Genomic DNA, 71681 nt, shown 5'->3' on the forward strand with positions numbered 1-71681 from the left:
GGGGGGCAGCTCTCCCTACAAGTCCCCAGGGGACCAGGCACCAGTCCATTGCTAATTGTACCCAGTGTCACCTCCCCCTCTCAAAATGGAAACAGATACAAATCGACCCGGGCCTTTTCTGAAACAGCAAAGAGGCCATCTCCCGATGCCAGGATTTGGAAAGTTCTCTCTCTGTCCTCCAAGGAAGTTGACAGACCAGAACCCCACATCCTGTTTCTCAGCAGCTTATCAACTCAGCCCTGATTAAGGGTCCCAAGCTGGCAGAGGCCAGTGCCCCGCTAGCTGGCACTGAAAGAAAGGAGGGAGTTGTGTGCACCTGGCCCAGGTGGGGAATCAGAGCACTTGGATTACCTTCCTCCCTTCTCAAGCCGATGGGCACCCCCACCCTGCTTCCTATTCGGCCTGACAGGTTAATACTCTAGATCGGCTCCTCTGGGCTTCTCACGCACGCACACACACACGCACGGTGAGAGGGAGAACAGCCCCTTTTCGCTGCTTGTGTGCAGGAGCTGGGGGTGAAAATGGGCTGGTGCATAGCTCCACACTCTTCCAGAAAGGGAAAAAGCACTGGGGATGAGGTTCCCCAGACCTGGCTTCCTGGACCACCCGGAAAAGATTCTCTGTCGTGGATCCTCTGAGGCTGGAACAGCCAGGGAGAGCCCGGGGTGTCTCTGTTGGCTTCAGGCCCTGGGGCTCCTGCTCCTTCTGACCCGCCGGCTGGGGAGGGGGACACACCACGGAGAGCCTCGTCACTTAGCATCGCGTCTGCTCCAACACGATGCCTCCGAGTAATGTGATTTATATTTCATGCACAATTGAAGCAGCTAATGGTGTAATTCTCCAAGGGGGAAACAAGTTGTTATAGTGTTAATTACATTGCAGGCGTGTTCCCTCTCCTTTGCCCCCCAAGTGCTCCAAGGGAAGATACCAGGTAGCAACTGAATGCATGTCCAAGACAGTGGCTTTGATGGGCTCCACTGATGTCAGGGCTGGGCGGTGGGTGGAGGGCCAAGGGTGTCTTCTTCCCCGCCGGGGGCAGGAGGGGGTTCTGGGGGCCAGACTTGGCTTAAACTGCCTGGTGGTCTGGGTTTCCTTGCCCAGCCTGGAACTGGAATCTTCTTGCCGGGTTGGGGTGCTCCTTTCTGTTCATGGGGACTCTGCTGGAGAGGGAAAAGTACAGATGATCCATTTGGGAAAGGAAGGAAAACACAATGAAAATAAACCGAATCCAGCCTCGACGTTGGCAGAGGACACTGTAGAGTGTGGTAGTTGAGCTCGTGGTTGTCAAGGGCCGACCGCTGGGATCTGAAGCCCAGCGGTCGCTCGTAAGGTGGGAAACCCCCAGGGAGATTGCTTGGCCTCTGTGTGCCTCAGTGTTCTCAGCTGTAGAATGGGAGTAATAAATCACCAGCTTCAGAGGGTTGCAGGGAGGATTCAATGTGTCGATATGTATGTGCTGAGTGTCGGTCTGCAGCCCACTCTCGGTGGATGGAAGTTATGAGGACAGAAAGCAGTAAACGGAGTTAAGCTATTAGAAGGTTCTGGTAGTTTCTGCGAAGTGGTCAAAGTACTTATTTTTTCTACGTTTGTGGGAGCTAAATCTACCAAAAAAGAACAAATGTCCAACTTCCCCCCCTCAAAAATAGGAGAAATACAGATTTGAGAAATTATAGAACCATATGATTGAAGATGATTCCTAGAAAAAAAAGTTTAAGTCGAGTGTTAGGTGTTCTTTTTTTAAATTCCTGGTGAAAGAAAAGAAAGAAAAAATTAAAGAGAAAGGGAGGAAAGAAAGAGAAAGAAAGGGGCAGACGAAGGGAGGGAGGACTCTGAGTCCTCCCTAATAAAACCCTATAATGGATTCGTTACATACAAGTAAGGCCAAATTTACTCTACATCTTTTTATAGGTAAATCAGCCAGTAGATCAGAGAAAAGTAACACACACAATGATTCTTAATTTATGCAAAGCATTTTATAAAATCTCACAGCATGTCCTTATGGAAAATACGCTCAAAAGTGGGCTGGCTCCTAGTACAGTTTGCTGAGTTGCAGCTGATTGACTCACCGTATGCCCATGTGGATTCAAATCCCATGTTTGGTACCCATTGCGGTATCATTCAGGGTAGCTGTGACAAACATCCCCCAAATCTCACCGACTCAAGCACCAAAATTGCTAGATCCCATCAGAGCACAATGCAATCCCTACCCCGCACCAGAGTCATCTGGACACGTGGACCCGTCATCTTACGAGTCAGCCATCTTTAATTTCTGGCCCAAGCCTTCCAGGGAAGGAGAATCTTGTGTGGGAGATTTTTGCCAGCCAGGAGTAGAAATGGTGGGTCTCATCTCCACCCACATTCCATGGGCCAGAATTCAGTCACAGGGGACCACCTGACATCAAGGGGCTGGGAGATGGGGTTTAGCCCCGTGACCTGGGAGGAGAAGACAAGACGGGTGGCCGTGAGTGCCTGCAGCGTGTATAGATATGTGTTGATGCTGGTGGACTCGGGTGGCAAGCCACACTCCATCTCTTGCCCCTCCCTAAGCAATGTTACTTCTTTCAGTGACTTGGGTAAAGACATAGAATGTGCCTTATTAGTCTTTTGCATGTGAACCCTTCAGGTGAACTTATGTAAAGGCAGCTCGCTGGAGGTGTCCAGGAGGAGAGAGTTGCACGGCCAGATCTCACACGGACTGGATTATTGTGGAAATGGAGGCACTGGTTGTATCTGTAGGGTTTCACGGATCTGTACCTGATGCCGTCTTATACGTGACTCGACCACTCTCCTGGACAACCCTCTCTCTGCAGGTCCCTCTCCTTCCTATCCTCCCCACCAGGCAAACGACCCTCCAGCCTGCTCTCACTCTCTAGCACATCGAATTCATTCAGGGAAGGCTTGTGATCCCCGCTTCCTCAGAGGGTGAGCTCTTCATGCCAGATCCCCTTATAGGCATTTGGGCAGTGTGGGACTTGGCTGACTCTGGACAGGAAATCGGGCTTGGTTAGCAAGTTTCCAGGTAAAACAGAGCTGGAAATAAAAGCTATTATGATGGATGAAAAACTAAGCCTTGAAAAGATTTCACCGGACCGTAGTGAGGAGCTGAAGTCAAGAAAAATTAAACGATTTCTGTCAGGGCAGGAACAAATCACACACTCGGAAGGTTTCATTGAAGACAGCGCAAACCAAGGGGCCACTTATAGAGGTGGAGGCGGGTCTGGGGGAGCGCATATGGGATGAGATGCTGGCACCATTCCTAACCCTGTACCGTAGCCTGCATTTCGGTGTCCCCCCCACCCCGCAAAATGCATATGCTGATGTGTGATATTAGGAGGCAGGGCTTTGGGGACATGATTGATCAGGCCATGAGAGTGGAACCCTCATGAATGAGGTTAGTGTCCTGATAAAAAGACACCAGAGCGCTCGCTCTCTCATGCCGTGCTCTCCACCATGAGAGGATGCAAGAAGACAGCTGTCTACAGACCAGGAAGCCAGCCTCACCAGACCCCAGAACTGTCAGCACCTTGACCTTGGACTTCTCAGCCCCCATCACCGTGAGAAATAAATGCCTGCTGTGTAACCAGCCCAAATCGACTGAGACAGCCTCCAAGGACGAGAGGAATGAATGGTTTGCCACAGTTCAGCATGGCAACCACGGAAAGAAGGGCCACAAGACAGGCACTGTGGCTATGGGTAGAGAAATACAGCCACTGCCAGAAGTATGACCTGGAAGAGAGACTGGGGGTGGGGGTGACAAATACCCAACCCCACCCCCTCCCTCACTCTAAACTCCCACAGCCACAACCAAATGGAGTCACAACCAAAATGGAATCAGAGGACCGGGGGGGCCAGCGACACCATCGGTAGAGAAAGCAGAACAGAACAGAGCAAAGATCAAAGAATGGATTCGGGGGAGAAAGGAGAATACCTAGCACAAAGAGGAACCGAGATGCATGTAAAATTTTGCATTCAGTTTAGAAAGTCAGTTGCATAAAAATGATACGGGACATATTTCAATGTGAAGTGACACAGATTTCATGTGAAAAAGTTTCAGAAGTGTGACCAACTCTGAGTTCTAGTGAGAAACAACAACTGTGGATGCATTAATAGGAGCAAGGGGTCTCATTCAGGGGAGGCCATGGTGCATGTGCCTGCTGCTTTCTGCCTTGATCACACCACTTGGGGTTCTGAGCTAGGCTGAGTCTCACACTTTAGGGGGAACGTCTACAAAGGTGTATTCAGAGAAGCAACCAATATTCTGAGAGGTCTGAAAACCAAGCCTAATGAGGAAAATCTAAAGAGGATAGGGAGCAACAGTTTGGCTGGAGAAGTTGCCCTAGGGAAAAGGACTATACTTTCTCCAACTTTTAGTAGGGCAACAAGAGGACTCCCTTTCAGGACATGAGCTCCCACAGCACGCTGTGAATTTTCACAGACTTTCCCCACCCAAATTGTCCATTTGCTTGTTTTTCTTTCCTATTAACTGAAGACAGATACCCTTTCATCACTACACCCCAATACGTACTGCTTGACTCCCGGGTGGGGCTCAGAGTCTTTGTTTGATGAATGTAGTGCTCCAACGGGAGCCAGACGATCCCCTGCAGGAGTGCTGAGAAGGGAATGCATGTGGGGACGGCAGTGGGGAGGCTCCCTTCCAGCATGAAAGTCTACAACTGTAGACATGTGAGTGTGGACAGTAAAGTGCTTTCCTGAAACCTCAGCTTTCTCACTGCCACTCAGGGTGCTTTGAAGGCTCCAGGGGCTCCTGTGTTTGTAAAGAGTTCGGAACATGGCAGGTGTTCTGAAAAGGGCTGATGTTGTTATCGTTCTTTGAATGACTCAGGCTGGTGTTACTGTCTTACGACAGATTTCCCAGAAGCAGAGCCTGAGACAAGGGTCCATGTCAGGGGCTTTCTTAATGTTCTCAGTAAATCCCAGGAGGGGGAGGGGCACCTGGGTGACTCTGTGGGTTAAGCCTCTGCCTTTGGCTCAGGTCATGATCTCAGGGTACTGGGATCGAACCCTGCATCGGGCTCTCTGCTCAGCAGGGAGCCTGCTTCCCCCTCTTTCTCTGCCTGCCTCTCTGCCTACTTGTGATCTCTCTCTCTGTCAAATAAATAGATAAAATCTTAAAAAAAAAAAAAAAAGCCAGGAGGGGGATAAGGAAGTGGGACTAGGGACTAGAGAAGGAGCCAGATGAAGGTGTGATGTTGGGTGAAGTCCCCTGGAGGGGGACTTTGGGGACAGCCAGGATCACACCTCATCCCCATCAGGAGCGTGGGAGCAGGAGGATTTACCCCACCCTCACACACACCCATCAGTTACTGGGCGGGGAGCTGGCCTGGGGGTGTAGAGTCCCTGGCACTTACTTTTCTTGCTCCCAGGGGCCTAGAGAAGCCGCTGAGAGCAGATTGGCCTCGTGTGGGGCCATTCTCCCCGAGCTGATTTCTCTGAAGCCATTTCTTGCTTTTCCTCATCATAAGTGTGAGAAAGGATGATTCCTCTGGATCCATTCCCATCCCCTCTCCTCTGTCTCTGTGTGACACATTCCTCTGGACTCCAGGGTGGTGGCTGAGATCCTGGGAGCCATTAGGGAGTCATCAGGACATCGACACCCATCCTTTGTCACCCAGCTAAGGTTCTTTAAAATGCTTTCTGAATTTTAGAGGCTACATGGGTTTTGCTCCAGAGCCCCCTACCCTGTGGAGGTGGGAGGAGAGGGAAAAGCCCAACATGCCCAGAATTCAGGTGCCCTATGTCCTAGGGGACATTGATCCAAACCCTAAAGCTGCCTGCAGTGATCCCAGGGGCCCTGAAGGATGTGTATTATGGACTAAACAGGTGTCCCCAGAGTTCATATGTTGAAGCTCTAACCTCCAACATGGTGATATCTGGAGGCAGGGCCTTGGGGAGGTCATTAGGTTTAGATGAGGTCAGGAGGGGTGGGCCCCCATGATGGGATTAGTGCCCTTAGAAGAAGACACACCAGAGGTCTCTCTCCCTGTCCTGTTGGGGACACAGTGAGAAGGCAGCCGTCTGCAAGCCAGGATTGGCCCTCACCAGACACCGGTTCTGTGAGCCCCTCAATCTTGGACTTGCAGCCCCCAGAACTGTGAGAAATACATTCCTGTTCGATAAGCCCCGCAGTGCATGGCATTTTGTTACCAGCCCAAGCAGACAGAGACAAAAGTGTGAAGAATGCATCCTGCTTTCAGGGGCCCACGATTTTTGAGGTGCCATAGACAGAGGTCACCTGATACCCCCCAGGCCGCTTTGGGGCACAACGAAATTTCACCTTCCACTTCCTTTCCCGAGTATGGTTGGGAGCAGGAATCCCTAACATCGGTACAGACTTTGTAACACACAAACACCTTGTGTTTAATGCCCACCGAGGGCTGGGGATAGCACCCGGCCCACAGTGAGGGCTGTTGGTGGTGGCGGAGTTGCCACTGGTGACGCCTGGGCCAGGAGTTCTCAACCATCAGCGGCCATCAGAATCCCCTGCAGGGCGGGTTCAAGTTCATGGTGCTGGCCCCCACCCCCAGAGCATCTGATGCAGCAGGTCTGGGGGCCAGGCTCCCAGATCTGCTTTCCCGGCAAGGTCCCAGGCCATCTGAGACTCTCTGAGGCCAGGGTGGCTGGAGCTCCCATGCGCAAGGGGGCCGTGCCCGCCGGAGTTGCAGAATGAGTCTAGAGATATCCACAGGGACCAGATCTTGCAGGGCGAGGGCCCTGCATTTGGTGTCTACTCCAAGAGTGATGGGAATCCATGGGAGGGTTCCAAGCACCTCAGTGCTATGACCGTATTTACAGGGCTCAGGCTGCTTTGCAAAGAAGGGGTATGAGCAGACCCCAGGGGGCCAGTCACACAGCCCCAGGCTTGTACACACCCTGATAACTTTTTTTGTCCACACCTTGCTTCTGTCACCAAACAAGTCGACTACATCCTACATCCCTGCCCTTTGCCTGCTGAGGCAGAAGCTTTTGTGGCCGTGGTTTGCTGTAGGGTACAGGTTTCTGCTGGGGGCTGGGCTCACAGAGAAGACATGGCCTCTCTCCTTGAAGGGTCTCGTGTTGTGCTGTGCCATTTGGCATTTGTCCCAAAAAGTAGCACATTTGACCCCAGAGGCTGTGAAACGTGGGCTGTTGAAAACATGAAAACCACCGCAAAAATCAGTACGGGTTGACATTCAGAGTTGATCTCTAAAAATGGAGTGTTTGGGGAGGGATGAAAGCCGTGTTTTTAATGCTGGGGGAGAGGATCACGTCCCCATGTTCTGACCACATGCTGGGGGAGACTGGGCGTAGCATGCCGGTCATGCTCTGGAGCCAGTGCTCCTGGGTTCAAATCCAGGCTCTACCACTTATGCACAGTGTCCCCTGGGGAAACCACCTGTCTCTGCACGGGTTTTCCCATCTGTAAAATGGGGGAGAATGATGGTAACCATTTCATAGGGCTGTTATGGGGATCTGTCAAGTTAACAAACATGAGGCATGTAGATTTGTGCCTGACACGTGTTAGCCGTCAGGGCTCTGCCTGATATCACCACCTTTACAATCAGACACATTGAGAGGAATCCGGGGAGGCCCTGAAGGTTTGAGTCTAAGTGTGGGAACTGGAAATGCATGGGACTTTAACATCCCCCCTCCCTTACCCCCACAGCCAAGGACAAACCACTGTCCCCTGGTCCCTGACCTGGGTGGGGTAGGACAACTCAGGGACCTCACTTACCCCCCATGGTTCCCCTGTACAACCAAGCCAAGCCTGCCTTCCACTTTGCCTGAGCTGATCCCTTTACCTGGGTCTCCTTCCTGGTCCTGTCCCCACCCCCCTCTTCCCAGACCCCCCGGGAGCCTTTCCTTCCTAAATCCCTTATGCATGAATCTTCATTTCATGGTTTGTTGGTAGGGTGGTTGTGTATAACCTCACCCCAAACAATCAGCTTTTTTAGAAGGGGGAACCAGTGTAAGAATTCCATGCCATCCAAATCGGGATCGAGGGGGTCCTATCTGCATTGTGTGGGTAGACATAAATGCCCAAGTCAAATTACTAAGGGGGGCAGGAGGAAAGAAGCCAGTCCCTGCAGCAGAGAAATGGCCAGAGCAGCTCCGGGGGGGCCTTGCTTCTGGGCTGGACTCCTACATGGTCATGTCTCTAAGCTGCTCATGGCCGGGTTGGGAGGGCTGGGGGAGGGGGTGGGAAGCAGGTGGTTCTGAGGGACCTACAGGGGGGAAAAGAGAATACAGTGTTGGGTTGGCTGATTTCACAGTCTGCTTGGGACACCCTCTCAGGCTGTGAACTGCCACAGGGTCTGGGACAGAGACAAAGAGAGAGAGACTGAAAAATTGAGGGAAAGAAAGAGAGACAGGCAAGGAGACTCCCAGAGAGGCAGAGAGACAGAGAGAAATGGCAAGACAGACAGAGACAGAGAGACAAGAGAGGGAGAGAGAGACATTAAGAGAAACATAAGAAGGATTAAAAACAGGGAGAGATAGACAAGAAGTTGGAGACACAGAGAGATAGAGATGGAGAAATAGACAGAGGCCAGGCAATTTGAGGGCACACAATGGAAACTGAGATACACAGAGACAAAGGGAGGAACAGAGAAGCTGAGAACAGCAGACAGAAGAGGGGAGCCGGCTGTCTGTCGAGGAGATCACTAGAGGGCCATAGAAGGATGCCCGGAAATGCTCTCAGGGGCTGGGGGTGGGGCAGCAAACAGCCCCAGGGCCAGGTGTGATGACCACCCCCAGCCCCTCCAGCCAACGGACAAGACAACACGGTTGTGGCTCACTTTGAATCCAAGTGGAGGGTCCCGAAGGCCAAGAAAATCCCTCAGGGCCCCGAGGACTGACCCCCGCCAGGGGCTGAAGGATACCCAACCTCAGGGCCAGAGCGTTCAGTCTTCCTCTGTAGCAAAGCCCTCCTTAGCGCTGGGGTGAGCAGCAGAGAAAGGCCAGTGGGCCAGTGCGTTGTCAGGGAGCTTGTTTTCCCAGGAGCCGTCGCCGTTCAGATGTGCCGTGAGCAATTGCCACTCTGCGCGCCTTCCCCTGGCAAATTATTCTGCTGGAGTTTCTTCCAGCATTCGGAGCCGCGCTGCTGTAAATGCCAGAAATCATGTACATTAAGCCCAGAGTGACGGCAGGCTTATGGATGGATTTACCTTCAAACAGAGGCCGCCGAGGCGCCCGGCGTGGGCGGCTGTGCGTTATGGATGTCGCTCTCCGCTTGCCGAGGCCTTAAGCGGTCAAGTTGGCCACGTAATCAATTTCTCATGTAGGCCTGGCTGTGGGCCACAAGGTCCCAGGCAGGGATTTGGGAGGCAGCCTCTCTACCTACAGCCCCCCTCCCTGAGACCTTGGCCTCTCCTCCGGGATGGGGGGGGGGGGTGGCTTCCACCTGCCCCAGGTGCTAGTGTCAGGGGACCACGTCGAGAGGGTAACACCAAGTCAACTCAGGCAGATGCCACATTCCAGGGCCTGCCGTCCTTCCTTGGTGCCCTCTTCCCGGCGGCCCTTGCAAAGGCAGCAGCCACTGTCCATGCCGACTCCCTATGCTGGCGTTGGCCCCCACTCTTTCCCCTCCCCTCCTCCAGGGCAGTCTGAACTCAGCCACTCTTGCCCCCTGATCTACTGCTCAGCCTTTCTGATCTGTGAGGCTCGGGTCACCGATTCTGCCGTCCTGTCACTCAGTTTGTTCAGCCTCCTGCGACCCCTCTCCTCACTGCCTTCCTTCCTCCCTGACCTCCCAGGCCTCCTCCTCCAGGCAGGTCGCCATGCAGCAGCTAGTTAGCATTGCTGGGCAGTCCTGTTGGGGAGCCAGGAGGCAGAGGTATAATTATCGGGGACCCACTTAGGGCTCTCACAGTGTCCTGGAACCCCTGACATTCCCTGTTTGTGGCAGATCATACTTTCCAAGGATGGATCTTCATGAGGACGTGGAGAAGTGAGGTCTGCACTCTTACCTTAAACCTAACCGTGGTGGAGACGACCCTGTGTGACCTCTGAGACCAGGTCATAAAAGACGATGAGGCTTCTGCTGGCTTCAGCAGGACACTTGGGCCCGGAGCACCAAGCCACTGTGTCTTGCTAGCCTGAGGCTGCCATGCTAGAAGGCAGGCCAAACCAGCCTGTGCTAAATGACCACATGGAGAGGCCCCAAGCCTGCAGGCAAGGAGAGAAATATCCGGCCAACCCCCCAAGACCCCCTGTCAGTCCCCTTCCAACTGCAGCCACATCCGAGGCCCCGGGCACAACCACCCAGCTGAGCCCTTCCTGGAGTCCTGACCCACAGAAACCATCGGAGATCCTAAAATAGCTGGTTTGTACTGTCACCCACTAAGCTGCTATGTCCAGAAAACCAGTTTTCCAACGTCCATGAGTCTAAATACAATAAAAATAGAAGACATACAGTAATAACCAAGACAAGATTAACTATCCAATCTTTCTTTGATCTTCAAAAGGCATTCAGTGAGCCCCAGAGCCCCATGTACGAAGTGTCCACTGTCCCTGCCTATGCCCCTGGAGGGGCATTTCCGTCACCATGACTCCCAGACCTTACCTCAGTTTATTTACTGTCCGGCAACCTAAAAAGCACGTGGGACTAGAACTGCTTGGCCACTTCACCTCTGGCAGGTAACAAACAAGCAAATGACATAAAGGCAGGAATCCTTCTCGAAAGCAATGCTGATGGTCCACACGGATTCAGTTCCGCATTTCTAGATGTTCTCTCTGGCGCCAGAAACTATGTCTTCTATCAATCGCAGGGCTTTTTGGTATCTGGTAATCTGGGACATGAGGTGCCCTTTTGGGTTTTTTGTTTTGTTTTTAAGTGTGCTGTAGATTTTCCCAGGGTCGGGTGCTCTGCAGTGCAGACTTTCCAGAACTCCACTCCTACCTGGGGCTTAGCTTTCTGTTTTCCTTCTGCAAGGCAGTTACCAAAACCTGTAGGAGAGGGGGTATAATTAGTGCTGTCACTTCCGGCATAAACGACTCGAAGCAAATGACTTATCCTCTCTGTGCCTCGGTTTGCCAGTCTGTAAAGTAGGAATTGTAATGGACCATTCCTCATCAGGTGCTATCAGGGTTCAGTGAGGTCATACATTTAAAGAGCTCAGAACAGGACCTGCACGGAGCAAGGGCTGTATTATTATTGTTGCTGGGGATTATAGGTTACTGGCCCTCATAGATTCTGTTAACTTCCTTCACAGTGACATAACCATCAGGTGAGAAATTCAGCACTGCTCACACTGCCCCCCCTTCAGCTTCACAGGCTCCCCCTAACATGTATGCGAGCGTACGTGCGCAGACCAGCACTCAGTAATCAGCGCTCGCTTGCCACAGGCCACGCCACGGTAATGTAGTAGAGCAGGTGGAACAAGCTGCTTTCTCTTTCTCTACAGGCACAAGCACGTGCATGGAAGACGGATGTCTCCTGCTGGAGCATTTGCCTCCATCAGCAGAGGAAACTGGGTCCCATGTGGCTTGCCGGCAGCCTCTGGAGAAGCAGGACAGAGGCTGCCCCTGGAGGCAGGATCCCCGGAGTCCTTGGGGGGCGGGTTGGACCATCCCGTGGGCTGCTTCCCCTTCTCTCCAGTGGTCTGGCTTCCCTAGCCCCCTCCCTCATCTGGAGGTCATGTCTGCTGCAGGCTCTCTGCATACAGGGTCTAAGTGGACAACACACTGCCTATGGGGCAGAGGGACAGCGAACGGAGTGAGCCACGTGATGAAAGACGAGCCTTTCCCTCTAGAAGCAAGGGAGCCTCCCCTCAGATTTCTGTCTTGTGGCAGGTCTGACCCCAAGGTGGCTCTGTGGGACCAAGGCTCTCCCCAGAGAGACAATCCAGCCAAGCCGTTGTCGTCCCCAGGCAGTGGGCGAGGCCCCCGCCTCTCAGCCTGGAGGACTTCCCGAGCAGGCTGCGCCAGGCCCTGGCCACTTTTGCAAAAAGAGCTGAATGTCATGAAAGGGAAACATTTCAAAAATAAAAGGAATCGATCTTATTTTGAGGGTATGTAGAGCAAAAGGAAAACAAAACCCTCAAGACAGAAGAATCCAGCTTCCGGTTCTGCAGCTGGCTGACAAATATTTATAGAATGACAACGACATGGGAGGCACTGCAATGGGCTTGGGGCCCCTGTCCCCAGAAAATGTCAAGGTCTTTCCCCTTCTGGTAGGCAACTGAGTGGAACGCGATTGTCTTGTAAGCTGTGCCTCACAGCGCTCGGACTCCAGGGAACAAAAGCACACCAGGGCCCCCACCGCCCAGCTCTGAAATCGGGCCAGCATGAGGCCAAGGCTGCCCTTCTCACCCGAGGCCCCCGCCACTGACCCAGAGACACTTGGCACTAAGCCAGCCATGTTGCTGCGAGAAAATGGGATTCCTAGGACTGATGACTGGTTGGAGGACTGTCTGTCGAACTTGCGGAACCTTCCAGAGACTCCAGGACAGTCCAGGCTTCTCCTATCCACTTCCTTGCCTTCTCTCTTGGGTCAGAGGGCATCACTAGCTCTTGAGAGGCTTTCCCAGCCTTGCCCAGCTCCTCCCCGTTTCTCTCACAAAAATGTCCCCCAATAAAATCCTTACACATTTAATCCTCTTCTGGCATCTGATTCTCGGAGGACCTAGACTACCCCCAGGAGCACTGTCATGTCCTCTTCCTCCTCCTCCTTCCTCTGCATGGCGTTCCCAGGAGGACCACCCCCACCTCTAGCCGATACGGGCCCGGTCCAGACACCGGAATTCGCCCATTCCTTATGACTCTCTTTATAACTTGGCATCTCCCTGGTAAACTTGAAGTTCCATAAGAACTTAACAACATCCCCAAGGCACCTCACTTTTGTGGCTCTCTCAGGTGTAGCTGACCCACGGTAGGGAGGTCGTTGCCACTAAGCCCTTAGGTCGTATTTCAAAATGCCTATCTGATTGATTAATATAATCCACCAGAAAACAATTGCATGATGAGCCCACAGCACAATGCGAAGCATGCATTACCTCATTCACTTCCTCTCTCCGCACACACCCACCCCCCAAAGCACACCCTTCTTCGAAGACAGCTCTATGACTTACTCTCACTCAGAGAGCGCCGCCTCCTCTGTGAATCCAAACCAAGATATTTGCAGGCAGAACACAGAGATCTGATCTTAGAAAGTGTGAGCGTTTTGCAAGAGACAACCCACCTGCCAGTTGAGCAACTCTGGGCCCACGGCTTAGTGACACTGTCCCGCTCAGCCTCGGCTAACAGAGGATAGCGTCTCCTCCCCGGGTTGATCTACCCTGCTTCAAGCACCCTGGCCACTTCTTTTCTCTGTGCGCCTTGGCTTCTCGGTGCTCAAAAACAGGGCCTCGGGGTTCACACGCCAGACGCATCCCAGGCACTCTCCGACCCTCTGAGCTCAAGCCGTCCTCCCCAGCGCAACGCCCCCCCCCCCCAACAATGGCAAATGTCCTCCGGCTCTCCAGGAGACGCAGCTCTACATACAAAACAAACAAAAAGCCGTGGACTGGCTGACTGCGGACCTCACACAAGGTACTTGGCATCTGTGAGCCTCAATTCCCTGGGCTGTGAAACAGGGTCACTAGGAGGACTCGAAGAGAGAACAAATGTTAAGATGACTGTGAATCCTTACTACTCAAAGCGTGGTCCTCGGACGGGCAGCAGCAGCATCTGAAAACCAGGGAGAGGCAGATCCTCAGACACACTGAATCCGAACCGCCAGGCTCAGGGCGCCCTTTTCCTCCCAGCTGCTCTGTGTGCACACTGAGGGCAGCAGGCTTGCCCTTCAGCTGTAGATGCTTAGCATTCTTCTCCCTTCTGGGTAAGTACCCTAAGGAAGGAGCTCTGAGCCCATCCCTCTGTCTTTGCCCACAGGGCCCTCTTTCAATCAGTCCCTTGGCTTTCTCCGCCCTCCCCTTCCCCTCCCCCTCTTTCTCCTCCCCACCCCCTTCCCTGCAGAGCCCTCCTCTCCATCCTAGTCCAAAGGCTACAAAGGCGCAGAGAGAGGCCCAGATCTGCACAAAGGGGACCCAGCCAGGGATAAAACCTGGGGCCAGCTGAGGCATCCCTTCACCTCTGGTTCCAGGCCCCACTGGGTGGTGAATTGCCCCCATTCCGTGTGCCTGATGTGTAATATATTTTCTATAATTATGGTGATGCCGTCTGTGTGTATGTGAAATGACTATAGCAGTTAATTATCTGTGGGTAAACAAGGGATGCCTCTTTGCCCCAGGAGAGACTGAAAGACACCCGCTCAAAGAACCACAAGATCAAAGAGAAAGGGAGGGGACAAGTAAGAAGAAAAGTCATTCTTCCCCTGGGAGCTTCTGGGAGGGAGGGTGTGAACTGATTTGGCCTTTAAGGAGGCCTCAAGCCAGGCAGAAGCGGCCTTACAGCAAGAGCCAATGGTCCTCCTGGATCTAAACTGAGGTGTAGAGATGAGGTATGATCACCAAAGACTGGCAGGCTGGGCAGTCCCCACATAGCCTCTGCCCTCCCTGGGGCTCCAAACAGCCCTGGGTAGCTTTGTTGGGGTGTAGGGGGGCACACATCCAGTGCTTCCTAGTTGTGGTAAATACCCATCTACTTCTTTTCCCCAAGACATAAAATCCCCAGTTTTGCGCTGGATACACGCCCATCTCCCCCAGTGAAGACTATGTGTCCCAGCTTCAGCCTGCAGCCTTGTGTGGCCATGTGACCAAGTCTGGCCAGTGGGATCCAAGCAGAAGCAACTTCTGGAATGAGATCTGGAAGAAAAGAGAGCGTGCATCCCTCTTTGCTCTCCTCTGTCTTGCACGCTTGAAGAGGGATCCAGTGGGGAGCTCAAGCTGCCATCTTGAACCATGAGGTAACTCTGGGTCCAGAAACCACATTGTGCCACCAAAGACGTCAAAGGATCCCGAGTTACTGATGCTTTGATCTTATAGTCCTTACGGTGGCCCTCTTACCAGCCTGGGACTTCCAATCTCTCAAATTTTACATGAGAAATCAATTTCTGGCATATTTAGGTCACAGTTATTTTGGAAGTTTTGTTATTCACAGACTACCAAAATCAGATGAGAACCATACGGACCATGGTGTCTTAGATCAGGTTCTCCAGGATGCAGACTTTGAGATGGAACTTTGCGTGGAGGGATGCCGAGGAGGCTCAGCCGGTCAAGTGTCTGACTCTTGATTTCAGCTCAGGTCATGATCTCAGGGTCGTGGGCTCGAGCCCCAAGTTAGACTCTGCGCTCAGGGGAGTCTGCTTGAAGATTCTTGCTCTCTGCCCCTCCCCCCACCTCGGGCACACCCTCTCTCTCTCAAATAAATAAATCTTTAAGAAAAGAGATTTGGAAAAAAAATTTGGTTGAAGGAGGTTTACTGGGTCGTGGTCTCAAGGTCAACACTTATGTCCACACAAGGGAAAAAGACTGAGCAGGGGGAAAGCTGAGTGGCAACGGGGTCATAGTAGTGGCCTTGTGGATCTCGCAATGACCTCTGGAGTAGAGATAGCCCTTCAAACTTCAGAACTGAGATAAGAGGCCTGAGTCTTGGGACCCCTCCAGGCTTTGGTTTTCTTATCTCTAAAGTGGGTGTATTACCAGTCTTGCAGTTATATCAAGGATAAGAAAAAATTTGTGGGCGGGGTCAAGCTCACAGGTGAACAACCACGACAGTCAGCCTGGGGAAGACTTGAGAAGTTTGTCCATGTCCTCCAGAGGCCCATGTGTGCGTCTCAACCAACTGACAAGCAGCGCAGTGTCACTTCTCCAGAACCTTCTCTAACACTGTCACCTTCTGCAGCTGGGAGAATGGACAATCTCCTATGCTCGATACCATCCCGGCTCTTACCAACCACATCAGACATGGCTGTTTTGCTGGGACTATGAGGTCCTCCAGCAGCCATCGCTCCTGTATCTCCAACTTCTAAGCCCAGTACCGGGCAGGTGGAAAATGCCCGATGTAAGAGTGTTCAATCAATGAACTTCACTGAAGGGGCCAAAATCCTGCCGAGGTCAAGAAGACAAAGACAATTCCCCTGAAGCCAGGAGATTTACTTAACACCTCCCCGAGCCTCAGTGTTCTCATCCACATCATGGGAGTAATCATAATAGCAAACAACAAAATGCTGAAACAATACAGTAATTTGAGAACTGCAGACCATGATGTCGACACTGCGCTGCTGGAGCAAGACCAGGGGAGGGTTTTCATCAGTGGAGTCAAAGGGGCTCCAAGGGATTGGTTTGTTGTTTTTTTTTTTTTAAGATTTTATTTATTTATTTGACAGACAGAGATCGCAAGTAGGCAGAGAGGCAGGCAGAGAGAGAGGAGGAAGCAGGCTCCCTGTGGAGCAGAGAGCCCGATGCGGGACTCGATCCCAGGACCCTGGGATCATGACCTGAGCCGAAGGCTTTAACCCACTGAGCCATCCAGGCGTCCTCCAAGGGATTGTTTTTAGTGCATACGCTCTGGCTACAGAGTTCTGCAAAATTAAGCAGCTGCCAAAGTGTAGAACCAGGGACAACTGGCCACCTCCCATGGGTAGCCCTAACACAAGCCTCTCTTGCCTGAAAATGCAATCCGATTGGCCACCCCACCACCGGGGGAAGGCTCTCCAGTGGGGCCCAGACCTGGAGCTACAGATCCAAAGGGGTAGCTGAGACAGAGCTGTCGGAGGTGGGATCAGAGCCGCTTCACCTCCTGACAGCGATGGTGAGGGGCCCCTGGCATGATGCACGCAGGACCAGGGGACAGGCCAAGCTCCCTCAGAGGACGGCCCAGTCCTAAGTGGAGCTCCCTGGCTGCCAGCCAGGAGTCAAATCTTGCCTCTGTGACAAATTAACTATGTTAACTTTGTGGTGTTCTCTAACTCTTTTGTGCCTCAGTTTCCCGAGCAGCAGAATGGGGACAGGCATCATTCCCATCTCAGGGAGTGGTAAGGGCTGAGCTAGCCTGCAGGAATCGTGCCTGGTGGGCTTCAAACCACGAGGTGGCTCTGGGACTTATCTGCCCATTCGGTCCGTAATGATCACCTGTGGGCTGCTGCTGGCATGCGGGAGACATGTGCCCCCTCCCCCAGCACCCACAAAGCCAAATGTGGTCAGAGTCCAGTGAAGGGTCAGGGAAGCAAAGATCTCGAGCCCCAGAGAGAGAGAGAGAGGTCTCTCAGAGCTAGGCCAGGCGGAAATCTTTTGGCTGTAAGGCCGAAAAACACCATTTAAACTGGCTCGGTCCAAAAAAAAAAAAGCATTGGCTCGGGAAAGCAACATGTTAAAAGGTACTTGGCTTCAGGCATGGCTGATTCCAGGCACTTATCCCAAGTGATGACAAGATGACCACCAGCAGTTTCAGACTTACATATTATTAGTCAAGCAACCATGATTGAGAACGGGCGTCCTGTCCCCATGGTTCCAGCTTTCCCCAGGACTGCCGCTGCCTGGCAGGAATGGGCAAGGCCCAGCCAGGGACCCTGGGAGCATGGCTGTCTTCACTTGAACCACGGGGACTGGGGACAAGATGGAGAATGGATCCCGACTGCTCAGATCTCCCCTCAGAAGGCTTCACTTAGAGAGGTGCGTCCTGACCGCCTCACCCCACCCTCCTATGCTCCTGGAAATGGTAACCAGTGTTTGTTCAACGCCGCAGATAACAAAGGCCTGATACCCACACCGTCCACCCTTGACTCACTGGAATCAGTTCTAAGCGCAGAGGTGAGAGACAATTAATTCAGCAGCTGCATGTGGGAGGGATCCAAGGTCGAGAGCCCAGTATGGGCAGAGGGCATGGTTTTCCGCTGGAGGGGAAGGGGCCCATCCCTGGTTCTCAGGGGTCCCAGGAGAAGGAGGCAGGAAGGTGTTTCATCAATGCTTTAGTGCTGATGAGGGAAAAGAAGAAAAAGAGGGTGCATAATGGAGAGGAGACATACATTCACGTACCGTACACACAGCCATACGACATGCACACACACACACACACACACACACACACACACACGGGCTTGAGAAGGTAGAGAAAGCATTTCTGCTCCCAGAGAATATTCCTTAGAGAATTGTCCCCAAACAATGTCTTCTCTGGAAACCAGGTTCTTGCACACGGGCACGTGGGCACACACACACGGTCATGCAGAGGCACATGTGTCCCCACAGGGACCGGGCCACTTGGCTCGCACCTGGCTGATGGGAGAATGACACGGTGCTGGGCCGGGAGTGAGAAGAAGCCAACCTAGCAGGGGGCCCACCCTTCGCTGGGGCGAGGGCCCGGGCCATGGTGGGAGCACCGGCGGACGGGAGCTCAATCCTCCCGGCTGGCAGGCCTGGGCAGGCGCCCATCCCCAGATGTCAGCGCTAATGCCTTGATAAACAGGGAGCTTGCTGGAATGTGGCTGTTAATTGGGGATAGAGCCGCAGCCTTTAGCTCAGGGAGCAATGGTTAATGACGGGCCCGCTGGGGGAAGCCGCACGCTGTTGCCACTGTTCGCGTTCTGTCCTCTCTGCGTTTTAAACAGCAGTTTATCTAAAATTGAAAACACTTTCCTGGGAATAATTATTTCTTGGAAGCTACAGGAGTGCTATCAGATTCCACAGCCTGCTGTCGGGTTGACCTTCTAGAGGCCGAGGGGCCGGCTGCCTTTGGAGGGGGGAATGGCTCTGCTTCTGCTCGTCCCGGCTCCCACACTCCCGTCTCTTGCCTGGGTCCCTGCCGCACAGCGACCGTGGGCATGTTTGAAGGGCCGTTGTCACTAACTCGGGGCTAAGTGGGAGGTTCGCTGAGTAAAGGGGAGCCTGAGAAGGAAGAACAACAGGAGGGCGGGAGATGTTTCTAGCATTTGCCCAACCCACCTGGGAGCCTCAGCGTCTCCGTGTGGGCCTCCCGGCTGAGGCTGAACTCTGCCTGGTCTGCCGGAGCAGAGCGTCAGGGAAAAGGGGCTGCAGTCACCAGAAGACCCTCCATGAGCCCCGTTCCCTCCTCAGAAGGGCAGAGGGAGGAGGGGGGCAGGAACCGGGGCCGCCAACTGTTCGGAGGAAGGCAGGGGCAGCCCGGTGGAGCGGCGCCCCAGAACCAGAGCTGGCCTCTCCTTCCGCAGCTGGGTCCAGGCGCCGCCGCCCAGAGCTGTGATGGGATGGTGGGGTGGGGACCCCCCCACCAAAAGCCGGCCCCACGTGTCTCCTCCCAGGGTCAGGCCACGACGGGGTGCTCTGCCTGGAAACATGACCACGGGCAGCATTCTCCTTGAATGTGGAGGGCAGTGACACAGACGGTTAAACTCAGCGCGCTGGCCACGGGCCAGCCTTCCGGCTTGGCAATTACACACTGTCTACCTCCGCCTCTCCCCGCTGCCCCATCACCTCCCTGTCAGGCGGCTTTAATGCCGCTCGCCTCTTCCTGTCAGTAAATGTTTGTGTGTGGCGTTGCCGGGCGACAGCTGAACGGGACCTGCATTTTCCCGGGGCCCTGGGCCCCCAGCGGAGCCTGCCCTCTGAGGGCTTTGTAGGCCTTAAGTGTCAACGCCGCTGCGCAAGTCACAGCTCGAAGCGGCACAGGCCTGGCTCCTGGAGGAAGGGTTGCTCTGGCCATTTCGGCTGAGGATCCCTGGAAGGCCAAGTGAGGCCATTCCCATGCTCCCAGCTCCTTTGGGAACTGTTCTGTTAGTCCTCTTCTCAGACGCATCTGAGGACACTCGAATTCCTTTTGCCAAACGCTGATAAAGACAGGACCCACGACTCCACCCCTGAGTGAGGTCACACGTGGCTCCCTGCCCCTGGGAATCTGGACAGCAGGATGGACCACCAGGCATTCTGCAAACACCCTGTGTTGAGGGAGCCCTACCTAGGTTTCCAGGCAAACTGAGCTCCCAAGGCCTGGTCTGCCCACCGCCGGCTGTGTAGCCTCGGGGTTCCCATACTGCCTCTCTGGGCCTGCTCACTTATCCGTGGTGTGGGGTGAGAAGCTGCCATGGCAAAGAACTCTATATGGGGAAAACACAGGGAGATTAGTATCAGTGAGCCAGAGTTCTGGGAAGGAACCAACAAGGATGGGAAACTGTTTTCTGTTCTTATTTGCTTACCCAGACCTGAGTCCATGTTTTTGCCGCGTCCTGTCCTAGCTGTGTGACCTCGGGCAAGTTGCTTACTCTTACTGAACCTTATGGATCAAACACCCTCCAAGGACTGACCTCCTAGGGGAGCTGTGGCTTAGCATGTCGTAGGCACCCAGGGAGTTAGGCCCTTAGGCTGCTTGGGGACAGTAAGAAGTACAGGTGAAAAACCAAATGATTCCTATAGGGCAGTTAGTGCCAAAGACAAGACACGAGAGACAAGTGCTTCCCTGTTCTCCTACCTGCACTCCCTGGGATCACTTTACAAAGAAACTACTTTCAATCAAACTCTCATCTCAGGATCTGCTTCTACAGACACAAACAAAGGCAAATACCGAGGCTTCAGGTCTGGCTAGTTCTAGGTGCTTAAGAAACAGCCTTGGGAAGCCGTTCTTCACCAGCTCTCAGATCAGCTCTTCCTCTTACCCCCATCCCTGACAAGGATAAGAACTATTCAAAGTGTTTGCAGAAAGGTATCAATCTATTTTAGCCCAGGGGTAGACAGGGAATCCTCTAGAACAAGAACTGGAAAGGGAAGACAGACAGCCATGATGGAGACGAAAATGAATGGCATGGGCAGAGGGCTAGGGTGGCCGAATGCCCAACACCCCCACCGTGCCTTTCCCCAACACCTGGCAGAGAAAACGATGCAACATCCAAAATATTTTAAGGGAAATGCCCACGTATCTATCAATATCTTAAATGTCCTTACCTTTTGACCCAGAAACTCTATCTTTATGAGCCTTTCTTTCACAAACACTCAAGCTTGTGCCCGAAAATATACGCACAGGGAGATTTACCACAGCCTCACGGGTCCCTTTGGAAGATTAGCAGTCCCGTAATTATCCAGTAATAGGACCGTATTAGGGAAATGGTTACGGAAATTAAGGCATATCCATAATTAATAAAGAGCAAAAGGTATTTTGCAATTGTCATAGTTTGGGTTCCTGAAGAAACTGATACTGAGACAAGCATTAGAAGGCACATTATTTATTCAGGAGGTGACGGGAACCCGGGAGAGGCATGGGTGGGAGGTAGGGAAAAGTAGGGGCAGGAGTCAGGGTAGCGAAGGCAAGCAATAGTTGGGCCCTCAAGGAGCCCTTGGGCAGTTTAAACATCCAGCTGTTGATTTCAGCTCAGGTCATGATCTCAGGGTCGTGAGATCTGAGTCCTGCTTCGGGCTCTACACTCAGCCAGTAGTCTGCTCGAGATTCTCTCTGTCTCTGTCTCTCCCTCTCCCTCTGCCCCTCCCCACACTTGCGAGCAAGCACATGCATGCTCTCACTCTCTCTTTAAAATAAATAAATATTGGGGTGTTTTTTTTAAAAAAAAAAAAAAGAAGAAGAAGTGCCCTCAATGTCAAGCTGGTTATCCCTACGGACAACTGGGACTCCTTCCTGCAGAGGGGCTCTAAGAAACGCCTCCAAGAGCTATTGCCCAAGAGCAAGGGAGCCAGCAGGACTGTAGACCAGCTCCTGAGATCCCTTGGTTGAGGACGGCTTGCTGAGCTCTTAATTCCCTGGCGCTTCCAGCCTTCCCTGCCTTTGGCATTGGAGACAGCCCTCGAGCCCAAAGACGTGGACCTTGGCAGTTAGAAGGCACAACTGCATGTGGGAAGATCCCAGGGGCACAGCAGGGCCCCCCTGCCAAGCGGTCAAGTGCTGCTATGTGGTTTCTCCCCCCATACGCTGTTGAAGTGGGGGTGGGCGGAGGTGCAGGGGCCGGGCAAAATGTGATTTCACTTTTATTATTAAAATGTGAGGGTGCCTGGGTGGCTCAGTCAGTGAAGCTTCCACCTTCAGCTCAGGTCGTAATCCCAGGGTCCTGGGATGGAGATCCATGTTGGGTTCCTGCTCAGCGAGAGGTTGGAGGGGAGTGGAGGGGGGGTATCTGCTTCTCCCTCTCCCTCTGTGCTCTCTCTCTCTCTCTCATTCTTGTTCTCTCAAGCAAGTAAATAAAATCTTTAACAAATAAACAAATACATAAAATGCGTGTGCTCACACGAATTTCAGGGTATACCTCTGCGAGTGTAGAAAAGAAAAGAAAAAGGAAATAACGCAGACACCAAGCCAGGCCAAAGAGCAGAGACGGGGTCCTCTACTTCCATAGCCTGAAATTTTCTACACAAGTTTTACCTTTGTACTTAATAATAAAAATTATTATTATCATTATTTACCAGGAAGGGGGAATTTTTTTAAAAAATGGAATGCATTATCCATGAGGGGAAAAGGAGATAAAGGTCCCTAACCTCTTCCTAGACCCTTCAGGGTCAGACGAGTTCTGAACTGAGAAGTTTTAGTGGATTAGGAAGGGAAGATCCGCGAAACCAGGTCTTCGGAAACATCCCCTGGCGGGCAATCAGGCACGTTAATATTGCTGTGCCGAAACATATGAAGAGACATACAAAGTGCGATAAATAATGACTATAAAAAGCCTCACATCAGTTCAAACCAGGTTTTGCTGCCAAATGCATCTGTGCCAAACTTAACAGAAAATCTTGGGGTTTCTGCTGCAGAGAAGGGATCGTGGATTGGTAGTAAGGAAAAGACAGTTTCTAAAACCGGGGGCAGGGTGATGGGGCCAAGAAGGCAGGGTAAGGAAGCCCTCCAGGGACAATACAACGGTGGGGGCCTTCTGTCCAGCTGCTCCCCAGTACAGAGCACCCAGAAGGGGTCACCGAGCTCCGGGTCCTTCTGGGGGCCCCTGATTCCCGATCAAGGGCCCACTGCCCCCTTAGAGTGCCTCTTGGTGTCACAGCCTAAACATTATGGACACGTGAATCCTCTAGGGATCTGGTGACAAAGTTCAGTGGGTCTGGGATGGGGGCCTGGTGTCTGCGTTTCTACCACGTTCCCAGATGGGACCGATGTCCCCGGACTGAGGACCTTAGTCTGGAGCATCAGTTTGATTGAACCAAAGTGGGTCTCCATGTCACTTGCACACATCAGTCATGGTGGTCACAAAGAACGTGTCAACTTGTAAAGATCATTGGGCTCCTTGGTTGGGGTGCCAGCAGGGAGAACATGACGAGGCAGGGCGGTGGGTGTAGGAGGGGATAGGTGCCCGCCCAAGGACGCCGTGTTCCTTTGGGAGCATGAAGAAGCCTTGAGACCCAGGGAGACCAGAACAAGAGAGCCTCTGCTTAGAGGCTGCTGAAGAGAAGAAGAGGGCCAGTTCGCTGGGCAGACCTGTTTCATGCTATTTTATAACCTGGCATCGGGAGGTCGGGACTGTGCTGGTGATTGGGTGCAACTGAGTTCTGGCAAAGCTCAGCCAGAAAGTTCGGTCTGGTCACAGCTCCGCCCTACCCCACATGCTGCAGCCTTGCCTCCTGGCTCTCCTCTTGCCTGACTACAGTAGACAGGGAGAGGGGAGTATTACCCCAAAATACCAGGCAAGGAACAGAGGCGCACAGCATAGGTGCCATTCAGAAAACTCTGGGCAGCCTGCACACAATGGTAGCAGAAGTGAGACTCACAGTTACCTCTGGGAGTGGGTGTCAATGGAATCCAGGTTGGGGAGCCTTCCGGGGGGGGTAGGGGGCCTAAAAGTGTTCTGTAACTTGATCTGGGTGGTGGTTACGTGGATGCAGACATACGTTAAAAGGTCCTTGAGCCATGTGCTGTAGATCTGTGAACTTGACTGTGTGAGTGTCATATCCGAGTTAAAATTAGGAAAAAGTGAAAATGAACCTCACCCCTGGGATGAAGTAGGGGAGCCAGTCCTTGGCCTTCTCAGAGCATTACCCAAGCGGCTGCTGGGCCACAGGGAATGACAAGCCACAAGGGGGGGAATGTGTGCCTTTACCTGAGCTGAACTGATGACATGACTTGACTCCACCCTGGGAGATGTAAATGAGCAAATGAGACATATGCAAGTATGTCTCCTGATTTCAGTCACATACCATGTTTGTGAAAGACCTCCTTTGGCAAAGATCGCAATATCCTTTCTGCTCCTCGTCCTTAATCAGAAAATGTATTAGAGTATCAACGTGCCCAGCTTTTCCTCAGTCACCCTAGCCGGTAGATGTGTCCTGTTCCTGGAAGACTGGCTCATTTCAGACCAATGAGATGTCAGTAGGAGTGAGTGAGACTACTGAAAGGCCTCTCTTTTAAGTGAAAGATCAGTTCTTCTCCTCCCCATTGCTGCCTGCAGATGTGATGAGTGGAGCTATAGCAGCCTTCTTAGACCATGAGGACAAGGGAAGTTGTCCGAGGGTGGTAGGCATCCGTGAGCTAGAAGCAGCCTTGGGCTCTGATGATTTCATCGAGGCTCTTAGATTCTTTGCTTAACCTGAGAAAACTTCTTGTTTCTGCTATCATACACACACCAAAGATGGTCCCTTTGCTTGTGCTTGATGATACCCCAAATCCCTCACAGAGTGGTACACATTGACCCCACGCTGCCTATCTGTGGGGCAGAAAGGTGGGGCATCAGGGAAACCTACACCAGAGAAGTGGAATGGAAAGGCCTGGATTCAGGAGTGGTAGGGTTGACCACAAAGCCTTCCCCTCCTGACAACCCTGTCCCTACAATGGGACTTCACAGCTCTTCCCAGCAAGGATTAGAGTCTATTTCCCTACCCTTCAATCCAGATTGGCCACCTGATTTACTTTAGCCAATGAGACAGTAACAGAAACGACCTGAGCAAAGGTCTGACAAATACTGGAGCTTTGGGACTTGCCCTCTTGTTGCTCTTGGAACCCTCCGATGGCCGTGTAAACAAGCCCAGGCTAGCCTGGCAGGCGGGCCGGTCCGGCAGTCATCACAGCAGCTTGCTGGGAGCCTGAGTGAGCCCCGTGGAGACCTAAAGCCCAGCCCAGACAAGAAGACTCTCCTGGCCAAGCCACAGACCCATGAGAAATAATAAACGGTCCCTGTTTTAGACCACTACATCTTGGGGACGTTTGTTAAACAGCAACAGCTCACTGATGCAGGGCTCATGGCTCCTGAATGGCATTATTCCCACCACCTTAGCCTGGGGTGATGGCAATGAAGAAGAAACCGAAACGAATCTAGAAAATCACAAGACACCCCAGCCCTCGTCTTGCTCCCGACTTCTCCCATCTCTCGGTTAGACACATCCCTCCTCCGGGAGCCCAGAGACAGCTCCTGGTTGACCTCCCTGCTTCTGAGCCGGGGGCTGTGAGTGGGAACAGCAGGCGGCCACAGAAGCCGCACTTTCCTAGGGCAGAAGGATACCTCAGCCCTGGGAGCCCGGCAAGGAGCGCGGGTGGAGGAAGACGCAGCCCTTGGGGCTAGTTTATGCCTTTAAAACATGCGGACGTACAGAGAGAACGAACGAGTCTTTTCTATTATAAAAGATGTGCTTAGCATATTTATGCAATAGTTTCACCACGTGCCCTGAATCCAGTTACTGCATTAAGGAAGGAGGTTTTCCTTGCCGGTTTTGACAGACTTTGGTGTCTCTGCAGCAGGGGGGATTCATACACAAAAGGAACCCTGGGGGCTGGAGGTGGAGGGGGTTGGGGGGGAGGGTGCAGGGGGAGATGGAGGGTGGGGAAGTTGCCCAGGAACGATGCCTGGCTTTTAGATCCATTTCCATAACTCCTTGTCCATTGCGCCTGTGAAAGACACATGCAAAGGTGTTTCTCGAACGGAGCTCCATGTGGGCACTGGGGGCAGCCCCCAGAAAGATGGGGTGCTGGGATAGAACTGGAAGACTGCCAGACTTCCGAGGAGCCGGAGCCAAAGGACCTGAAATGTGGGGCTCGGTCAGCAGAGAAGACCGAACTTGCTGACATGTTTGGCCTCACACACCCCCCCCTTAAGGAGGGCTTTTTTTTTTCTTCTACTTCCACCTCTTCTCCCACTTTCCTTCCCTCCCTCTCTTGTAATCTCTTCCCCCTTAACTTTGTCTATCTTAATTGGCCATAACATGGAAGTGAAATTCTTTTTATTATCTACTATATTTATTGAATACAGTTTTATGTTCCTTGCTCTTAATTTTTAAAGTGGATGAGCTGAACACTTTATGGTTTTCTTTCAAAAAATTTTATACCGCGGCGGGAGTCATTAGGGCTGTTCACAAATATTTCAGTTCTCCTTGGGGGCACGTGGCTGGACCACATGTCCCCAACCCCACCCCACCCCCACCTGCCCCACCTCCGATTTGGCCGTATGACTTGTCTGGGCCAATTAAACCTGAGCACTCCTGGGGGGAGGCCTGGCCATCAGCGAGTTTGGGGGCAGCCTGGTTTCCTGCCACTGTGGCGACAAGGCACACTTGGGCTGAGATGAAGACTCTCTCAGTCCCGGCATGTCCAGGATTGTCATGGGTATCTTCCCCGGCCGGCCCGTGTCAAGTTCAGATTATGAGTACAGAATAAGTTTTTTGATGGTCAGCCACTGAATTTGGTACCAAGGCTTGGTCTTACCTGCGCCGACAGATGAAGTCATTGTATTACCGACCCTCCCTCTTTGAGTCTCTTCTCTAATAACAAAGTATTTACTGTGACGATAGCTCATTATCTGTGCCGATGGCTTTTCTGTCTTTGGGGGTGGGGAGGTAGGGTGGTGGCTCCAGGATCCTTCTGAGAACCTGTTGAAACAATGAGCACCCTTGTCCCCCAAAACATACACGTGCCATTTTGCCTACAAGTGTTTAACCATCACTGCCCCCGCTGGGCACCCTCGGTCTGCCATGCCGGGTGGGATGAAGTCTTCCTTCCCCTGCATCCACACTTCTGTCTGTTGTCCTGAAACCACCACCGGCACGGGAGTCTGCCAGGTCTAGCGGTGTCCTCGTGACAAGAAGTCATGCATCATTTCAACCGCTGGAGCCACGGCAGTCATCGGAATATGGATAACTAGGTTTCCGCAGACGTTCCCTCTGGTGGGAATGCACATCTACGAACATCTACAGGCAGCCGAGAGGGATTTATTTGGGCACTTCAGAGAACCCATTTCCTCCCCCACCACACGTAAGGGGAGAACTGAAAATAAAGGATAGCAGGCAGTGAGGAAGGGCCGGGAGGGGTCAGTGACAAAGCACTTGACCATGACCCCCGTGTGCTTGTCCAGGTGATTTATTTGGTATGGAGAACCCTCCCTTGATCTGTGATACGATGTGCTCTACATCAAGAAGAATGAGTTCTTCTTCACTATGACACATGTAACACCTTTTGCCCTCCTGAATGTCAGTTTTGTCATTTGTACAACCTAAATTACTGACTAAAAAAAAAAAAAAATTCACAGGGCGCCTAAGTGGCTCAGTTGGTTAAGTGTCCAACTTTTGATCGCGGCTCAGGTCATGATGTCAGGGTCATGAGACGGAGTCCCACGACAGGCTCTGTGCTCAGCAGGGAGTCTGGTTCAGATACTCTCTCCCTCTCCCTCTGTCCTTGCTCACTCCCCCCAAAAAATTCACTTTGGAATTTTCGGAACTGGGAGCAAATGTTCCCTCCATGAAAACAGTTAAAATGGGGGTCGTCTCTTTAAATAAATTATGGAAGTCCGTCAGGTAAAACTTTGGAAGCCAAATGTAGGAGTCTCAGCAATGTGGTAGCGAAGAGGAAATCTGCCTTCGGGGCAGCTTCTTCCCCATTCTCTGTCTCTCTTCTCTCTCCTGCTACCCCTTCCTTCAGGTCCTGTCTCCACAAGCCTCTTCCCGCCCCCAAGGTCACGAAAATGACCCCTCCTTCTTGCCCCAAATCTCACTGTCTCAGTGTAGCTGACCCCGCGAAGGTGTTCAGAGCAAAGCAACTGTATTTCTCACTAATTCTCACTAAACTGTGAGTGACTGGGAATGCCTTCATCCTCTCCAAAGTGTTCACAGTTTTAGAAAAACAAATCTCAGAAATCCAATTGGATGCCTAATTGGTAGACCGTGTATCAAAGTAAAAGAAAAACTGTCAAGAGAAATGAAGGAATGTCTTCTGGGAGCTTGCCTCCTGGGATCATGTCCCCCATAGGATAGCCTTTCATTGTTACAACTCCTTCCCATCTTTCCCCCAGCCCACGCAGTCTCTAAAACAAAAGTATTTTTCCAGTTAACTCTTAAGGTCACCATATTGAGGCTTCGTGTACATGTGCATCTGTGTATGTGGTGGGGGGGGCGGATTGGCAAGAGGGCATCACAGGCAGGAAAGCGGCAGCGGAGTCTCCCGTAACAAGTGAGAGGCATTGTCTGCAAAGCAGTCTGGCGTCGTGGGAAGGGGAAACCCTTATTTGAGGGAGTGGGCGGTTGAGGGTGGGAAGGATAGATTTTTTCATTCCTCAAAAACCACTCACAGAATATAAAATTAGTCACAGCCCCTTGATACCGGGAACAGAAATCGAATTCACATGGCAACTAATCTGGCCTAAAAACACCGCTCTCTGAGCCATGGGGCTGCGTCCAGAGGCCAGACAGACGCCACGGTCTTTGTTCCCTTCCGCGGGGGTGGGGACAGCTTCGCCCCTTGCTTCATTCAGCAGCTTCGTCTGCAAGATCGGGGAAAGGCTAGTTGGTGTATTTCGAGGGAGCCAATAATTAGTTCTCTTGGAATCTCGTTTTAGATTTTAATTCTTAGTCTCGGAGCCAAACTATAGGAACAGAGATTTCTATCTGTGGCAGGAGGGATTCAGTTTCGGCTCACTAAAAAAAGGCCCTGCTTCGGAGGCATTTTTTTCATGCATGAATCAAATTATTCCAGCTGGGTTTTACCAACACGTAGGCAATCAAAACCTACTTTAACTTGCGATTTTATTCTTTATTTACTAGTTCTATAAATACTGTGATGGGTGTGCTTTTATATGGGGCTGGGGGGGGTGCGAGCAGGAAGAAGGGCAGCTGTTTGCAGCCAAGGGTCACGTGTAGGTCTGGGGCACACAGGCTGCTGGGCCTGCCATCAGCCATCCCACCCCCACACCCTTACACCCTGCCTCTCATCTCTGGGTGAACCCATCTCCTGCCCGCTCTAGTCCTGGGCTCGCGAGTGTGGCCATAAGGTCTCCACTTGGCAGGCGGGTACAGAACACCTTTGCCACGCTCCTTTCCTTCCCTGGGATGACAAGGCCAACCTGATCTTTTCAAAAGGGCACCCGAGTCTGGCAAGGAACTAAGAATCGAATGCTATTCAAATCTGCAAGAAGGAGACAAACACGGTGGCAGACACTTGGGCCATTGCTGGTCCATCGGGAAGTGGCATCGGAAGCAGGAGAGGGAATTGAAGAAGAGGGGTTGGCCTTGATGGCCTCCAGCTCTGATAGCTGATGATTTGATGAATTATACTTGTGTGCTGGGCCCCAGTGGATAAACCGGGATTAAGGGGTGAAGTGCAGGGGAGAAGGATTCTGACTCAGCATCGGGACGAATTTGATAAAGATTAGAGTTGTCTAAAATGAATTGGGTTGTCTTGGGGGCATCAAGTGCCCTGTGTCTGCGGTTTTTGCAAACACGGGTCCCCCGGAGGAGGGGCCCATGGAGAGCGGGCTCAAAGCTATAAAGAAGGTTCCATTTGGCGGCAGCTAATGTCACATCGGACTCAGGAATGCCAGAACCTCTGTCCCGGGATGGGGGAGGGGGTGGTCCACATCCTCCCAAAGTTGCTGCAGTTGCTCCCTGGGCTCTCTGCTACCCCTCCTGTGTGCATGCAGTGCCTTCTGTCCACGGAGACCAGAGACCCTCCCTCGAGAGCCAGCACCAGGGCACACAGGCGGGGAAAGGCCAAAAAGTCACTGTGAGGGCCGATGCAAGATCCCCAGGGTGGAAAAGCTCTCTCTGAATGATGGAAACGTGGAAGGTCGGGGTGTATCCACCCCTGACATCTGAGACACAGGTTCTCCGGGCCCCTGCGGAGCCCCTCAGAAGGGTCTGAGATTCATCATGCAAATTGTCTGTGTGCTCCCTCTCTCCACGCCGGAGATTCATTCTTGAGCCACTGGAGGCTGCAGGAGCCCTTCCTTGGCGGCAGCTGTCTTTCAACTTGTCAGGACAGATGTCCAGGGCCAGAAGCGGCCTGGAGTCAGACCCGGGCTGCCAGAGCTCGGGGGCTCCAGGGACTGTATGTCCTGCCCAGCACGGGGCAGAGACTGCCTCATGCCTCCACATGATCCTTGCTGGGGGGAGCCAGGCCCACCCTCTACCGTAGCCCTCTGGCAACCAACTGGGCTGCCCTGGGCTCCCACTGGCCCATCTGGGCCAGCGGTGACTCAGAGGTGGGCCTCAGTGCAGCCTGATGGGACTGTGGCCTGGACACCTGGGACATTCACCTGATGAATGTCCGAGGCAGGGATTTCACTTGGCCCACGTCCTGGGTTGAATAGTTCCCCCCTAAAAAAACTCATATCCACCCAGAACCTCAGGACACGACCTCTTTTGGAAACAGGGTCTTTGCAGATGTACTCGAGTTAAGAGGGCGTCCTACTGGATCTGGGTGGGTCCTTAACACAGTGCCTGCCGTCATAAGGAGAAGGAGCTATGGAGAGACACAGACCCTCACAGGGAAGGTGGGCAGGTGCGGTGGAGACAGACATGGGAGGGGCGGTATTCCCGCAAGCCAGGGAATGCCAAGGAGTGCTGCCTGCTACCGGGAGCTGCAGGGGATAAGGAGGGATCTTTCCCCAGGAGCACGCGGAGGGAACATGGTCCTGTGACACACACGGCCTCCTGGACCAGGTCTGTGCATTTCGAAGGGGTCTATCTTGGGGAAAGTTGACCATCCCACCCCGAGGGACACTATCCCCAGTGGAAATGTGGAGGAGAAAGGACAACTTAGGGGTCCCCATTCCACTGCTGGCCTCGGCAGCATTGTACAAAATGTGAATTAGCTGCCAATGTTCCAAAACTGGAAAGCTTTTATATTAAAATATTTTTTCCCCACTTCTTTGGCTGCATTAGGAAATCTGGCCCCAGAAGCTGAAGCAGAGAAGCCAAAGGCCCGTGATAGGTCTGGACACGTGTATTCAGCTTTCCAGCAACCCTGGCACCCCCCGACTGCTCCCTGACATCGAGTTCAGGTATCCGTTGCCATAAATCATTTCTTTTCATTTTGCGGGTCTGGTGTGGTGTCATTAAAAGGAGAGTGAAATATTCCTTACACCCGCATCTCCCTCGAAAGTCCGGGAAGGAAAGGGCTGTGTCTTTTAAAGCGAAGTGGGAGCGAACATATATCTTGGTGGGAGTGGAGATTCTCCTTATGTGATTACTATGCAAAGTGTTTCTGCGCCTAACACGACAGAGCCTAAGACACCATTACGGGGAAAAAGAAAAAAAAAAGGGAGGGGTGGAGAGAGAGAAAGCCAGTCTGCTCATTCCCTTACATCACCTGCTCCGTCCCTGCGGGGAGCTGACTGAAATGTACGTTCCCCCTTCCTGAGCTTCCAACAGCACAGCCACTTCCACTGCCCTGGATCACCTCACTGAACCCCTTCTCCCAACTTAACCCTTTGCGCCTCAAGCAAGCTTTTCCTTCTTGAGGTCCTGCTGGCTTCATCAGCTCATCAAACTCAGAAGCTTAGGAATGGTCATGGCTGGCTCCCCAGAAGCTTCTAGATCCCCGAAAAGAAGACTTTCAGAACTTGCTGTATTTCATTATGCCACCCCAGGGGATTTACTGGACCCCTCTAAAAATAGAAGCCCACCAGAACATGACCCTGTCTCTGGAAGCAGAGCAAGGCCTCCCCGGGAGGCATGGCTCCCCTCACCTACCCAGCAAGGGCAGCTAAAGAACAGGAGTTCTGATGTTCTGATGGGTCCTGGGTTTGAACCCAGCACTGGGGTTCTGGGCCGCGGTCCTCAGGAAACTAAGTTATGCTAGCCAGGCGTCTCAGAGTTTTATAATCACTCAAAGATCAAACCACATAATTTCAGTGGTAATTACTTGAAAAGAAAAAAAGCTCCTTAGACCTCAGTGGCAATAAAATGTCGGCGACCTGTGAAGTACAGAGATCGCTTTGGGCTGCAGGGCAGTCTGGAACACCGAGCAAAATGCTGGCTTGTAGGGCGGTTGGGTCAGAGAGAACAAGTGCGGGAACTTTATGGAAAAGGGGAGGTTCTGTGTGCCCCTAGAATGATCACCCGAACCCTTAACACTCCACCATCTAATCTTCATCTGCCAACAAACTCCTACTCAGCAGCTATACCCTATTTGGAATGCCCTCTCTGCCCAGACCCACTTCCCTTTGTGCATCCTCCAATGCAACGACTTTCATAGTGCTTTCCTTGTCCCCAACCCCAATAAGCACCCTGTCCCCCAATCCTTACCCTCCAACTTGTGGCCTCCACCAATCGCCTTCAGCTTTACTTTCTCAATGGCTCACTTGTATTTCTTGTTTCCCTGCCAGCCCTTTGGAAAAAAGCCAGCTCCCCTCACTTGTTCTGCTCTGCACTAGGTACTTTGGACTTTCTGGAACAAACTTGCTCCAGCCCAGGCACAGACCCAGTTCCTTTTACTCCATGCCCTGCGGCTGTGGGCCGGCTGGGCTACTCCCACACACAGTCCTGGCTCCCACAACTGCAGCCCGGGCAAGGTTCCAGGACCATGGATTCACAGTGTGGGAGGACAGACATCCCAGCGACGAGACGCATTCCCACCTCTGGGCCCCTGCTCTTTATCCGCCTTGTGTCTCATGGATAGCACCCTCTTGTAACTTTGTTGGTCGCTCTGGCCAGTCTGTCCTTCTCAGAAGCTGAGACCCTGCTTTATCTTCCTGGGTCTCTCCAGAATTTCATGTCAGGGCCTGACACCTAACAGGTTTAGATAGATAATATTACTTGTCCCTAATTCTTTCTTTACTCCTTGTCTCTGACACCGTCCGCTGTGGACAGAGTATATCTCCCCATCCTCTGACTTGGAGCTTGGCCATGTGGATTGCTTTGGCCGAGGAAATGTGGGTGACAGTGACGGCGTGTCAATGACAAACTAAAGCTTTAAGCTTCCGTCAGCCTACTTGAAGCTTCTGTCCTCCTTTATGAAAAGAGCATGTCCCAGATAGCCACGGCCTCTTTGTCCCGGGTCACAGAATGAGTCTGTGTGGAGCATCTGCAAACCCAGACTGAAGCCTGGGCTCTGATCTTGCCCACCTTTTTTTTTTTTTTTAAAGATTTTATTTATCTATTCGACAGACAGAGATCACAGGTAGGCAGAGAGGCAGGCAGAGAGAGAGAGGAGAGAGGACGAAGCAGGCTCCCCGCTGAGCAGAGAGCCCGATGCGGGGCTCAATCCCAGGACCCTGGGATCATGACCTGAACCAAAGGCAGAAGCTTTAACCCACTGAGCCACCCAGGTGCCCCCAATCTTGCCCACCCTTAGGCGCAGAGCCAACCTCCAGGTCTGCAAGTATGAGACACATATTTGCGATTGTGAAGTCATGGAGATGTGGGGGATGGTTCATTACAGATTGTCATCACACGCAAAACTAACGAATACACAGTCCCTTAGGACGCCATTGAAGGGTAAACCAATGGGGAATGAATGAGTGAAAGGAAAGCCCCAGATACAGTTCACAGGGACTCAGTGGCTCTGCACCTGTTCTACTCAGACCAGCAGCATCTGCATTACCTGGGAATTTTTGAGAAATGAGGATTCTTAGGCCTAGCCCTGGACCTACTGAGTCAGCAACTCTGGGGAGTGGGGCAGGGGGAGGGGGGCCCAGCAACCTGTGACCACCACAAACACTGCCATCCCATTTCTCCCAGGGTGCCCTGAAGCATTCCATCCAGCATAGAACTGTCGCATCCAGTGGCTCTCAGCTCTGGCTGTATACTAGAATCTCTTGGAAGCTTTCAAAAATCCCGATGCTCAGGCCCTACTCAGGCCAATTAAAACAGAGTCCCTAGGGGTGAGATCCAAGCATTGGAATTTTTAGAAACTTCTCCAGGTTTTTTTAAATGTGCAGCCAAGGTTGAGAATAAGCTTTCCTTTTTGAAGGGAATGGGGGCGGCCTGGCCCTGGGGTCCCCTGCCCCCGCGTGCCCCCCCCACCTCCTTCCAATGCTACTGCCATGGCGTCTGGCGTCCCCACATCAGCACTGAAGAACCTAAAGTCTTGTCAAATGTCCTATGCCACGGGGCCTTTGCAGATCTGAGCAGGGGGGCTTCTGGAAGCATGGTGCACAGGCAGGGAGAGCACGGAGCAACTCCGTGCAGTCACTCAACCTCCCCGGGCTACCTTCTGCATGCCAGGCAGCACGCTGAACGCTTGCAAGTCTAACCAGTGGCCAGACTGAGAGCAAGGGCCTTGTGTCTGGCTTCAGAGGCCCTCAGACATGAGTTTGGGCTTTGGAGGGCCACTGGTAGTGCTGGGCTCCCTGGAAGGACACAGGTGCGCGGGCCCCTCTCTGGAGGCCAAGTGGCTGGCAACCCTCCATCCCCAGCCAGACTGGGAAGGAGTCAGGCTACCTCATTCCGATGCTTCCCTTTCCTTCGGGAGCTAGGCAGGACCTGGGCCTTTCTCTCTGGAAGCTTCCCTGCTGCCTCTACCTTCCCTCTTTGCAGCTCACTGTAAGCCTCCATCCCCCCCAACTAAGGACCACTGCACCCCACCCCAACTTAGCTGTCTTGGGCAGAGTTTCCCCAGGAGCAGACCTGGAGCCAAGGATTCCAGTGCAAACTATTCTCAAAGGAAGAGTTCCCAGCAAAAACTGGCCAGGGCTCAAGGGAAGCAAGCCAGGCCAGGGCGCAAAGCCCATTGCTTGTGCAGCGTCGGGCCCAGCTTGGCAAAGGGGAGCTTCCACCTGACCCTTCCGGACCCAAGGCAGGAGAGCTGGGCCTTCCTACCCCTGGTCCCAGCAATCATTGGCAGTGGGCTCTGGACCACCCTGGGGCAGGGCAGGCAAAGGGAACCCCTAGGCACCTCCGCTCTCCACATGAGCAGGCAGAGAGGCTCCAGCAGCAGAGACCAGGCCTGCGGGGAAGAATCCCAGGCAATGTCCTCCGGGAAAAAGTCCACTGAAGCCATTGGGAGGGACGTGCAGTGACAGTAACAGGGACCCGAGGTAGAACTGCCATGTTCAGCAAGTATAAATAAAGGACGACCAGCTAACATTCAAATTTCAAATAAACAATCCATCTTCTTTTTTAGCATAAGTATATCCCCATGCAATATTTAGGATATACTTACACTAAAAGTATTGTTTACCTGAAATTCAAATGTACCTGGCCATCCGGTGTTTTCTTGAACACCTCCCAAAGGGGACGATGTGGACCTTTGCTGGCTCCATGTGTGCCCTGGAGAGCCACAGGCATCGCCACAGGCTGCCACTTGTGATATCCAGGGATGCCGGCCGCTGTGTCCTGGCTAGGGACCGAAGTCTGGACTGAGAAGGTGGCAGGGACACCCGTACTAAATGTCTCGTTGACCCCTTAAGCACCCCTTCCATGTTAGATCAGAGCTGTGGGGCTCACCCAGAGCCACCCTACCCCAACGACAAGGACAAAGTGATTGCCTGCGTGCCCAGTCTGCCCGCTGGGCCTCGGAGATGGAGGCACTCAGGCCTTAGCCAGTCTGTCCCTTGGTCAGCCCGACCCTCTCATTAAGTATTTTTGCATCCTTTTGCCTGCCTTTAAATAATAAAAAGAGGACTCTGATTGTTCTGGAAGTTGTCCCGATGGCTGGCAGGTCCTGAAAATAGGTTGGGATTGATTGATTGTAGTTATAACCAGCAGGCCCCGCTGTGGGCGCCCCCGGCCCATGATAATATAAAATATACAAACAGCAGACAGGGAACAAAGCCAAGACTGTGGCTCTTTACTTTGATTTGTGATCAGCTCCTTTGAAATCCCCTGTATTTAGAAGACTTGGGGAATGAATACAGTCCAGCTTCAGAGCCCCCCTCTCCCAGGTCCCGAGACCTCTGGAGCTGAAGAAAGAAATGCAAAGGGTATGTGATGCTTGAGACATTGGTGGGGGTCCCCAGGCCGATGGGAGAGAGGGCAACGGGCAGCTAGCGGCTTTCAGGAAGGCAAGGTGTGGACCGAGAGAGATGACCACAGTCCAGCAAATCTCACTCGGGATCATTTTCTCAGACAGATGAAGACACGGAAGGGATACAAAACGCCTCTTGCTGGAAAACCAGGGTCCCTGATGGAATTGCTTAACCACCGAATTACCCAGCCCCGAGGACCTACCGGGCTTCTTAAAATGCAAGAGAACATATTTTTCTGATTATTTTAAAAGGGGGAGAGGAGAAAATGCCTCCTGAAGGACTCTAAATGCTCTTTAAGTCTTGAGATATTTCAAAAAAAGTTATTTCCATGTAGAAACTTCAAGGCATTTCATTTCAAAAGTACAACTACTTGAAAATCACAGGATGTAGCAGGATAATTAGAAAGGGCTAGAAATCATTGTCTTAAGCTGGGTTCCCCCCAGAAGCAGAGCCGAGACAAGAATTTGCGTGTAAATCCGTTGTATGGGGGACTAACTGGGGAAGCGCTATGGGGAGGTGGGGAATCCCAATAGGAAAGGACAGACCGGCCCACGGAGCATGCACTAGGAGTGGTGGGGAGAGACACGACTTGACCCCACTGCCCCACACTGGGGACAGGAGACAATTCTCCACAAACTATCAACAGTGAAGGATTTGGTCCGTGGTGTTGTGTTTTTTATTTTGTTTTGTTTTGTTTTGTTTTGTCTCAGTAGACAATAAAAATGAATTACTAGAAAAAAATTTAAAAAAACAAAAATGTGCAAAATACAAGCCCACTTTTTTTTTTTTTTCATGATTAGGGGCAAGAGACCTATAACTACCCACAAAATTCCTACAGAAGTTCCTAAATGCTTACTCCCAATTCCCATACTTATCACAAACCAGCAATGAACAGCTCTCAGACTGGCACGAGTTCGAGGACCACACTCAGTATGCCCATCAGAGAGGCAAGGGAGCTGGGGTATTTATCGACAAATGCATGGGGTGAGGCTTGCGTCCAGGGAAAGCGAGCAGGGGCGGGAGCTTGGCACCACGTCTCTCTTGCCGTCTGTGGGGGTGCAGCAGAAGCCTTTGGACCAAGAGATGCAGAGGAGGCTGGCATCTGAAAGTGCAAGAGGTGTGTCCTAATGGGGTAAGGGCCAAATGGGGCTGGAGACAGGGCAGCCACAGCCTTCTGCATTCATGCCCTAGGATGGGACCATGAAAGTCATTGCCCCCCATCACCCACCTTCTCCTGCAGGAGCTGGGGAAATTGGTCCCTAAGCCAGTGAGTGTCCCACGGGGGCACTCAGATGTCACAGAGGAACGTCGCAGCCAGGACCAGGGGAGGGGAGAGGGCTCTCTCCGCTTGCCTGTCTCCTGCCCATGCTGGCATTCTCCTAGACCTCTGCTTGCCCTGTCCCTGGCACCACGGGGACGACCGCCAACTGGGGCACAGGCAGTGTCACCTGCCACACGGCCAACTCCCACAAGGGTGAGGCTGGTTAAACTCTCATCCGCCCATTAATCGCCTGGGGAGTGGAGGAAAGGTCTGTGGATTTAGCGCAAAGCCAGGGCCAGACCACAGATCTCCTGGCTTGAACCCACCGCGTGACCCTCTGAAGCTCTGTTTCCTCATCCGTAAAATGGAAATGCTAACCTGTGCCCTACTTACCTCCCAGGGTTGTTGTGAGGATCAAGTGAGATAAAGAAGCGAGTGAAGTTTCAGAAAAGTTTCAAGTCCTCTGGAGCTGGCAACCCAAAGAGACACACGTTATCCAGCCTCCTCAGCTCTCACAGCCCAGACCCCAGCTCCACAGTGACTTGAAAAGGTCTCTGATTCCACTTAATGCAGGACCTCGGTTTGAATCCTAGATCAAAAGACGAATGTTATAAAGCATATGACTGGGGGCAATGGGCACTATTTGCACAAGGCCCGAATGGAAATAGTTGTGTCAGGGTCTGATTTCAGAATCTCTGTATCATACCAATGCCAAATCTCCTGGACTTGATCATTGTAATGTGGTTACATAGGAGAACGGCTATGTTCCTAAGAGGAACATCCAGAAGTATTTAGGATTAAAATATCATCATGTCTGCAAGTTATGGTCAAATGGTTCTACCCTAGCAATAATACCACCAATAATAGTAGCAGACAAGGAGTGATATCGTGTGTATGTGCACACACATGCACATGCACACGTGCACACACAGGGGAGAGAAAATGGGATAAAAAGGTAAGAATCATTGAACCTCAATGACTTTTCCATAGGGGAATTCATGCTACTGTTTTTGTCACTTTACTGTAAGCTTGATTTTTTTTTCAAATCAGAAGATTTTAAATATATAAGAAATAAATTGGTCACTTCCTTCCTCAAAAAAAAAAGTCTTGGAGCCTCTGAGCCACTCTAGATGTTGTACTAACCCTGGAAACATCCCAGTCCCTCGTTAGGAGTTTACTGACTCCTATTCCACACAGGTTCCTAATAAAACTTGGTTGTTTGATTTCTCAGCCCAGGATAGAATTAGAGTTGGAAAGCCTTCAAATTAGAAAAGGAGAGGGTGGGACCTGTCAGAGACCTTACAGCCGTTAGCAATGGAGCACAAATTCACTCATATCTGGGGTGATCTCTTTTCTCTACTCCATGCTGAGTCTACCCTAAAGGTGAGGGGTTCTGCATCTTTGTTCAGGAGGAGAAAGAAACACAGCTGTCAAAAACACCTGGAAACTCTTCATTGCTACTTGAAGAAATCACGATGGTGGATTTTGTTGGGTGCTTCTCCAACACCTCTTTCCCACTTCTTTCTTCCTGTCAAAGCCTATCTGCCTGAAAAGACTAAGACTGGCAGATACTCACTTTCCTAGGCTCCTTTGTGGCTGGGTCATGGCCATATCACCCTGGGCAACTTGAGGAGGAGGTTTCTGCATAGCTTCTGGGAAAGGAGATACTCCCTGATTGAAAAGGGTATGTAATGAAGAACTCCTCTTTACGCCCTGCCTCAGATATGGTAGGATAAGGGTCTGACGGCTGGAACTGGGGCAGCCATTTTGTAATCATGAGGAGACAAGCTGAAGATTAAAAAGCAGTATTCTGATGGTAAAGAAGGATAGGAAGCGTTTCAGTTTTTAATGACCTGTCTAAAATGTTGAATTAACCAACCCTGCAACCAGACTTCATTAGATTTTCTCATTACTTAAACCATATTTCATTTGCAAACCTATTACTTGTAGCCAAGAAGATTCTTGTATCTTGCTGGGGAAACACCTGTTTTGTGGAAATATCTATTTCTGCAGAGCCTTCCATTCTCTGTAACGAGTTACCGTAGGGAGGAAGGTTGGGAAGGTCTGAACAAAATGTGACAGGAGAGTGCTTCTTGAAAAACTGTTTGGGGGAGAGTAAATATGACTTTCAGTGATCTTAAGGAGCATGTCAGCCCAACAGGGATTTTGAAACTGTCAATATTGTTTATAGGACCTCCTTGCCCAAACCAACTGCATCATGATAACGAGGAAAGGTTGTTAAAAATTGAGATGCGGGACGCCTGGGTGGCTCGGTGGGTGTTAACTGTCTGCCTTTGGCTCAAATCATGACCCCAGGATCCTTGGATCGAACCCCATGTCGGGCTCCCTGCTCAGTGGGAAGTATGCTTCTCCCACTCTCCCTCCCTCTCATAAATAAAATATTTTTTTTAAAAAAATCCAGATGCTTTCATTTCTTCGGATTCAGAACCCTGAAGTCCACAAGCCATTCATTCTCCCCAGTGACTTCATGAGTTTCGGAAAGTTCCTGATGACTTTACGTCATGCAGCTTCTGGTCTGTTCCATCTGATTTGTTCTCTCCATGCTTCCTTATCCCTTAAGCCAGCTCCCTCTCAGATGCAAATAGATTCTCCTCCTCTTCTTTTGAAGAGCAGCTTTCCCAGCCCAATTCAGCTTCTACCCCAAAAGGCTTCTGGAGGCACTCCCACACAAATACAGTCTGCTCCCTAAGAAACATGTTAATGTTTATGTTTATGTAATGTTAATTTATGCATCTTATTGTATTAGCAAAAATCAGCTGCAATTGTCAAATATGGCTTCTAAGGCAGGAAGGCTCCAAATGTTGCAGAAAATAAGGGGAGATCATGCTCGCAGAAATTCCCCTGAGGTGTCCTGGGAGTTATTCTTATTTCTCTCTTGTGGGTGAGATTTGGCCCATGGTTCTACTGTGTTTTCCAAATCAATGACTTTTGGTGTCTCCTAGCCAACCACGGGAGGGAGTTCATCAGGAGCCAAGCAAGGCCTGCTTCGGGGCATGGGAGAGTGAAGCAGGGCTAAATGTGGACAAGACCCATGGAGAAAAGGGCATCCAGCCTCCCCCCCAGGGAGAGGGGCTTTGCCATAGCACATCCCTAGTGCTGACTGCCCAGTTCCCGCTTGCCTTCCTCCATGATAGGGCCCCAAAGCTTCAAAACGACAATTCCCGGGATCCTCTAGAGTCAAGGTCAGGCACGTGATCTGGGTACCAGCAATCCTCACACCCCATGAGGCTGGGCCAAAGATGTGAGTGATGCGAGACGTCAGACCCATGCAAGGACATTAGATCTTCTGGCAAGAAATGTGGCACAGGCTTACGTTTTGGGACAGCCGAGGCGGAGCTGCTGGCACCCGATGCTGAGGGTCAAGGGGGCTGAGCTGCCCGTCCAAGGGTCAGGGAGATTTCAGCTAAAGCATTGGCTCACTGAGGATGGGTGTTTCCTGCTAAGTTGTCTGGGCTGCCTTGCCCTGGGGCAGAAGCATCTAAAGCCAGGTCTTGGCCCTCCTAGGGGTTCATTAGCTACCTATGATCTTTTGATAAATCACTTTCTCCTTTAACAATTCTGAGTGGACCCTATTGTTTGCAAGTGAGAACCTTGAGCTATTGCGGAGGCAATTCCAATATTCCCCCAAGCGAAAAAGAGAGAAAATGAATGTCTTTTTCAAACGCAAGAATGAAAAGATACAACATGGCAAGGAGCCCAGAAAGCACCCTTTTACCCATTGCCCATCCATTACCTTCCAAAGGTAACCACTAGTATAATTCGTATGCACCACAGATTAGTTTTGCTGGTTTTCGAACTTCATAGAAGTGGAATGAATCATTCTATACTTTTGTGTCTGACTTCCTTGCTTAGCCTTTTTTCCAGTGAGATTCATCCATGGTCCTTCTTTTTCAGTGCCGTGTAGTGTTCTGGTTTATTTCTCTATCTTCATATTGACGGACATCCGGGTTGTTTCCATTTGGGAGCAGCCCTTACAAGTAACGCTTCTCTGTGAACCCTCTGAGCTCACCTCCAAGTGGACTTGCTGGGTTATGGGCTTAGGGTTCACTTTAGCAGATATCGTGAAACAGGCCTCCTTCCAAAGGGGGATGGAACCAATTTACATTCCCACCAGCAGTAAATAGGGCAAAAGACCTTTGCAAATGTCTTTGCCTAATTTTTAAAAATAGCCACAAAGGGTAAGGAAGTCCGCATCTACCAAGGACCCATCATAGTGCAGGCAATATTATCAAAGTTCAAGGGAAAGGTCCCAAAGAAGCCTATCTCCAGCATTCTATGGCAGATACTCTACATTGGACAAGATTATCTGAGATGGGAAAATCTCAGACTTCCAGCACCCGGACTCATGAGACAGGCAAGGTACAGCTGCATAGAGAGAACAGAGCCCTACCATAAAGACTATAATCCTAAAAGGTCAAGTCCAAGGATGATCCTGTCAAGATAGAATATGAAGGGATCCTTTCCCACTCTTTCCTTTTTATCCCACCAACTCCGGTTAACATTCTTGCTCCCTCCATCATGACTCCCCATCTACCCTGTCCAATCAGTCCACTGCTAGAAAGGAAAATCCCTGGGCATTCACTTGGGAGAATAGATGCTGAAGTTGTACAAACCTGGGTTTGAGTTCTGACCCTTCCCAGAGTGCCTGCGTGCAAACTGTTAAGGACTGGCAGTCACTTGACCTGAGACTAAGGGTCTCCTTACATGTCGCGCACTTTGTGCTGGACTTGCCTCACGCTAGTCCAGCCCTAATCTTTACCATTACTAATTGAGTATCTTGGACAAGTTGCTGAAGTTCTCATTTTAAGCCATAGCTTCCTCATCTGCAAAATAGGAATCATATTAATATCTACTTAAGAGGGTAGTAAATGCTCAGTAAAGTTTAGCTGGGGCTATAATTAAACCTGAGCCAGATTCGTTTTGCTAACAGCATGATTATTGGAAAGTGTGCAGACCCTGAGCCAACATGACTGAAACCCCTACCTCTTCCCCCTCCACCAGTTCTGTTCCACCAAGTCCCATGATGATCCCTTTCCTCACCATTCCCTGGACAACTCAGTTTGAGACCAAAAAATAATTTTGACCTTGGATAGCTTTGGTTATGATGGACACAGTGCAGCCTACCTTCCCAACTCGGAATCTCACCCCTAACACTCTCCAGGTCAGGCTCACAGTCTGCTTGGGGTAGCTGGTCTACCAGCCTTGGGTGGAGATGAGGGTCAGGGAAATCAATAAGATAGTCCCCAAAATCCTATTCACCTGTAAAGGCAGACGGAGATCCACAGAGATGTATGGATGAAATGATTCGAGCTTTGAAGACACATTCCAGAATAGAATAGTGTTTTTCCCCCAGACAGAGTAAAACCCTAAGCCCCCACATCCTCTTCAAAAATGAAGTCTCATTTATTTCCTCTACAGCACACCACCAAGGTGTGGTTGGATTGGTTCATCATGTTCTGATCATTTTTGTCCCCTTTCCCAGCCCAGAGGGTAGAGGAGACAGGGCGATGCCTTTTACACAGTCTTGGAGATTGATCTCTCTCTCCATCACGTTCTCAAGGAATTAATGTGGTATCAGCAAAATGAGCAATGTGATCTAGAACTTTTTTCACTTTTTAGTATGGAGATTTTGAAACATACAAAAAGAGATAGAATTAAATAATAACTCCCCACATACCCATCACACAACTCCAATAATCATCTATTCATGATCAATCTTCTTTCACCTACTTCCCCTATCCCTATGTTATTTTAAAGCAAGTCCCAGACATCATATCATTTTATCCATCCATATTTCAGCACCCATTACTAAGGATAAGGACCCTCTGTTTAACATGGCCATATTCCATTATCATACCCTAAAATTAACAAAAATTCCCTAATGCCATCAGAGATCCCCGATAGTCTCAAAAATGTCATAAAAAATAACCACGACACACAGTTTGTTGGTTCTGAATGCAGATTCAAATAGGTTTGGGACTTTTCATTTGTCTTTACTGCTATTCCTTTCTTCTCTCATGGCCACCTCTCTGGGGATGATTACATCATAGTTCTAAAATTCCTGCCCCAAATGTGCACATGGCTCACTTTGCTGATACCACATAAATTCCATGAATACATGATGGAAGAATCGGGAGGGGCTTAGCACACACTCCTAATTGTAGCCCATCAGACAGCTATGTGCTGGGGCTCAAACTGTCGACACATCATAAATTCACAGAATTCTCAGCAGGGGGTGGGGGGCTGGGACCCTTTTGATTGCAACCTCTCAGGGAACATTGTGTTCCCGGGTTCTCTCTGCTTTGCTAATTCAGCATCCATTCTGCCAGCACAGGGAGGGCTGGGGGACAGATTTGTTTCCAGTATGGACTCTCTCTGCCTCCAAAGTGGTTTGCTGGCTCCATCAACCCCCACAAAGTCCCCGACCACCCCCCAGGCACCCCTGCTCTACCAGCCCAATCATCAGCCCTTCATAAACATGGTAGACTGTTCCAACATGGTCCGCCAAGGCCACCAAAGTGGCCTCGAGGGCTCAGACAACGACCTTAATGGGAGATGTGTCGAGGGAGGTCCAAAGCAGGTCAGGGAAAGGAAGAGGGACCTCTGAAGGTTCCGCTCCCCCCAATCCAAGAAGGGACTCCCACCCCAGCAAAGATTCTCTCCCACCTGCCTTCCCACACCCAAAACTCATTGCCATGGCACCTGCACTTTGTGCAATCACATTTCAGCCAACCGGCCTGTTTCCGGATTTGGGAGTGCCCGGCCGAAACACACATAGCCAGCCAAAGCCTAGCCTCTCAAAGCACGGTGCAGGGACCAATAGCATTGGCATGCTCGTCAGAAAGGCAGAAGCTCGGGCCCCATCCCACCTTGAGCCCACTGAGTCAGAATCTGCGTGGTAAGCTCTCCATGCATGGGTCAGAGTTTGAGAAGCACGGGAGCAGGAACAAGTGTCCAAGGACAGGGTAGGCCGGGGGCTCGAAAGCTGGGATCATTTTCCTCTGTGCCCATGCAATACACAGACACTTCCCGCAAGGGCCACCCTTCTTTAAAAAAAAAAAAAAAAAAATGGGAAGCCGGAGCCTGAGAGAACTGGCAACCTTGTTATCAGGACTAATGGGTCTCACAATGGAAAATGAGGTTTTTCTCTGCTCGCACCCAAGGGCATCGTCCTTGGCCCCCTCTCCTGATGCCCACCGTTGCCCTCGGAGATCTCTGTTCGGGGAGAACTTGCTTTTAAATGAGAGTCAATGGAGCAGGTCGCGAAGCTGTCAGACGCAGAATTTCTGGTGCTCGTGACTGTTGTAATTAAAATCATCCGAGTTGACTAAATTGGCCGAAAAGGAACCAGGCCCACATGACTGCCGTTCAAAGGGGAGCAAAATAGCTCCTAATTTGTTAATTAAAAATATGAATGCACTCCACACGGAATGGCTGTGCGTTAAATTCTATTCAGATTCCATTAGAAAACAAATAAGCTCTGCGCCCTGATTAGAGGGACCCGGTTCCCCCAAATCTGGGTGGATTTGGCCAGGCTTTTTTCAGAGAACAAATTTAGAGCTCGCAAAGACCTTGCAGAGAAGTCAAATTCCTGGGGAGACTTCTCTGGTAAATCAATCTGGTAATTAGAAAAACACGCCGATAGATTGGATCTGCTCTCTATTTCTTCATCATACTGATGAGGCTGGTTCAAAGAACGGATATTTCCAAAGAGCTGGGCGAGGCATTTCCTGCCAGCTCCAAAATGCACCTGAGATGCAGACATGGGGAGAGGGGGTGGGAACTGATGGCTTGGAGGCTGGAGAAAAAAGCAGGGGGGACAGGCCAGATGAAGCCGGGTCAGGGAAGGGGCAGGGGCGAGGAGGCAGTGGAAGCCACGCCTGGATCCTGCTTGGCCTGCTCTCCTCTGGCCCAGGTTTCCAATTCACTAAGCATCTGTGGGGTGGACAGCTGAAAATAAAAAAATTAAAAAAACAGCTGAGATGCACAGTCCCCAACGGCCCTGCCAGTGTTGCGGTCCTGTTGCTCCTTGGCCCCCGAGGGTCCCCGAGGCTGCCTCTCTCCAAGCCTCCACCGCCGAGCAGGGATTCTTCATTCTCCAGCCTGGCCCACCAGGGACCCAGGGCTCCGAGGCAGTTTGGGGATCGCTGAGAGCCTGAGGCCAAATTTGAAAGGCTCTCTCCAGAGGAGCAGGGCAAGCCTCCTCCGCCTCCCAGAGTTTTGTGCTTTCCCGACGCCCAAGGCTTTCTCCGGCGGTCAGCAGAGCCCCGCCAGCACGTTCTCTTCTCCATCACCGGCCCTCCTCCTTCTTTCATTGCTGGGCTCGGTGGCTCATGTGTCTTGGTGAGGCAGGAAGACCACGTGGGGGGTCAGACCAACCGTGGCCATCAGGACAGAGCAGAGGCGGTGACCTGGCACACTGACCGTGCCGCGTCTGTCCCCTGGGCTTGGCGCAGCCCACAGAGGGCAGTTATGATGGCACAGCTCACCAAGCTCTCCAGGGAGAAAGTGCACGGGGCCTTCGATCTCCCTCCCTGCCCCTGGATGGGGGCCAATTGTGCCCTCTGGGGAGGGGGCGGCGTCTGTCTGCCACGGCCTCCCTGGCGGCAGGTCCGCGTCTGCGGGGAGCGTTTTTCTCCAGCAGCAGCGGCTCAGGGCTGTGTCAGGATGTATTTATTTTAGACTCGCTGGTGTTCTTTCAAGGTGTGGAAGCCGTGGCTTTGCCTTTATTAGAATGAATTACTTTTAACACCGACTCCAACGGGTCATCAGAAAAAGCACTGTGGCTGTATGTGCTCTTTTCCACCGCCAGAGAAGCTCGGGAACCAAGAGGTCAAGGGCACACACTTGGAGTCAGGCCAATTGGGTTCAAACTGCAGCTTCGCCGCTTACCGTCGCCGTGACCCTGGGCGAGTACTTAATGTGGCAGATGCTGGTGGCGCCCTGCTTGTGTGCACTCAGCGCTCAGGATTCCCTTGCAAGCTGACAGCTTCTGGCTGCAAGAACCTGCGAGGAGCCTGGGGGCTTTCTCCGAATGCAGGAGCGAAAGCCGCGGTGGTTCCACAGGGCAGGACCAAGGTGCCAAGAAAGTGGAGACTCCCAGGAGCAGTCTTCAGCCAACGTGGCCGGGAGTCGGAGGACAAGTCCCCCAGCTCCCCTGCCCTCAGGTGGGACAACCCTCAGCTGTGTTCTACACTGTCCTGGAGTTCCCTGGGAGGACTGGGGGGCGGTCAGCCACGGCAGCATCTGCCCATCGCTGCTGCTTCCTCCTGGAGCTCTCTGGAATCACGGCTTTTCACCAAACACTCGCACTCTGATTTCAGCTCAGGGTCTGATTCAGGGGGGAAAACCCACCCTAAACTGTCTAACTTTGCGATTTGTTTACCAGTAAAATTGAGGCAACATCAGTACCTTCCTCATGGAAATCGTAGTGAGGACAGAGTGGGACGCTCCATGCAGAGCACTTAGCAAAGTGCTGAGTGCATAGGAAGGGCTATGTAAGTTCGAGAAATTACTGTCCCATTCTCGGGGCCGAGCCCTCACAGTCCTTGCCAATGCAATTCATGCGGCTCATTCATTCATTCATTTACACCTCACACACAAAACCCAAAAACGGATAGTGGATGACTTTGAAAATATCATAGCGTCCAGCCCCTTCTTTTGGCTTGGCCTTTCAAAGGGTCATTTGTCTAGTCCAAATAATGAGATGGGAGGCCCCTGGATGTGACATGCTTTCCCTGTCACTCACCAGCACCCCAAGCCTGCACCTCCGGCACCAGAAGACCACCCCCTCTCACTTCTTCGCTAGGAGACCAGAGAATCACCATTGCTGATCTTCGGTCAGCTGAGGTCACACATGCAGCCGCAGACATCAGGACACTTCAGCGGGGCTGGAATGTCTAAGGTGGACTCAGTCATACTCATGCTGGTCATCACTGGCTGTTGGTAAGGTGACCTTGGCTCTTCTCCACATGCCCTCTCCAGACACTGGGTTGGGTTTTCTCACAGCATGTCTACCGGTTACCAAATGAGAGCATTCCAAGAGGACAAACTCCAATGCAGAAGTGCTTATGAAGCCTCAGCCTGATGCCAGCTAGTGTCCCTGTAACCACAGCAAGTCATGTGGATAAGACCCCAGAGGCAACGTGGCAAAAGACCACACAAGAGGTGAGTCCTGGCGGCTGCGGTTCACTGGGGCCACCAATGTGACAAACTACAGCAGAGGGCTCCAGCTTCACAAGGCCTTCTTAATCAATCATGGATGCAGCCTCAGCCTCCCAGTATATATAATTGAAGTGATTAGGGATGTTCCATCGCCGTTTCCCCAGCTACCTTTACCCTGAAGGGGCTGACCCACTCAGCCACACACATTAAGAGAAAAAGCCCCTGAGTTACTGGATCATTTAGGATTCCTTCAGTTAAAAGTCACAGAAACTCAGTGAATTTAGAATTTATTGGTTCACGCAGCTAAGAAGTCCAGAGGAATGTAGTTTCAGGCATGGCTTGATCTAGGCGTTCAAATGACGTCCTTAGTACTCATTCTCTCTGTCTGTTTCCATTTATAGGTTCTGCCCTCCTTTGTACTGACTTCATGTCTGGGAAGTTTCTCTGGCATGGTAGGAAGTTGCCCCACTAGCAACTCCAGGCTTATATCCTGCTACCTGAGAAACTAAGACTTTATTCAAGGTCTACCAATTTAAATTTTAATGTCACCCAAAGAAACCCTCACAGAAACATCCAGAATAATGTTTGACCACATACCTGGGCAGCTGTGACCCAGCCAAGTGGACACCCACAATGAAGCACCATGGTTGGTTTCTCAAATGACAACATGCTCTTACCAGATAAAGGGGAGGCAAGACCACAGACATCTGTGAGAGTTGCAAAATAAACAGGGGAGCGCAACAAAACCAATGGCCAGCCGTCAGAGGAACGATCACTTGGGCCTCCCCTCGACTTCCCCTCTCTCTTGTCACATGTTTTTGACCATCTCGGTGTTTGGAAAGTCTCCTCACAGGGCAAGATAATGAGAGGCAAAGCTCAAGTCAGCAAATTTTCCTATTTGCTAATAACCCTAATACCAAGTTCTCTAAAGAGGAAGGTAAACAACTATTTGAAATAAAGAGTGCGCGATTGTTTTTGTTATAGTTATTATTATCCGCAGCAACATCTAGTGATTTAGAGTGTGTTATCTAGTCATTTCTCAGACCAGCAATTATCAAGAATTAATTATTTCCAGGGTGACACATGCCCTCTTTCTAATGATGGAGAAGAACAGAATGTATCCAAATGAAATGATGATTGCTAAGAAGTGGGGGAGATTTCCTGCTGACAGCAGTAAACCAGTTTCCACAAGTGTTGTGAACCATTGTCGCAAATGCTAAGCTGGACCGTGGCACATTAGCACCCAGTGGGCCGTTCCAGGAAGCCAAGGACCTGGCACCTTTTTCAGGGGACACTGAACCAATAGAGCCCTGGAGCAGAGCAGGAGACGAGAAATGGAAGGAAAGAGGATGTGAGGAGCCTGGGACACTGGTAGCAAAAAAGAGCTAAGACCTTGGCCCCATGATGAGCTCTGGAACTGGAATGGCCCTTCCAAGTGGTCCCCCATTGGGCTGAAATGGCCAAGCCTTTACACTATCCCGTGGATTAATCACTGGATGTGAGTTGGCCCCGGGAAGGGGTGTGACCTAAAGTCCCAACCTTGGAGGCTGTCCCTGATGATGTTGACCACCAAAGGCCCAACACCATTCCCAGCAACTGGGTCAACTGATCCCTCACTGAAAGGGACCTAGGAGGTGACCACCGCACCTACCCTGAGTGCTGTCATTCATGCCAATCTTCACAGGAGACAGATGTGTAATGCAAACAGTGCTTATGGCATAGATTCCCTCTAACACCTTGACCTTTGGGAGAGGAGGTTGGAGGAGAATGTCCTATTGGAGATTGGACTTGTATTTACACCTCTATGGCATTTAGAGACGTACAAGGGAATCTCTCAGGCTCCCTTTGGGAGTGTGAGTCACCAGTGAAACACGACGTCCCACCAGGCCTGATAGAATTGGCCTTTTGTGTTTAAGGGTAAAAAAATGGGGAGGTGCCGGGTCAATGTGGGCTTCCCTGAAGCCAGAGTATGAAAGGATTTTTGTGATTTAAAGGTCTGGGCCCAGTCATAGATAGTCAAGCACAATTATCAGAAGAAGAGGGTAAGATCAACCCCTTTAGGGGTTGGAGGCCTGAAAGGAGGGGTGTCTAGGCCTTGAGGAGTAATAGGGAGGCAGAGAAATAAACAGGAAGGGGGCACTTTGGGCCCTGAAATAGTGAAGGAACCTGTCCTGTCTTGTCTCTCATAGTTGGTTTGTAGCCCAGGGGGTTGGGAGGACTGTGGCTGTGGGAAGTAGGCATCACATGACTGCCCAGAACAGTGACTGCATTCCCCCTTGACAGTGGGGAAACTCGCACAGGCGGGTCTCCAACAAGCTGGATCCTGCCCATTTCTGTGCATTGGAAACAAGTCTTACGAGTTCCCTAATCTTCCCTTTGCCCTGGAAGTCCTCAGTCTCTGCACCTGAGCCCCCTCACCCCCACTCTCCTCCTTCACCTTTCCCACCTACCCCTCCCTGCCTCCAGCAGAAGGTCTGATTTCCTGAAAAATACTCTTGTCTGCCCCCCAAAAATTCCTCTGCTCTGCTCAGTTTTTACCCACAGATCTTTTAACTGGAAAGGAGTCTTTTATTCCACTTTTCAGAGATGAAGCTTGAACTGCAAATAATGCCAGGGGAAGCAACTCCTTTATGTGAATTCTCATGAAGACATAAAGGATAGTGAAAAGAAATGTCTAAAGGAGGGGACACTGATGGGAGAGAGGGACAGTAGTAATAAGGCAGAAGGAGCACTAAACCAAGAGGTTGTGTATTAAGGACCTCATTGCTTTGCTTAGGCACATCCCTGATGAATAGATATGGGGATGGGCTGCTATGACTTTGTAAGCCTAGAGTCATGGTTCTCAACCCTGGCCACACCTCAGAATACCCTTGGGAGCTTTGAAAAACCACCAAGGCCTGGACCCCACCCCCGCCCAATTAGATCAAAATCTCTGTAGGTAATGCCTAAGAATGGGGATATTTTTTAACTCCCCAATTATTCTAAAGGACAATAGGGGTTAATGTATTAGTCAGCTATTACCATGATACTCCTGAATAACAAACAAGGCCCAAATCCCCAGATGCTTACAAGAGGAAGCATTTGTTTGTTCTCATTCACAGACCTGCAGGTCAGCTGCAATTTAGCTGATTTCAGCTGGGCTCAGCTGGACTTAAGACAAGATTATAAACTGGACCCTTGTCTCATCCTGAGACAAATGGCTATTCAGGGTAAGGTCTCCCACGGCAATGGTTGGAACGTAAGAAGCTAAGCCAAATCATGCAAGCACATGTAAGGCCTCAGCTCACATTCCTTCACGATCATTCCATTGGCCAAAACAAGTCCCGTGGCAAAGGCCAGCAGGAATGGGGTGGGGAAATAGCACTGACCCTAGCAGGAAGTACCACAAAGTTACTTAGCAAAGGCTATGACATGTCATTCCCTAATAGTGAGGGAGTATAAAGAATTAGAAACAGTAATCTAATCTGCCACAGCTGGGAATCATTAGCCTATAGGCTAAGAAATATTTCTTCTCCCAAATGTTTGTGCTGCGATTTTCATTAAGGGATCCTACTGTTCACGGGGTTCAGTTCTGCCACTTATTAGCTACATACTGTGGGCAAGTCACATGGCCACCCTCATCCTCAGTGTTCCCCTGTGTAAAATGGGGGTGAAAATTCCTATCCTGCTTCTCTTGAAGGGCTAGGGGAAGGGTAAAATTAAGTGGTGTGTGAGCACACACTGCTTTTAGTCGGCCTCGCCTCGGTAAGAAAGATCACTCTAGCACATCAAAAAACATTTAATCATGGGAGAAAATATTTGTAAAAGACACATCTGATAAAGGACTATTATCCAGAATATACAAAGATCTCTTAAAGCTCAATAATGAGAAAACAAACAACCTGATTTTTAAAATGGGCCAGGGGGTTCCTGGGTGGCTCAGTAGGTGAAGCGTCCAACTCTTGATCTTGGCTCAGGTCTTGATCTCAGAGTCATGAGTTCAAGCCCCATGCTGGGCTTCACACTAGGTGTGGAGTCTACTTAAACAGAAAAAAAAAATGGGCCAGATAACTTAACAAATACCTCACCAAAGAAGATATACAAACAACAAATAAGCCTGTGAAAAAAATGCTCCACACATGCCACTAGGAAAATGCAAATTGAAACAATGAGCTGTCACTACACGCCTATTAGAATGGCCAAGATCCAGATCACCAACATCACCAACTGCTGGTGAAGATACGGAGCAACAGGAACTCTTCGGAGGATATTTTGACTGTTTCTTCCAGAAGTAAACAGACGCTTACTGTATAATCAAGCAATCATACTCCTTGGTACCTTACCCAGTAGGTAAGGTACTTATCCAAGTAAGGTACTAACCTCCCAACAGGAGTTGAAAATGTATGTGCACGGTAAAACCTGCACAGGAATGTTTATAACAGCTTTATTCATAACCACCAAAAACTTGGAGCCAACAAAGATGTCCTTTAGTTTGATGAGTGGATAAGCAAACTATGGTCCATCCAAACAATGGGTTCTTCCTTATTCAGCACTAATAAATAAATAAATAAATAGCTATCAAGCCATGAAAAAACATGCATGAGGGAAACAAGTGCATATTACCAAAGGTAAAACGTTGACATGTAAAGGCCACCTACCCTATGATTCCAGTTCTGTGAGGTTCTAGAAAAAGTAAATCTATGGAGACAATAAAGAGATTTGTGGTTGCCAGGCACCAGGGAGAGGAAAGGATGGCTCAGCAGAGCATAGAAGATGATTAATGCTGTGAAGATACTGTGTGTACTGTGTATGCTACTCTAATGATGGGTAGATGTCCTTGTATCTTGGTCCAGCCCCCCGGAATGTCCAATACTAAGAGTGAATACTAATGTTCTTTGGGCGACAATGAACTTTGAGCTTTGGATGATAACGACATGTCAGTGTAAGTTCATCAGTTATGCCAAACGTACCACTCTGGTAGCAGGGGGATGTTGATAATGGAGGGACTGCAGTTATGGGGAGGGAAGAAAGGATGTGGGAAATCTGTGTATCTTCCTCTTAATTTTGCAGCGAACATAAAACTCTTCTGAAAAATAAAGCCTGTTAATAGCACACAGAAAAAAATCTAATCAAAAGCCGGACACGTGGAGAGCCCTCCTGTTGGTGTGTGTGTGACTGGGAGCTTACTAAATGTGCTGAAAGTGACTCAGGGGCATGGAGCAAGAACATGAGCTAACATCTCCCAGCCTGGGGTGGCCCCAGAAGACCAAGGTAGAGCCTCCCTCCCCTACCTGGAAGCCTTGACCTAAAACAGATTCTGCAAAGCACCCCCTCCAAGTGCCCTTCTCAGCTGTGGCATGCATCTTCCCAGCTGTGGGGGATAGGGGCTCAGCTCTCAACACCCTCAGCCAAGAAGCCTCTTGGAATTATGCGAGCCAGCCAAGCTGGTTTCATGCAACCATGGGCAGCCAGCTACCAATGGCTGGAGTTCATTAGACTTGCCTCTTGGCGTCAATTCCAGGATAACCCTGTGGGGTCCTCCGGGTCCCAGAGCTCCCCGTGGGATCAGCTGAGCCTCCAGGACAACCACACTCCAGTCCAACTTGTCTGCCCGCTCCCGCCTCCTCTGCTCCCCTGCACATGCTGATCTGGAAAGTGCCCCTCCAGAGGCTGCCTACAAAGCTCTAGCTACAGCCTACTTTCTGGGGAACCCAACCTGGGCAGCACCCCAGGAGGAACGGTCACCAGGTTTTCACAAACCAGGCAGTGGGCGCCTTTACCTACATCAGAGACCTCTGAAGCCCTGAGGGTTGTCTCTTGGCCACGGGTCTATGAGGTGTAGCAGCAGACACTAGACCTGGTAGGAAAAAGCAGAGTCCTCTTACATGGAAAGACTCCAGCTGTCGCTAAAAGCAGAGCCCTTGGGACCCCTCCCCCCACCGCCCTTCCTGCTGTTTGTGCTGCGAGTGTGAGCACGCGTGTATATTTGTATGGTTGGAGTGAATAAATGTTTAAATCAGTGTGTCAGTTATAATTAGAGCGACTCTCCCTTCTTCATCGCAGAACGATTCCTTCATGCTTAACGCCTGGAATGTCATTTTCCACTGTGAAATCCTTATTCTTCAAGGCCTAGTGCCAAAGTCGGCTTCGTGAGGCACCTCCCCCATCCCCCAGACAGGATCTGTCTCTCGCCCCGGCTGCAGCCCCGGGGTCCTTGACGCGGAGTGAATGTATTCACCCTTCTTAGCCTCTATTTCCCCGTCCTGTGCTCCTCGAGGGCAGGGGCCATGCCCCATTCAATCATCTGCTCCGTGCTGGTTACACCAGGGCTCATCCAAACAATGCATTGATGAAAGACAAGGCCGGGAGAGAAGCAGATAATTCCGGCCATGGCACCAGAGAAAGCACCCCAACCAGATCTCCGGGGGTCCTGCCCCACAGAGCTGCCCTGGGGCTGTAACAATCCCAGCATTTTGAAAGAAAACAGATCTACCTGATCCTCCCGTCCCTGGCCCCCCACATGCGGTTAGGAACCTCCCCCTCAGGCCAAGTGTCTGACTTCCCCAGCACCCCGCCAAAGGCTAGAGCACAGCTGTCCCACCCTACCCCCAGCATGCTGGAGGGGCACCCCAGATCCCCCTCCCCACCCCCTTGCCCTTTTTGGTATAGGGCCAAGCTACAGGACCGGCCTCAGAGCTGCCTCGGACAGACAGAACCATGCATTACTTCAACTGATCAGCTTATCAATGCCCGGTTTGAGGTGAGTTTAGGGCAGGTGTCAACCCAGGAGAAAAGCCCTGGATTTTCACTTGAAGTAAATCCAAGCAGAAAGGTTTGCCTTGCTGGAGGAACCCTCACCTCACCGAGCACAGTACCCTTCCGCACCCCACCCTTGCAGAGGGTCTCCATAGGTGGCGGGTGGGGGGTGATGAAGAGGGGCTAGACGCTTCCTAATCCTCTGTCTCAAAACCACAGCTGACGCGGCCAAAGGCACCTGCCCTTTGGAGGGCCTTTCAGACAGCAGTGTGTGTTTGGGGAACCTTGTTATTTTTTTTTTTTGACTGCCCTCCCCGGTGACTTTCCCCCGCCCCCGAGAATGAAAGAAGATAGTCTCCTAGCAGAGGTTCAGCGTGCGTGGGCTGAGGGCAAGGCCACAGGAAGACAGGCGCCCCTGTTCGTCCTGCACAAAGCTGTGTAGCCGAGCCAGGCGGGGGCTTGGCCCCCCATCCTTCTGGGGCCTGCCTTCCTCAGGGGAGAAATAATTGGCCTGTCTATAGAGCATCAGGATTCAAATAAAGCTTGAAAACACACGCAGCCCTGCGAATTCTATAAATGTGGAATTATAAATGATGGCCCGCCACCATGCGCGCGCGCGCGCGCGCGCACACGCACACACACACACACACACACACACACATTTGCGCACACCGCCGAAGGCTGCCTGTGCTCCCCTCTCCAATTGTTGCCTGAATCCACCTGATTCAAAAAAGCCCACTCGCATTTGAACTGGAGGCAATCAGGGCGGAAAACACCCCGGTTCCTTTGGTGCAGGTCCAAACTGTCACCATTTGGCATCCTGACACGCCGATGTCCCCATCAGCTGTTCAACGTCAGCCAAAGGGGGCCTCCCCCAGCCAACAAATCAGAGATTTCATTAACCAGCAAAACCTCCCGGAAGGATGAGCGGCCTCACGTGGGCCGCCCCCACCCCATCCCCCTCTGCTCCCCCCCCCACCCCCGCCACCTCCCTTCTGCTACACAAACAGGCTTGCTGCAACTAGATTGGATTCAGATCTTGTAGATGAAAAAATTCAGCTACAACAGCAGCGCCCCGCCAGACCCCAAGTGAGGGCCGAGCCCCACACGGCAGCCAGGCTGCCTCGGTAATAACCACTCGTAATATCTGACAGAAAGAACCCACGCTGGTCATAGCCGATGCTGCCACATGAAAGGAAGCATTACGCCAGCCTCTCGGGGGCCGGGGCTCTGGGAGAGCCTCCGCGCAAATCAGAAACGTTTTCCACGGAGCTGCTATTCAAGTCCTGGAAAATCAACAGGGGCCGTTTGCCTGACATCCTGGGAGCTGCTGTTATTCTCCGGACAGCCTGGCTCATGGAATGAAGCAAGGCCAGCTTAACCCGAATTCGCTGGGTGTTTGGCATTTCTGAGCTCGGAGGCCTTTGATGGGGTGGGAGCTGAAAGCCATGAGGTTGGCTCCGGGAGTGAGCCGCAGAGAGCCGTGGCGGGGGGGCGTTTGAAATATGGAACGGCTGGGACAGCCTGGGCCTTGGCCATCAGGAGTGAGCGCCAGCCTCCCTTCGCTCCCTGGGCCAGGGACCTGTGTGTTGAGCTGTGTCAGGGCAGCCCCGGTAGCAGGAAGCACGTGGGACCACGGACACAGAAGCGTTTCAGTACTCTGGCAATTAGTTGGGCTGTTGGTTCGAGCCCTGGTTCAGAAGCCCCGGCCTGAGCCAGGCTTGGTGGCATGCTGGCACCTCATTCTTTGGTCCTTGGGACAGTCCTGAGTCGCCCCCTCCCCCGATCCAGAAGCTTCCAGACTTGTGGCCGTGACCTTGTAGACAGAATGGGGCGGTTGGGTCTTCCAAGATTCATGTCCACCTAGAGCAGACACATACAACTTCAGGTTCCCAACGTGCTTCTCCAGGGCTGGACTTTAAATTGCGAATGCCTCTAGATGCTTCCAAACTACCTGTGATGCACCCAGGGGATGGCCGGCAGATGCTACCCCCCCCGCCCCATCCCCAAATTCTTGCTCTTCTCATCTTCCCATTGTCACAAGCATTGTGCTAGCCAAGAAGAAAGGGCTGGATTCTAGAGGGTTCTGGGTAGAGATAGATATCTCAACAAGCCCATACTCCCAGCCCCAGCCTCCTCCTGGCTGAGCCTCAAATGCTCTAGGAGTCTTAGGAGCCACAGTCGCTTGGAGACATTGTGTCCCCCGAGCCCTTGACATTTCTTTAGAAAGCAGCTTTGCCATGGGAGACCTCGTGACATCTCAGCAAGGTGAGGTGACCTCCACCCAGCAATCACCTTGGTTTTAAAGCAACAGATGTCGAGCTTGTAAGCAAGCGTGGAAGAGGACACAGGTATAGTGCATCCTGGAATGGCATGGGCTAGGGTAGGAATAAATGAGGTGTATGCAATTTACTTCACTTTACCCCTGCTCCGTTTCCCTGCTGCTGAAGTCGGGCCAGCGGGGTGTTGTGGAGCCTCGGTGTACTCATCCGGGAAATGGGACAGATCCACATCCCGGAAGTGGGATAATCCTGTATTACCGGGTTGTTGGGAGGACCCAACAAGGCTGTGGGTGAAAGGGAGCCCTGTATGCTGTAAAAATGGACACCCGCGACACGCCATCCCGAAAGGCCCAAGCCCCAGCACAGCCAAAACGCTCTCTCAGCCAGGTATGCCCCCGTGGGGAGCTGCGTGTGCCCAGGCTTCCTCGGTGGGCCTTACTGGAGTGCAATCTTTTCCAAGGACAAAACAGCCCCAGCGCTCAGGAAAGGACCAGCGCGTCACCTCAGCATTTCTATAAAAAGATTGCTCGGGCTCCGGAGCCTGGTTGACAGGCCGGGCTGGGAGGGCGTGTGCGTGTGTGCGTGCGTGTGCCATGAAACGCTCTTCTAACAGCTGGCCTCGACCAAGAAGCCATGCTTACCCTAAAGCCCCCGGCCCTGCTGGAAGCAGGGGGATGGATGCAAGGAAAGGGTGGGGGGAATGAGGGAGAGAGGGTGGGCGGGCTGTAAGCTGAAGAATGGAGCTGGGCAAAGAGACGTGTCTGCGGTGCGGATCTGTCGCTCTGTGCAGCCAACACAATGGACCTCTGGGTGGGCTCAGAGAGCCCCCCCCAACCCCCGACCTCCTGCCCGTGACACAGATAAGGACCTGGAGGACTGCTCCGAGCTGCTGCGTGTGCCCCGGGCCAGCCAGCAGCGAGGCCAGCCCGGTGTGAGTGGCAGCACAGATAAACGACACCCGCGCGGGGATTGACTGCCCCCACACAAAGGCGCCTCTCCCCGAGTCCCTCTGAGGCCCAGATGGTCAGGGAAGCCCTTTCCCGCCTCACAAAGAGGATCGCTGCGTGTCTTTTTCTTTTAAAATGGAATAAAAAAAAAAAAAAAGCCATTGCTCACAAAGGACCTGGATGAAAAATAAACCCTTAAAAAAACCCAGCCTCTCCTGGCTCAGCAGCCCGGCATTTCTTCCGACTGTCAGACTTAGCAGATTGCTTTCTGGAAAGGATCCAATTGGCAAGACCTGCCGCTGCGCAAATGAAATTTTAAAACCCCGCTCCTTGTTGCACTCAAAGAGCTTTTCTCTCTCCGCTTGTTCTACATGGCCTCGTAGAATTATTCTCTTGTCTCTCGTTGTATCAGAAACTACTATTCCCCCGCTTTCCCGCCCCACGTGAGGGGTCCTCACCCCAGCTGGGGGTTTGGGTAATCAGAGGCGGCTGGAGCACCACTCCAGCCCCCCCACCTTCATGCCCCACCTGGGCTTCATCTCACAGAATCACCTCCTAATTAGGAGAGAGACTCGCTCCTGAAGAGAATAAACACTTGCAGGCGGCCTCCCTCCCTTCCCGAGCCCCCTACCCCCCCCCACCCTCCACCCGGCCCCCTCCGTAATGAGGTAAGTGTTGGGGGGGCCAGGGGGGTGGCGATGAGTGAGCTGGGATCATGCGGGCGGACGATCTTTCACGCACAGGGTTTGACACCCGTCAGGCCTGTGACACCAGCTCTGTTTGGCTGGCGTTCCCCTGGTGAAAAGTCAGCACAAAAAATAGCCACGGGCCTCGTCTGCCTTTGACAGGCCGCCTCGGTGTGCGATGAACTTGTATGGCGGAGGCGGCACAGTGAGTCAGGAGAGTCCCAGGCCGCCTGGGTTGGAATTCCAAGGCGGCCCCCGCGACAGCATGGCCGGCCCCGTGCTGGGCTCCGAGCATGTGCTCTGTTCACCCCCCCCTCCACCCCCCCCCCCATAATGAGGTGAGGTCGGCAGGAGCTGGTCAAAAAAACTGCCTCGGGGGACTGGTGGCCTTGTTGGCCCCATTCCTGGCCCTTCTCTGTAGACATGACACTCTGCGGCCCCTGTGGCTAAAGGGGCAGACCCTACAGCACCGCCTTGAGACCTTGGCTTTGCCCCTCTGACCAGCGTTGGCCCACTGGGTGAGGCAAGAAGTGGCAATGTCAGGCCCACCTTGACCCTCCTCACCCTTACCCTGAGCCTAGGCTTCAGAAGGCACAGCCGAGTTCCTCTCACCGTCTGGTGTCTGTCACCTCGTGAAAAGAGGTGGCTGGCTGCTGCCCTCTTGGCCTGCCCCCCCGCCCCCGCCCCCATGAACATGCTTGAAGAGGACCTGACTTACAAATGTCCTTTGTGAAGATGATACCCCCTCCCCCCACTGGTGGCTGCCCGCGTTCAACATGTGGAAAAGAAGGGACCCATGGCAGCAATCCTGAGGAAGGTCTGTTACCTTCCAGCCTGGTCCTACTGGGGACAAAGGCCTTAACACCCGACTGACCATTCCTTCGTCGTGCCCATATTCTAAGAGCTGGGCCAACCACCGCCAAAGAGAAATGTGGGCCACCTGGTGATGACAATGCCACCCTCCTGTAAGGGGGAGGGGGGTTTCCAGGGTCACCTGATCCATCAGTACGTAAGGCTCAATTTCCCGTCATAAGAGGTTAAGAAAAGAAAGGAAGAAAAAGGAAGCGAGGCAGGCCGGTGTTGTCTGCCTCTCCCCCAAACCTATAGCTGCTGTATTAAATGGAGAATATGCAGGTTATGTCCTGCTTAATGAGGAGGCCCAAAGCCACCCACAAGGCTTTGGCAGCTCCGCATCCCAGCTCCGACTTTGAGGAAGTGAAAAACCCCAAGGTCGTTTTGACTGAAGGGGCACTTTCAGTAAGGAAGTTAAGTCGCGAGATTGACTACTGACAAGCCTGGTAACCAGGGTGGGGTGGGGACACAGTGAGTTTGGGGAAGGACAGTCCTCCCCCACCCCCACCCAGTTCATGAGGCATCAGGAGACAGAGGGCAGGGGAGAAAGCACCCTTGACTTATACGGTGGTTGGCCCGGGCTTGGGGGAGAGCAGGGAGAGGTCACTAACTTTGCGTGAACTTAACTCCAAGTGGTTCCTTTAAAAGGTCCCCCGGAAAAAACCAAGCAGGAACTTGCGGCGGGAGTCCTAAGCTCTGGTCCTTATCTCAGCGTCCAGACTCCGGGTATGAGCAGGCTTGTCATACCGTCAAATGCCTGGGCAGCAACTCGTAATAGCTGTGTTCTCATCACAGGCACGGAGGCAGGCGACTATATTAAAGGAATACATCAAATGTAAATGATTTCAGAAATGGCAAATGTGAAAAGAAAGTGGGTGTCACGCAGCAGACGAGCCCCTTCTCTACTGTGCAGAGATGTCCCGGGCGCTACCCAGTGAGAACACAAAGATGCCAAACCTGAGTGCTGGGTTCAGGGCACAGAATATCGGAAAGAGCCCCCGGAATCTTCTTGCTCACAGTGATTCACAAGGCCTGGCTTAGGTCCCCTAGTGATATGACATGCCCCAAGCAGGCCACCAATAGGTCTCCAAGGTGCTTTGAACCTAAGAGACTTCCCATAAGCAGAATCTACCATGGGCATTCAGGAGTTTGGGGCCAGCTGCTTGAACCATCCCTAGCCGGGGCTTCAAAACCCATCACCAGGACTGTTCAGAGGGCTTGTGAGGAGACTCTAGCCTGTGGCTTTTCCTGGCCGCAGTGTTCTCTGCAAGCCCAGGATGTCTGGGGAAGGAGGGATGAGGCCGGGAGAACGTTGCACTCAGAGAAGCAGCCCCCACTCCAGGATCCTGGGGAGTCACAGCAGATCTGAGGCAACGGCCAGATGCCAGGCCGATTCTGAACAGGCATCCGTGTTCAGACATGACCGGATCTGAGGGGTAGGAGGAGGAGAGCCCAGGGCCGGGCCTGGAGCCAGGTCAGTCCATCCTGGGGGAAAGGCAGGCGAAAGCTAGGGAAGGACCTGGCCCAACCCGGGCCCCAGAGAGCCTGGTCGGTGAGAAGCACAGGTGGCTCTAAGACTCAGACAGAGAGGGCCACTGGCACCTTGGGGCCAGGGTCAGGGAGGAGGCAACGAGGCCACACATGCCAGGCAATTTAACATCCGGGCGAAAACTAAGAACTTTCCACAAACCTTGCTAACTAATGGGGAGGCAGCTGCAACTCTCCTCACTCCTTCAGGGTGAGGTCCAGGGCCAAGCTGAAGTTAGAACCCCCCCCCAACACTCATCGTGGCCAGGACAGGGCTAACCCCCACTGCACACCCAAGCCTCAGTGTGCCAGCAAGCCCATCCCAGAAATGCCCTCGAAACAACAGCTCCAACAAATTCCAGGTTCCTAGTTGTCTGGGGTTCCCAGGTACACACACCCTAGTTATTGGACTCAGCATATTTTAAGACCGATTAGCAGATAACCTCAGCCCCAAGCTCGCCACCCTGTTGACTTCTTCCCACCAACCTAGCCCTCCCCAGCTCTCCAGTCCCCCAAATCCACGGATCTCCACACAAACCAGCAGGTAAATGGTTAACATTCACAGTCCCAGAACCAGTGTCTTTCCCGATTGTTCAGGGACTGTGCCCTACCCATTGGTCCCTGTTTTGAAAGTGCCACCTGGATATATGGAAAATGACAAGTGCAGTGTCCTGTCGTGTTAATCAAGGTCTGGCTCATGCAGCAACTGCTCCCCGCCAAGGGACAAGCCCTTCCCCAACCACCAACACAAGCGAGCTAGGGCCTCCTCCATCCCAGTCCTTCTAGAGGAACCCCGAATGCCCGCCCAACCAGCCCCCAAACCACCGTGGTCTCAGCTGCCACCAGTCCATCTACTGCCTAGTGTGGGTCTGATTTACTAACTTGAACCTTGGCTTTCCCTTAAAACAGTGATAAGCATCATGCAGCTTGCGTATCTTTTCATATGGCCCTTGATCTAAGGCACTGGCAGGACACTGAAAGTATTAAAGTAACAAATACCAGCCCCCTTTATTCTACCGCATGCAAGCCGATCAACTCCCACCAGCCTCACCTGCTGCCCACCCCCCACCCCCCGGTCATCATGGGAGAATCTGGTCTACCATGTAGGAGGGAAGGACCCTTTAGTTCATGTCAGCTGGAAAGTTCCCGAAGGCATCTAGTTCATGGTATAAATGAACTAGTTCTAGTTCATCTACTGGTCTAGTTCTAGTTCATCTCATGGGCCATTTGGGCCTAAGAGATGGTAAGGAGACTGTGCTCAGGAAGGGTGGCTCAGTTCATGGCCAGCCCAGCATCTGGATCTCCGCGGGTATCTCAAGATAGTGCATCTCAAGGTAGTGCCTTGTCACCTCCTCCAAGACAGCCACCGCTCTCATTCTCACCGGGTGGGAACTGGCTTCCCAAACAGGGAGGCCCTGGGGAGGAGGAGGCTGGCGCCGCGCCTGGCATCCCCTGGGAGCAGGATGGCCCCACCACAGCTCTGGAGGCTGAGCTCCAGGTGCAGTCGGGCAGACGTGCGTAAGATCTTGGACCATTCGGAGACTAGGCGCCTGGCACACAGCATTCCCTCCCTTCCTGGTGGAGTCAGCTACTTGGATGGTTAAGAGAAAAAAGTGGGGAGCATCACCAATAACATGGGGTAAACCCAGGAATCACACCCACTGCTGTCACCCCCGGGAACAGCTGACACTGTGGCCACTTCTGGGCGCTTCAAGCCTCTGTCGAGGTTGAGGACAGACGCTCCCGCAGCTGTTCCCAGGCTACGATGGCCAGGGGTCTCTACTAATTCAGCTTGAGGAAAGAAATCCAGTTGCCATTCAGATAAATGTTGACACCTCTGTCTAGTGGTTCTTCATGGTCAGAGGACAGCCGAGAAGCTGAGGGAGGGCAAGGGCTTTCTGATAGACTAACCCTTCCGAAACGTCTAGAAGATAGTCTTCAGTTTGCAGGGTAAAGAGTTTTTGAGCACCAACCATGCACCAGGTGCTATCTAAGATCCTGGCGATGACGTGGAGTAGAGACCCGTGAGCAGCAGTGGAGAACAGAACCCACACTCGCTAACTGGCCCAGAGAAGCAGGAATTGCAGAGTCTCTGAGTACTCAGTACTGTAAAGGCAAGTTGTAGGCGGAGCTTTCAGGAGCAACACTGTGCCTGTCACCGCCCACCTAACACAGCGGAGGCCGGGCAGGCAGCCTGCAGTCCCGCGCCTGGGGCGTCAGCTTCTGAGCCCAGGGCTTGCTGAGTTCTCAAATTCATGGCACCAAAAACATCTCCAGAACCCTAGCTGCATGTCCCACAAGCCAAGCCACAATATTTGCCACAATGGTGGACAAGACGGACCCAGCTACTTCTCCAGGGGACTGACATCCTAGCTGAGCGAATGGATGCACACATCCAGGGACCTGATTAGCCATTTGAGGACCAGGAGAAGCTCCAAGAAGGGCAAGTACAGGGCAGTCAGACGGTGACTCCGGTCTGGGGGTGAGGGGCGCCAAAGACGATTTGCCTGAGGAAACAGTGAAAGGTTGAGAAGGAGTTAGACCAGTGAAGAGGGTGGGGGAGAACCTTCCAGAGAAGGGGAATGACACTTCCGTAAGCTCAGAGGCAAGGAGCGTGGCAGGTCCAGTCCCTGCGGCCAAAGCCTTGAAAGATGGATAGAAGGTTCTGTGCCTTCTATGCAAGGCAGCCAGTCTCGGCATGTGAGAGGACATGCCTGCAGCCCGTGGCCGGCCCGGAGTGCACTTAACTGAGGACAACAGCCTACATGGGCGCTGCGGAGAAGCAGACAAACCCGGAAATAACAGGAAAAACGAACATTCACCTCTGGCCTCTTCTGTGCCAGGCCCGGGTTGAAATAATGCTCCATCAGATAACTCATTCCATCCTGTCAACGCCATGCCCTTAGAACCCCCATTTTCAGATGAGGCAACTGAGAACCGACTTGTCCACAGCCAGAGAGCAAACCCAGAGAGCCCACACCACAGAGTCTGCCATCTCAACCCCTCGCCCTGCAACAGAGGCGAGAGTTTCCGGCCACGTGGTGCCATCAATTCGAGGAATTCGAGGGCATTGAAGGTCATGGAAAGGAACTTCTGGAAGTGGTGCTAAATGCTCAAATGTAATGAGTGGAGCCACAGAAATACGGTAAAGGATTTTGTAACAGATGCGGGGGGCCCCACCTCTGTGTCCTCACCCTTGCCATGGTCCTGCTCATGGGCCTAACCTCTGCCCACCCGCTCATCTGGCCAGAAATGCCAGGGAACTACCACCGACCACAGAGCAGCCCTCAGTCCATGACTGGCAGGAACAGCTGGCAAAGACCCCAGCTCCCTTGCCCCAAAGATGCACCCACGATGAGGTGCGTGCCTCTTAGTAATTCCCACAGCCTCCCGGTGGGATCTGGCCTCAGTACCCCATGGTGGTGACTGGCCTGATAACACACTTTGAATTGTTGTCCTTCCTTCCTTTCCTGCCTCACGCCACCGCGCCCCCACTAGCAGTGTTTCCTGGGGTCACACACACACACACACCCGTAAATTACTTCTCCACTCAAATCCTTGTCAGGGGAGGTGGGGATGGGCAATGTCAGGACGGGAGGAAGGTGGGCATCGTCCCAGTGAGGGACCAGCTGGTCCCCAGGTCAGGAGGAGGGTCTCAAGATGCCTGGTCATCGTTCATGGAGGCCTCAATGTGTGTTCTCCCCCAGCACAGGAGTTCTCCTCCTGCCCTGTCTTTGGTCCCTATGCCCTGTTAGGGTCCCCCGCCAGCTCCCACACCAAGTCCCAGCCAGCCCTCAGGGCTGAGCCTTCCCAGGGGGCCAAGCTGCCTCTGCAAAGGTTACATTTGGATTCCTTTTTGAGGCTCTGTTTGAAGTTGGGACATTACCCTACTCTCTCCAGCAAAGGTCACTGGGAAATATCATGTAAGTTGGCCAGTGTCAACTTCCCGGCCCTCCTCCTATCGTGGCCTTCAGAGCTGAGCAGAGGTGCGGGGTGCTTCTATCGCCTCTCCCCTGCCGAGCCTTAGGGGAGTGTGGCCGGTGGGGCAGAGGAGACTCACAGGGTGGCAGATCCGTTTTCCAAAAACTGCCACAAAAATATATGTATTCTGTCCCCTACACTGTCTACCCGTGACTGCCACTCTTCCTGCTCAAAGGTGGGATCTACATTCCTTCCTTTTAAACCTGAGTGGGGCTGGTGACCACTTCAGCCAGTAGATGACAGAGGAGAGGATGCTGTGGGACGCCCAGGGCCAGGTCATTAAAAAGATCCAGCTTCCACCTGCTTCTCTCTTTCTCGGAAGCTCACTCTGGGCACCCAGCCACCACGCTGTGAGGAAGCCCGAATCAGTGCAGGAAGAGGGTTCACAGTGAGAGGCTCGGGGGAGGAGAGCTGAGGTCCCCCCAGCCAACAGCCACCCCAGCAGCCGCCAGACATGTGCGTGCACAAGCCTTCAGATGGCCCCAGCCCCCAGACTTCAGGGCTTCCAGCTGAGTCCCCAGACACCACGGAGTGGAGACAAGCTGTCCCCACGTGCCCCATCCAGACTGCTGATCCCCAGCGTCTGCAAGCGTAAGAAATAATGGTTGTTTTAATCCACCGAGTTGTGAGTGGGTGTCGGGGCGCGGGGAGGGGGGCGATTTGTTATATCATCGTAGTAACAAAAACACCGAGCTTCCAAGATCCTGCCATTTGCAACCACAAGGATGAACCCAGACGACAGGACGCTAGGTGAAATAAGCCAGACACGGCAAGATAAACACCGCGCGCTCGCACTTTTCTGTGGAATCTCAAAAACGTGAATTCCCCGAAGCAGACAGTGGAACTGTGGTTACCAGGAGCAGCGAGATGGGGGAATGGAGGGATGTTGGTCCAAGTCACGTTCATCTCAGATGAGTAAATCTAGAGATCCAGTACACAGCTTGGGGACTATAGCTAAAAATACTGGATTGTGTACCGGAAATGTGTGAGAAGAGTAGATTTCAGGGGCTTGCATGGAAAAGAAAAAGGGTAACTGTGTGCAGGGGTGGGTATGTGAATTAGCTTGGCTGTGGAAATCATTTCATTCCGCAAATGTACATCAAAACATCATATTGTACATTTTATATACATACAGTTTTTATTGAAAATGTTTACTGAATTTAAAAATAAACAAAAGGAGGGGCACCTGGGTGGCTCAGGCCGTTAAGCATCTGACCGTTGACCTCAGCTCAGGTCTTGATCTCAGGGTCGTAAGTTCAAGTCCTGTGTTGGGCTCAAAAAAAAATTTTTTTAAATAAAAATAAGCAAAATGAAACATCAAGCTTCCCAAATTCCCAGGGTTGAGCTGGGTTGGGTTTTATCTGGTTTTGTTTGACCGTGTTCTGTCCCTATCAGGACAACCGCAAGAAGGCATCCTTTGTGTTGGTGCCCTGCCCACAACATGCCTTTCCTAACACCATCCCCTGACTCACAGGTCAGAAGGGCACACGCTGCATGCTTCTACGGGGATGTTCTTCCAAAGAGCTGGGGACAGCAGTGTGTCAGGTGACAACGGGACCGGCTGAGGTGACCTCGCTAATTCCCAGCCACTCTTGTGGTCCTACTTTGTCCCTTGTTTAGTATTGACAATAGCCTAGGATAACAGCGTCCAGGGGTGGGGCAGTCTCCCTCCTCCCACCGACCGGTCTGTAACACCCCAGAGCCCTAAACGGTCAGTCTGGAAGACCCGCACTTTCCATGGAAACAAAGCAACACAATGCAGGGAGCAGGAAGATGGTGCTTTCATGGTGACCCTGCCAGTGACCCACGTGCCCCTAGGCTAAGGGCGTGCCCACGTAAACCTGCTCCCAGAGGCTTCTTCCTGCGATGAACCAGGAGCTCAAAGCGCTGCTATCACGTGCAAGGAAGCAAAGTCACTAAGTCCTTTGGAAACTGTTTTTTGCTTGAGAGCTGGGATGCTACTACCTACCTGAGTGCCTTTGGGCTAATTATGTGAACTCTCAAAGCCTTGTGCTCCTTGTGTGTAAGATATGGCTGGCACCCACCTCAAAGTGTTTGTGGATGAATCAAATGAGATATTAACTCGTGCTTATGGGGGGTCCGCTATGCTCCAGGAGAAACACAGTGCCCTGAGTGTGAAGTGTTAGTTCCTTCTTCCCCCCAGCATGCTCCACAACACTTGCCACTTGCAAGTATGCCCGTGGGTGAGCCACTGAGCTGCCGTGGAATGTCTTTTCCCGCTCCATAAAGATCACCAGACTGAAAGTTTTCTACGACCCTTCTGCGTCCAGTGAGCTATGATTCTTCAATCCCACCCCGACCCTCTATATGAAAGTTCTTCCGTTATCGTACCAACACCATAACGAGTATCTTCATGAAAATTTTTTTCAACTCTTCCAGATCTTTTCCAAAAGGAACTTGCAGAATGATGGGCATTGGGGGCCCTGAGAAGTGAGTTCGAGGCTGACCTTTCTCTGGGGAGAGGACCAAGGCCCAGAGATGGGAGCAGGCTTGCTTGAGGCCACCCAGCAAGCTAAGGGAGAAGCCAGGACCACACTCCAGGGGGTCTGGCTCACTGCATTATTACCCCCCACACACACAGAAAATAAATGGCTTGGGGAGATTTCTTTAGCAAAGGCAGAACAGCGAAAGCTAGCAACATTGAGGTGGAAATTTGAGAACGAGGATGAGTCATATCTCTTTAAAGTATCACTCGGTGTTTTGCTGTGACAGTGCCTAAAAATAACCCTAGCTGGCTGGCTTAGTGAATTCTCGCCACCTGCCAGGAACGGCATTAAGCACTTGACACACTTTTCCTCATTTGAGGTTCCAAATGACGCCATGAGAAAGGTACCCATTTTACAGGTGACAAAAATGAGGCTCAGAGAGAAGTAAAGTTCCTGAAGGTCCTCAGCTAGTAAGTGGCAGAAATAGGATCTGAACCAAGGTGGTGGTGTGATTCCAGCTCCAGGCCCCTAACTCTGTTCTCCTCCTGCATAGCGGCCCCATCTGTCAGATTGTGATTGATTGGGACATCCTCTCAAATTAAATTAACCTTAACAGTCTGATGCATTTATCTGAAACAAGTTCACACAGCCAAGTACGGGCTGAGAATCTCTGTGATGTCACATTTTCCCCCCATCTCCCTTTATTCTTGCCGGTGACTTACAGTGCAAAAAACATGTGTCACAGAAAGAACCTCGAAGCAGTGGAAGTGGGAAGTGGCTTCCAGAAGCTTCAGGTTGTATCAGTCAGCTATTGCTGGGTAACAAACCACCCCAACTCTCTGCAATATACACAGTAAGACTTTATTCTCGTACTCACAGGTCTGAGGGTCCACTGGAGGGGGTCTGCTTCTGCCACATGTCTGCAGGTTGGCTGGTCTGGGCTGGACTGGACTCCAAGCTACAGGGTTAAGTCAGGCCCACAGGTCTCCTTGTTCATCTGAGACCAGCTCTCCCTGGTGTGTGTTCTTCCACGATGATGACAGAAATGCAATGGTGCAAGTGCAAACACATGACACCGCTTATGGCATAGGCTTGGAACTGGCATGTCATCATCTCTGTCTACATTTGTATGGCCACGGCAAGTTACCTGGCAAAGTCCAGCACCAATGGGAGGGGATAGACCCATCCATCTCTAATCGGAGAAATGGCAGTGGGCATGGATAGAGGGCGGAGGGAGAAAATGAAAGGAATAATGCAATCTACTGCCAAGGTCATTCACAAATGTAGCAAGATCGGAGCCTCAACATGTTTTTATTTTGTGAGGATGGGGGAGACAGGGAAGAGCACCGATGGGGACTGGTGTTACCTGTATCCTGCTGGGACAAGAGCTCCCCCTTCATCTTGAATTTCAGCTCAAGTTTCCAGGGGTGATGAGGGAGGCAGAGAACTTTCTGGTCTAGACAGGGGACATGAGGACAAGTGCCCTCCAACTGTGCCTTTGCACATCATGACCAGGACAGCAATGGTCTCTGTTGAATCAGAGCCTTGTTCAGTGTGCAGCCTGCATGTCCGAGAGGGCTACAGCCCCTCCCACTTCCAAGGCGCTCGCAGGGAAAGCCGATGAGTGAAGATGGCCGGGACACCTCCATGCACCTGAAATGCTGACCAGATGGCCATGCTGCCTCTCGTGCCTGCATCTCTCCTCCTTCAACTCCTCCTCATCCTTCTGAGCTAGCAGGGGGACAACCTCACCCACACAGGGCTGGGAAACAGCATCAATGGGTCAACTGAACTCTTCCTGTCCTGGGTGTGCTATCTTTTTTACCGCCTTGTACCTGCCTAAACAAACATCAGTATCTCTCCCTCTCTCTCTCTCTCTCTCTCTCCCTCACTCTGTTTCTCTCTCACACAGTGACAGCTATAAAATCCCCCTTGCCCCCTGCCCTGTCAGCTACATGATGCAGCAGGATGTTCCTGGGCTAAAGTTGGGGTTCTCAAGCTGGACCCCAGGAAGCATGAAGCATGGTGGTGGTCCCGGTCCTGGTCTTGGAGGCAGGCAAACCAGAACCAAATCAAAGTGGTGATCCTGTACAGCCCGGTGACCTCTCTAAGCTTTGGTCTTTCTGTTGAGAAGATTGTCGTAACGATCATAGCTGCCTCCTAGGAATGCTGTGAGGACTGTTACATGAGAAAAAGGTGGAGAAGGTCTGGGATATGATATTATTCAGAAATTCAGAGCTGTTGTTATCATATGCCCCTTCGATTTCTGAGGCTCAGGGTCAGACCTGTTCTATCTGCGTAGGCATTGTCTACTGGTCTGGCCACCATGCCCTAAGCACCTCATATCAGTCCTGCCAAAGTGTTGCTGTGCCAGCGCCCACCCCCCCAAACCCATTCATTCATTCATTCATCCATCCATTCCGTTTTTCTTGGGGGTCCACTCTATGCCCAGAGTGGGCCAGACACTAAAAGAAGTATGAAGAAATGTAAAACACACCTCATCTCTCAAGTAGCTCCCAGTATACCTGGGAATCAATGCCCTCAAGTCTGGCACAAAAAAAATCTGAGAGACGGGGCGGGGGGGGCCAACTCCCACTCAAGGCAAGAAGCCCCCTGCCCTATTCCCTACAGATCCAGCCTCTGCTGGCATAAACCCGCACACAGGGAGCTCAGAGCCAGAGGTAGGCTGTCGGGTTCTTTCCTAGTTTTAATTGTGAGGGAAAAAAATCTCTCCCCGACTTTGAGCTGAAATGTAGCTTCCTGTGATGTTTGCCCTCCTGGCACGTCCCATCTTTCCTGATTATATATATATACGGCTAAATCTGTGCTTTCTGGGGTGTTCTGTGGAACACTAGTTCCGCAGAGCTCAAGCAAGTACGTACGGATCCCAACAAAGCAAGTGCTCATTGGTCATTCCATTTCAGAAACCCTGGGTAAGCAAAACCGACTTAGTTTCCATTCCTGAAAGATGTCAGTGCGAAGCCTCTGAGAGAGGCCGGTGATGCTGCAAAAAGTGGAACAGAATAGCCCCAAGGTTTTTGATCCCAGGCCTGAACTCTACTCCCCGAGCCGGAATTTCTCAGTTCGCTCTTTGGGGGAAAAGGAAAGTTTAAAAAAAAAAAAAAAGGGTAATCTGGACTGTGAGAACCTAGATCACTCTGAGTTGGACGCTGTAGCAGAAGTCATCATGCCCCGCGCATGCCCGCTCGGCACTTGACACATCCAGGCACATGGCCTTGACTACCAATGGCCAGCACTGCGTCTCCACCTAAGAGCTTTCTGGCCGCGGTAACCCATTGTCCCCATGACTACCACAGGCTGGAATTCCTAGAAATCTAGTGACCCCCTCCCCCAGAGCAGAGATCAACAAACGACTGACAGCCCAGCACCCAGACCCTCGGTTGGGACAATCGTAAGGTGCGTATTCTACAGCATCCCAGAGCTCCCAGGAGGACTGAGCTCCAGGGGTCCAACACACAGGTGGTCACTGACTTGCTCACAGGCCACTTGGTCTTTCCCTCAATCTCCTTTCAAGTCAACTATTTGCACTCAAATCCAGGTCCGGGCACTGTTTGTGGGGAGACCCAAAGCACAACAGATGGTCTGGGGAGTTTTTCCACTGTTGGGGCTGAGCCTAAATGAGGAGGTAGTGTCTGGTGGGCCCAAAGAGGAGGAGTGGGAGGAAGAAGAGACAGGAGAGGTATGCCACCCAGGGGCCCAGGCAGACCCTGCGTCTGCTCCTCTGCTCCTGCCAGGTCGAACTCAATGCTTCCCATCTGCCTTGCGCACGCGCACACACATACACCCCTCTCAAGTCTCTCCTTCCCTCCCCGCTGCCTCAATTTCCCCACCCGTTTGCCCACAGCTCCGGGGCTCAGTCTGGCCGGGGTGGAAGAGGATTCCAGACAAGGAGTCATGGGAAAGGAGGCGAGGGCTCTCTCGGGCACATAAATCACTCCGCAACTGAGAGGCCCGGCGTTCCCAAGCCTGGAAGGTAATTCCCAGGGCTGCAAACACTTGGCAAGCAACCCCCAAGTTGAGGCGGGACTCAGCGGGACTCAACCCAAGCTTCTGGGTTGCTTTTTCTCCATTTTTACTGTGGGTGTAACCTTGATCCCTCTGCAGAGGTAAACAACAGGGTCTGAATTATTTGGTTTGGAAAAGGAAGAGGCCCCAGGGACGCATAAACGCGGAGGAGACCCAGCTGTGCACAGCATGTCCGCTTCCCCTCCCTCAGCACAAACCCAGGGCATCTGCTCTCCTCTCCCGACAGCGCGGGCCAGAGTTGCAGAAGCCACAAATCACGAAGAAAAGTGCCGAAGAATGCTCGCCATTTCTTGGAATAGAAATAATAATAATCTGGTCCGCGTATTTAGCCAAGACATTTTTTCCAAGGATTGTGCTCAGATTTATCAGAAGTCCCCGGGGTCTGGATAGATCCTAATTAAGACTGCTTTTGGGGGGAAACAAGCAAAAATGAAAAGAACCCCCAAAAAGTAGCCCCAAAAGTGAGTTCTGTGGAGCTGACCACCAGACTGCCTTCCTCCAGCATTTGTCTTTTCATCGTCTTGCCGTCTGTATGGTTACATCCTGGTCTGTCCCGCCGTGTCGACTGCTCTGCACATAAGATAATTACCTACGCTGACCAACTCCTAAGCACCAGGCATGCTGGACACGTGATATTCTTCTCATTACAACCCCAGGAGCTACCATTTAAATGATTACTATATGCCCGCTCAGTGCTTTTGGAGCAGACCTCATTAAATCTTCCTAAAGTCCTCTGATGTAGTGTCCCCGTGTTTCAGATGGGGACACTGAGGCTTAGAGTAAAACCTGA

This window comes from Mustela erminea, chromosome X (genome assembly GCF_009829155.1).
Source record: "Mustela erminea isolate mMusErm1 chromosome X, mMusErm1.Pri, whole genome shotgun sequence".
NCBI classification, from domain to species: Eukaryota; Metazoa; Chordata; class Mammalia; order Carnivora; family Mustelidae; genus Mustela; species Mustela erminea.